A 72,089-nucleotide genomic window follows, 5' to 3' on the forward strand; every position below is an offset into this window, starting at 1 on the left:
GAGGTGTAAAATCACACTTTCCCCACAGCAGACTTACCCCGTACACTATCCAAAACCACATGGCTCATCTGTACTCCTGTCCTCATCTCACTTTACATTTAGCACAAGGGCTGCAGCTGCCCAGCTGCCACCAGTCCAGGCAGGAAGATTTGGAGTGGCAACGCAGCCAGCCAGGTGTCTCACACCCACAGCTACCTGCTGCAGGTGACCTGACTCGGAGAGCTGCAGCCGCTCTCCCAGGAGAAAGTTTCCAGGTGGTCGGCATCACAGTAGATGATGAGAAAGGACTGTTTGCTGCCATCTTTGCCCCATGTTCCTTTTTTTTTTTCCTTCTGAAACCACCCATGAGCGTCCCTACCTCCTGACCTGGCAGCTCTAACTTAGGCTAACCTTGAAGGCCATCATGTCTGCTGAAGATCAACAGAGGCTGCATTAACCTCTAGCGACCCCTGCTAAACAACAGCTACATCAGTTCTCTTCTACTGAGACCTTCCCTGGCCAGATGGATACAAGCCTGTCACATCACTGCCTGTGGGACAGGTGAAGAGTGAGAGGGACTCAGAGGAGCCAGAGGGTGGCCCAGAGGGTCTGCACTCCCACCTGCAGGACTGCAGACAGGTGAGATGCGTAGCTGCTTTTCTGGCTGTGACTCCATACCATGCATTGCTTTTCCATCCTCTGCTCCAGCTCGGACTGCAGCACAGAGATACAGAAGCTCTGTCCCACAGCAATGCCTCTTTCACCAATACTTAAAAAAAAAAAAAAAAATCACCTGGAAGTGTGAGGAAAACTGTGCTTCAAAAGATTTATTACATATATTTGTACATATTTTACATGAATGGAATGTTAAACATACAACCTAAAAATCAATAAAAAAATATTTTCATTCGTGATTATGTACTGGCAAACCACTGAAAAGAGTACCTTAGAACAACTTAAGTCAACTTGCAATCATACTGCTCAATTAAAAAAAAGAAAAAAACAACAAAACAAAAAAACATGTGTTCCATTTACATTAGACATTGCAAATTACATTCCGATTTCTGCTCCAGGTAATGAAGGAAGGTATCTTGTCCATTACCACTGCACATACAGGTGGCATTTCAGAAGCTAGCATGGACTTCCCTCTAACTCACTGTGGGCAATGTTAGCTCTGTAGGAAGAGGCATATAAAAAAAAGAGAGTACACACTCCGCTCCCTACCAGCAGGTATCTGCCAAAGGGTAGGAAGAGGCAGAATGAGATTTGTAATCAAGGGATAAGGTTAACACTGGATCACCACTCATTCAGTGCCACACTGCAGCTCTTAAAATTTGTTACAAGTAGTTTTTAAGTAGTTCATTAAAGCATCCCCTCTACAGCTAGGCCACCTCCCTTCTTCCTTGAATGTTTATAGTGCTTTGGCAAGATCAGCTAAGGGAGAGTTCTTCACTGTATGGTAACAAATATTCCAGCTTCATCTTAATATATACACGAGCACAGAATGAAGCTTTGATGTCTCTTCCTCCTAGAATTTCACACCTTGAGAGCTTGTGACCAGTCATGTTGAGAAGTGTTTACTATGAAATATAACAAATCAGCAATAAAAGGGACAGATTTGAAGGAAAACCAGAGGAACAGGATTCAGCAACAGATTATGTTCTTGCAACGTCAGGTTACTTACACTTGAAACTCTGCCAAAATCGAGCAAATCCTATTTATCGTTGCAAAATCTTTGCCAAAGCACACCCAAGGGCAAAAGTCTCTCAAACAAACACACAGATTAAAAGCTGCCAGAAAGATCAGTGAGTGGGCTGGCTGCCTTCTTCCTCTTGTACACTGGCAACTTATTAGATCCAAGACAGAATCAAGTCCAGCCTTTTTCAGATGCAGGATATTCCTACAGTGGTTTACCTCACCAAGTCTTCAACAACTAATAATGCCCCACAGTGAGGTCATTTTGCAGCTTATCCCATCATCAGCTCTGATGTACTAATTGAGACATAACTTTACAGAACACAAGTAGCTTGGGAAGCCAGCCTACAATTGTGGAGTAAGATAATCAAATGTAATTTGAGAGTATGGACTGGGTTGGTTTTTTTAACCCCCAAGAGGCTAAAACATCTCCAACTTGAGTTTAGAAGCAGGTTAACTTATGTAGAGAAACAGAAACATCACAAATTTTCCATTCAGGAAACAAATCCTGGACATAGTTCTGTCGTGAATTTCTCACTCAGAGTGTTTTGAATGACAAAAAGTTAAGTGGTAGGAGCTGCATAAAAAAACCCCACGTTTGGCTAGATTGTAGGAAACCATAACAAGCCTTCTCTTCCAGTTACAACTTCTTACATCACTTTTGCTGATGCCAATGGAAAGCCTATCCATATGGGAATATGGCCTAACATATATCACATCTTCAGCTAGGAGGAGAAGAAATTGATACTAAAATGACTTTTAAGCTTGGAAGGGTGGAAAGTGAATCATCAAATACAGCACTCATCAAAAAAAGAGATAGTCCTCCACTGGCAAAGGTGAGCTGGAAGATCCCATAGCAGTACTCCTGCACTCCCAGGCATGTGGTAGTCTCTCAGCAGGAAACTCCCAACTGCACAGCAGAAATTAGTAGGTACAACACAACAATACCAAATTTGCACACAAATACTCTCTTTCAATATGGGAAAGTGGCTAAAAGCCACAGAAACTCAAGAGAGATCCCTGCCTGTATCATACCCAACATGTTGTGCCATCATTTACAAAGAGAATAGTAACATTCAAGTGCCAAGTTCCTTGCTTTTGGTGGAGCACAGAAGAAATGGAGCAAGTTTCTAAAGCCCTCAATCAGAAAAGGCAGCACACTAAAAGCATTCTTAAGGACATCTCACGTGTTAGACATATCCCTCCAGAAACACCAAAGATCCACATTTCTGAATAAAAATGATTTTTCCTATATTTGCTGAGATTTCAGTCTCCTGAGAGTCCATTTAACCAGCTCTCCAGCCTTCCAGCAAGGCTTAATTAAAAAGCCAGTGCTCCTAAAACTAAGACGTAGGATAAATGTATAAATCTTGAGATTCAGTCATAAACCCACTTTACATCATAAAGGGGGAAGCAGGGAAAAAACCAAGGTCACAGGTATCCACCCACGTTTTTGTACATTGCCTACATGTTTTCCATTCCAAAATACCCCAGTACACTTACCCTTGATTATGACAGCTAACTTGACTACAAATAAGACCATCTGTTTTCGGCTTTATCCCTCCCAAAAATAAAATACCAATAATTTGCGGTGTGCTTCATATTTTTGCTTTTACATCCCACTGAACTCTTTGTGGGATGTACACACTGAAAGAAAATGAGCTACCTCCTTGCAAAGGGAAGCATTATTATAGATACACTGACTTGTAAGAGCCAGGACAAAGGGTGCCCTGTGCTGACAGCAGTGTTGACTCTCTTGTTATTGTACAGGGTATGGTTATATACAATCCAACTCACAGCCACCTCCACTATGAACTTCAAAACACGAGTTGCTACTGAAGAGACATGGGTATGTTACAAGTTCAGAAAAATCACACATTTCAAGACAGTGCCAAATGTACTCTTCCCCTGCTGGCAAGCAGCATGTTTATGGCAGACCTGAGTATGGGAATTATTTCACACCCTTACATACTTAGGGAAGATATAGGCCAGATGACAGAAAATACTCTGAAACAGCACAGAATTGGCAATCTCAAGATATTTACAGGCAAAGAAGCATATCGCACCGAAATTGAAGTTATTGCTTCTTGTGGACAGGTGTGGTGTTCCTTGTTCGAGACACGGGATTTGTTTGGTGTTTATTTTTCCCTTCTGAAGCACAATGAGTTGCCACCCCTGTGAGGACATTTTCAAAACGAAGGTGTTGTCTGTGACTAGAGCTGTGCCTACAGCATGGTCATCAACAGCTGATGGTGACAGAAAGCTTACCTAGGTGAGTTTCCACAGGGGTTCTCAAACCCAAGCATCACTCTCATGCTTCCAAGGGTCATTCCAGGCTTAGTCTATGTTACAGATTTCAATACAAGAAAACCTCCTGTAGTCTTTCAGAAGAGATTTATGGGTACCAAGAAGGTCAAACTGACCTTGTACCAGTTCCTCAAATAGTCCAAGGAATTGCTGCTCTACTGTGCTGATGGAAGCAGCGATGGACTCTTGCCTGCAAAAGCATCACCAGTGCGATCGATGGCTGGTGACCTGCTTTTCCAACACTGTTCCTAAATGTGGGGTAACAGTCCTAACTGCTGGGCCTTTAATTCAGCTACTTCCATCTGAATACAGAAAATTAAGGTTTGTGAGGAAACAGTAAGTGTACTAGAAGTATGAACTACCAAAACTGAGCTCAAGGCATAAACAGATTTATGTTTGCAGTATGTACCTGCTTAACCCCCAAGCCAAAGGCTATCTATGACCTCAGAGCACAGGACATCAAAACACTGACCTACCCCCTTTACATGACTACAGGTGAGTTTCTGTAGGCATGAAGCCAACAGTAAACATTAAATCAATGCAAATGGAAAAGTTTTACTTTCAGAAGATATCAGGAGTTTAAAACATTGGGAAAACGGGCCTGCAGGCAACACCACTATTTGAGTATTACAGGTGCTGTAATTCCTCATCCCCTCCCTCCCTCCCCCAAGATAATACAAGGCAACACAAATATTCTCATTGAAAAAGGACTCTGTACAGGGAATGACTGTACATCTAATGTGATTACAGAATCGAATGCGTGACAAAATGATTCTGCTCCCACTGAAAAAGAGAATTCAACAGGGCCCCAGAGTTACAGGTTCAGCTGAAACCAGTTGATGCAAGCCCAAAAGAGTAGAAACTGCACTGGCAATTACAACAATTATCTGGTTTGGACTCCTTTAGATTTGCAGCGTAACAAAGGCATTTTACAGAGCAACATTCAGGAGAAAATGTTATCCAGGGAAGAGCTGCTCTTCAAGTAAGATGGGAGAGTTTAGGAACATGCACTGCACTTGTTCTCCAGATAGCAGCAGTTGCTCCTGTTCTTTGCCCTTTTTGATATTAATCACAGCAGCAACAGAGACAAATGTGTCTTTAAAAAAAAAAAACAAAAAACAAACCAGAATTATTTATGTACAAGAAAAACATCTGAAGTGTTGTGCAACTTATTTTAACTATTGAAACTCACTAAGAATGCTGTTGCTAATAAATATTCATAAACTCTTCCCTGTGTTGTGAAATTCAGAAACTACTATGCTTAACTCTCAATATAAAAGGTATGCCTCTAAACCCTGATATCTGTTCCAGTTTACTGTCTTTTTTTTCCCCCTATCTTTTTTAAAAAAATTATTTATTCTAACTGTGATACTTTGAGGGAACTAATATTTATCCACAGTTTTACTCGGTGTATCCACCCAGAGACATCCTGTGTTTTGTGGAGCTCTGGCTATACCAATATAATACAGTAAAATCATAATAAATTAAACAAATGTAGATGCATTTAAAAAAAAAAAAAGAAAGAAAAAACCCAAACAAAACAAAACCCACACTGTCAAATGCTGGTCTCCACATGAAGACACCAAGGGTTTAGATGCAAAGTACTACAGATCCTGCCACCAAAAAAACATTTCAACAAGGAAACATGAACTTGCGCACGTTCGAAAAATTAAACACAAACCCCACCTTGATGTTATCTCGCCCATGCCTATAAAAACCTCTCACTGTTCCTACATTTGAAGTTATTCATTTACACCTCAGGAGGCAGCCTGGAGATGAGAGTAGTACAATAAAATAATTACCTGAAACATCTTTAAAAAAATACCCGTTAAACAAATTACCTTAACTGGCAGCACTTAAAATTGGTAATTCTTTTCTTTTTCCTATTTTAAAAAAAGTTGCATAGCTGTAAGATTTTGCTTTGCTGCATTTCTTTCTGTCGATTTTACTCACAAGCAGTAAAAGAGACATTTTAATTACTTAAATAGCAATACAATGTGCAGATTTCAACTATCTCTATAGCTTGATCAATATAAATTAGTTACCTGTCTTGGTTTTACTCTTTGGACTGCATTGTGACAAAGGTTTAGTTACAAAACTTTGAAATACAGTATTCCTACACAGAGCGGTTTATGTTTTCTGTTCTTGAAAAAAGTGAAGAACATAAAACAGGGTGTGAATTCAGTAAATTAAGGTCACACTGTTAGATTTTATTTAGTTTGCCATTTACTGTTCTTCAGCCCATGAGAAGGTGAAAACGTTCCCACTCAAATCTGGGGCCGTCCTCCTGCAAGGATCTCAGATAGCACGTATCGAACGTCTCTGCTTCCTCTGGAGGCAGTAGGAAACATGTCCAATAACTCGCTTCTTCACAGAACCAGAAGTTAGGCTGAAATTAGGAACTTTGGCCTTCGATACAAAATAGTGTCAGTAATGTCTGTGGGGAGTCGATTGTTATAGGATGTGCAGCATTTTCAAAATCCCTGTGTGTCCTTTGCATGAGTGTTTGGTATACCGAGCACTACTGGCAAGTAACGGTGTCTGCAAGGCTTTCTACATGTCACTGTCCATCTTTGCCTTTTTCAGCCACAAAGAACTGTAAGTCTCAAGCCAGGCACGCTGTGTTCAGCATGGGAACCTCACATCTCCTATGTTTTCTGATCAGTGGAAGCAGCTGTTGGAAAAGCAGAAGACAAAATACCATCATTTCAGCACAGAAACCGCTCAAACAGCATGAGCACAACCACTGTGTTTTCCTTCCCCTTTTTCTTAAGCCCCCAGTCATCACCATCCCTGCTGTGAAAAAGGCAAATAGAATTTAACATGAGGCTGGGCAGCCATGAGCATGTACCGAGACAGAGGTGTTTACGAACAGCATGCAGGCTTTCTGCCACAACCAGAGATTGGGGGCACTATAGGGAATGTGTTTGTTTATTCACTTTGGCTAACACTGCCCTGAGGTTAAAACGATTATCCCCATAGCAGGATATCTTCCTTGAGGGTTTCTTTGCTACCCCTACAACACAGACACATGAAGCAATGCGAAACAAATGCACAAATAAATGCTAGTGATGAATACTTCAGATTTTTTTTTTTTAAATTTCCCTCTGAACAACAAACCCAAACTCTCAGCTACCAGACAGAATTTCAGATATCTCTACTTCTCTAAAAAATATGATTGTTGATGTGCTTCGCAATGCTTAGGGGCAGTAGTTTAATGTAAGATAAAGTTTCTGAGTTAGTCAACTAAAGAATAAAACTATCCTTTAGCTTTTAACATAGACTGCAGATCTGCAATCATTAACATATAAGTTGGAAAAATGTGAACTTCTGTGAGATGGGATGGATAGAAACATGTCAATATTTTTTATTTATATATGCTTTAAACATTCTGGAATGCATTAACATGAAAGTAGTTTTGAAAATACCTCGCTTCAACTTTCTCATATGATTCCAAAAGCTTTCTGTCAGAAATACATGCCAGTACTCATGGAACAATCCAAAATCACACAGTTGTATTATTTTAATTTTGTTTCATTTCTATGGAAAAATGCTCTTAAAAAGTTAGTGCTAAAGCTTTCTTGTCACTGACTTGCCACTTTCCAGTTTTAGTACTGGAAAGACCATGCCATGTAAGGATGTAGAAACCTTTTGCCTACATTGCAATATGTATCAATGGTTACTGATTAATATTGTAGTTCTGAGACACAGTAGCAAATTCACAAATAAAAAAAAATAGTATGGTTATTTCAGATAATTAAGATATTTATTGCTGTGACATAAATAAACATTACCTAAAAATATGAATCTTGTCTTAATCTGATGGATGCTCAGGGCAAGATCTATTTACTTCAAACCATTCATCTATGCAGCTGTTGGATACAAAACAAAAAATGAAAACAATTGACATGAATATCAGTAGCATTTAGCAGTAGGATACGGATATAAATTGGTTTCTCAATTTCAGTGACTAGTAGAATTTTATATTATACAAAGAAGTGTTTGCATATACACACATCACTGGAAAAATTAATAACCCTAAACCACAGTAATACTTAGGTATTAAACACTGTTGAAGACCCAAATTTCTTAAGTGTTAAAATTTTCTAAAGAAGCATTTTGCAAATTACAGATTTTATACACAAGTTAATTCACTACTAACATTTTCATCTTGATTATATCATTCTTTGACATTTTACTTTCTGCAAAGTACAGACACTTATGAAAACAAAATATGAAACAGGTTTAAAAAGCATTCCCCCCTCTCCCTGCCCAACTCTATTAGCATTTGAGAAAACTTAAGCCCACATGACCTAAGCTCCTTAGCCATAATGCACACTCCTTCCCCATCCAGGTGAATTTGCAAGAATGAGAAGATTGTAGCAGGGAAAATTAACTTCAAATACATTTGGGGGAGATGCAGAAAGACGTCATCTAAAAAATATCTTTAAAGTTGCTGCTGCTGTTTCTTCATTGTTTGTTTTTAAATGCAAAAAGCAACTAAGTTTAAGCACTTCTTTATTCATCCCTTAAGAAGAGTTACCCCGTAAATGCAACCAGAAATTGTATATCCATCCTACGGAATACTTGCCCTTTATGATATATGCAGAGGCAAGGCAGCCGTGCTATAGTATCTCCTTGCTGCAGCTCTTCCAGGCATATTGCACACTCCCCAGCATCTTTACTCAGCACATCCTCTGAGGAAAGAGCACAAAGTGAAATGGTTAAAAATCAGACTACTACAAGCAAAAGGTTCTTTATTCAGAACATCAAGGGCAGCTACAGAAGAAGGTATTTTTTGTCCTGCAGAACAGTAAGGATCAGTGACACACCAGCTGACTTAAGATTCATCATGAGAACCCATGCTCAGTCTTCAACATGGAAACTAAGTTCAAGACTGAATGTAACATTTCTCTGGACAAGGCACTGTAAGTAACAAGGTAAAGTTCTTCCTAACTTCTAAACACTAAGCCTGGAATTTACTTTTTCTACTCTCCTACTCATTTATCTTCTATATATCTGGCTTCATTTGACCAGCACTGTTGGTACTCATATTTCACACCTTCAACCTTTTCTCACCATGCTAGCATATTCTACATCCCATCCATGTTTTTCTCAGTGTAAAGTATGCAACTGTTTACTGTAGGAATGTGAGATTTCCATGAAGGAAAGATCATTGCTGTATGGCTCCAATGACTCCTGAAGACACTGGATTTTTTGCAGTATTACCAAGTCCCAGAACAAAGGAGGAAAAAGTAAGTTAGTAGGAATGCAAAAGAGTTGGCCTTCACTAAGAAGTTTCTGGGAAAACATTATTTTTAATAAAAACCTCTCTTGGACACTTCTCTTAGCCAGAATGTGGGATGCAGAATTCAGTCTTAGCATGAAGCAAAACAGAAGATCACATAAGTCCCTGTTTGCCAGATGCAGATTAGAAGTTCCAGTTAGACACAACCTCATAGAGTCCACAGGGCACTCCCAACAAGAAACCACGTAGCAATCAAACTGGCAGATCAGAAAGGTGCACACTTGGCAAAGTGAAGCCCACGTGCTCAAGTTTCCATGGTTTCATGGGAAAAGCTTCCCTTTCTTTGCCAAAAGGCACCTTAAGTGATTGCTTATGGAGAGTACCTTTTGCAGCTACGACTGCAAAACCAGCAGCTCTATGCTGTTCTCTCCAGGGGCTCCAATACTCACCCTGCTGGCATTCCAAACACAGAGGATGACAGACAACTACAAAGCTACCGTGGCAGCAAGAAAGTAAAAGGAAATCAGGTCTACATTGTTTCCATTGAATGACAGCCAGCTGTCTCGCAGGTGCTTGAGTTTCTAAAGCAGTGCTTATTTCAGTCTCCACTATACCCATTGGTTATACTAAAAATACTATGTAATGCCACATGTGGGGCAGCTTCATGAAGACGTGAAAAATATCTAATATGAAGTGTACTCCTATAAAGAAAAATACTCAAAACAAAATAATAAACTATATCCACCACAACAAAGAAAATTTTAAAAATGTATTTTACACACGGTAACATTATTGGTGGGGATCATATTAAAAACCTCCTATTGTTCTATCAGAAGCTGTAAGCTTCTCAGAACATTAGACATACTAAAGAGACAAGGTAATTTAAAACAATACAAAAGATTTTAAGAATTCTTACCTGTCAACTTGCCCAGAAGAGAGTGCTAAGGATAAATACTTCCTTGAGGTTGGATTTTGTTGTTTGGGGTTTTTTTTAATAAAAAGTGATTCTAATATCTGACACCAGGAGGCAAATGCTCTCCAGACATTGTCCTGCTACAGAGATATCAATCTTTGCCTGACACTCTCAGACTTTACCCTCCTAGACCACCTCTCTGCACAACTTTACAGGAACTCCTGTGAGCAGTTCTCTTCTCACAGTTAGGCTGTAGGAAGTAGCACCATTAATAATTCAAGCATGCATCATACATACATATGGAGCATACTTAATAAAAGTATTTTTTTCCATGGAGTCCCTTTATCAGATCAGCAACTGCTACCCAAACCAAAATGGAACTAAGATATCTCTAGTGAATTAAATCCCAGTCTCACTCCCTCAAGCACTCTCAAGAGGGAAGCATTTAGTCAAGCTTTGATAAGAGAAATTAAAAAGCTGTCCGATAAAAATACAGTTCATAAAAGAAAGCATTCCTGTGAACGGCTTTCCCATCATTCTCTATTGTACATGTCTGGCTTATCCTGCATGCCCCAGACTACACAATGCTTGGGTCTGAACTCCCACTGAGCAATTTAACAAGGTTCTGCACCTTTTGGCTAATGTTAGGGCATGATGCCAATTTAAACATTTGTATCTCCCACCAGCCCTGGCGTGTCTGACACTCCTTTTATTTCCCCTCCGGTATTCCTGTACTCTTCCTCTTGCCAATACTGGCCCTACTACACAAGTCCCCAGCAAACAGCTTGCTGCCTGCCTGGCTTCACCCCAGGCTTTCCAACTGGGATGAGCCACCAGGCACACCAATGGGCTTTTCCTAGTCGTGCCAGAGGGAGCTAGTGCAAATGACGGCTGGCACAGACTGGACCTCAGAAACATGGTGCAGTTCTGCCACCCCTGCAGAAGAGGTTATGTTAACAGGTCTCAATGCTCCTCTTCCTCTGGAATACTGAGGAATCAGCATTCCCTACTTGTGTTAACCTCATGAATCCTACCTAAGGCTCTTAGATGTAAATACTGAAGGAATGAGTACAAAAAAACCAACTGCTGTAAATGCCCATGTGTAACTTGCACGTTAACATACTCCAAGCCCGTATAATTAAGCTCATAATTAATTACACGTGGAGAGCGATGACAGCAAAACCAAATCCTTCACAGACTTATGACACCTTGGATCCAACTACCTTTTGACCATTTTAGGTGATTCAGATCATCAGTCTCAGACAAAGAAAAAGGGGTCAATAATCCTGTTAGACCAGGATATGGTCAGAATTTGTTCTGTACTTGTTTTATACAGCACTCAGCTACACCAACACTGGCTTGTATCAGATGGAAGTCAGTTTAAGGGCCATTTAAGAATGACTTTTAAACATATCTGTTACAGAAAAATCTGTATATCATTTTGCATGGAACCACTGCAGTCTGAAGAGGTTTTTTGTTTCCATCTTTTCCTGCAGCAGTGATTCAGCAGATACATTTTTTATAATTTTTCCCTTAAAAAATGCAAACAAGCAACAAAACACACAAACCAAAAGAAAGAGTAAAGCAGCTTAAAACTTCATCAATGTTATGATTAAGACATTTATGTCAATTACCTAAATGAAAGTGGGAAGAGGAAATAGACCACATTTTTCCATTTCACCCACCTGTGGGTACATACACAAATACCATGCCCCCACACCCACGTGCACTGCACCAAACAGGATGTAAACACTCCTCCACCTTCCCAGCTACTTGAACAAGTACTCACTAGCCAAAGACTGGTGTCAAAGATGAAATCTTGCAAAAGAGCATAGTATATCCCTCTTGAGTCTGCTCAAGTACTTTTTCCTCTTCTCCTCTATCCCTGGTTACTACTGTTTTAGCTTCTGGTTGTCAGTAATTTTTCCTCCTAAACTTCTGCTTTTATCTTTACTGGAAAATAAATTCTACTCCATTTCTGCATTTATAGCAAAATAGGTCGTAGAAGATTAAAAAACAGGCACCCTGGCAATTTTGCACATACTTTACCATTTAAAAACTTTTCCTAGAACTTTCAAAAATACATCCAATAATTATGAAAGCCACTAACTCAGCCATGATTAGGATTATAGGCAATATCCGTGATTAAAGTGCCTTTAAACTGAGGACTGCAAAAGCACATGCACTGCATACCTTCTGGATAAGGTAATTAAAATCTGTGCTGCTACTTTTTGTTTTTCCTTATAAAACACAGGCAGATATAGCCCTAGGCTCAAGAAACCAGAAGTCACAAATCATGGAGATGTCAATGTATTTTGGGAGATACCACTTTATAGCTGCAGTATTTTACTTTTCCCTGGGCGTTCACTGGAAACAGAGCACCAAGTTAGAAACACCTTGACCCAATTCAGTATGACAACTTTTCAAAATGTCTGTATTTTTTCTAAAATTTAAGACCTTAAATGTCTGTGGAAGCTGCCACCACAACTAGCTTACTAGTGAAGGACACCACAAAGGTCAACCCTTTTGGGAACACAACTGAAACTTAATTGAAACATACCTTTTGAATAGTATCGTATCAGCACTAAAATCGGTAAAAAGACAGCCATTAAAAAATATTAATGAAATTTTATTAAATAGTACATAATTATCATGTACCTGCTACACATCCATTTAATTTTGAAGCTGATGACTAAAAACTGCCTTAGTAAAGCACTAGAGACTGCCTTTGCTTGTTTCCACATGGAGTATGTAGAGTTCTAGACATCTAGAAGCCAATACATTTGTTCACATGTATAGCATTAATTCATCCATATCGCAGAATTTATTCTACATTTTTACTGCTATCACCTTTGCTGACACCACAAGGAGTCAAGAAGGAGCTACACGTTTCCACAGGTATCTTACTATTCAGCAGCCAGCAAGCATGCGTGTATGTGATCACACACTTATTAAATGCTACTGACTTGATTTACTAAATCTTCGTGGCTTCTGTCACATCCGTTTTTCTCCCCCTCCATTTCTTTCTTACTATGCTTTCTTCCACTTCACACTTATTTTCCCTAAAATGTGTTCTCTCTAGACCTGTATTTTCTACCCCTCCTCCCACCCTCCATCATCTCATTTAATTTTCTGTTGCAAAGCACACACTAGAGAAAGGATGGAGAGAAATATTATTAACTACCTGATATAAATAACATGGACAGCCTTCTTATATGGTGTTAATATCCTTGGGAGAAGTAGACACTAGAATGGAAGGAAAGCCATCATGCAGGATGTGCTTCTCTTAAGTAGCTCAGCGATTACCTTTGCAAACTGGTATTGACTGCAAGCAAAACCTGTCTTTCCCAGTCCACCCTAAGCACCAGGAGAGCCATCAGTTTCTTTGACCTTCCAGCTGTTTTTCAGTACTCTGGCTGCCACAAGAGGAATACTCTTGATTCTCTACAGATCATTCCTGGATGACCAGGTCAGCCATCCGCTGCTGCTCAAAAGTTGAGGCAGAAAGGCACTCTGAAGGAGAGCTGATTCTTTAGTGCTCAGAGCTCTCAACAGCAGGAGGAACATCATTCAGTTGTCACTGCAGATGCTTATTGTGCCACTCAGCTTTCACAGCTACAGGGTCAGTCAGCAGATTGAGCAAGGCACAGCTGAAGCCATTAGCTTAGCTCCCCTATGAAGATTGCACCTTCACAGCCAGAAGTGAAACTTCCACTGCCCTCAGCAGGGAACCTTCTGAAGAAGCAGTGGGTTCCTGATTAGAAACATTTCATGTTGCTCTAATATAAGCCACCTCCTCTGGATCAGATGTAAAAGGGAAGATATTTAACATCCAATGTTCTAACTCGTACCACAGCTAAGCAGTTTTCAGGACTCACAACAATAATGTTGAGCAGGTGGGAATTCAGTATTTAGCTCCCCTGAATAACTTCAATCCAAATTCCCTTTTATGCTGCTGAAAAAAACCAATACCCTTGTGCTAATCAAACAAGCACAGGTTGCAAATTTTTGTGCATACAATAACCCCAAACACCACTGCACGACCCATGTGGTAATACCTAGAACTTAAGCAATCCAAAAATACCTTCCCAGCCACAATACACAAAAGCTAAACCTCTCTAAAGCAAGCTAACAAGCTACAACAAATGTGGCACTTCATCAAATACTGACAAAGTGCTTGATGAATTGCCGGGTTGGGGGATGTTGTGATGTTCGACATCTCACTCTTCACCCCTTCCAACACGGCAGCCCATTACCATTTCCTACTCACAGTCCAAGCATCATCCTTGTTTTCCCCTTCCCTCTCATGTTGCTCAGTGTTGGTCCAGGTCTGAGATAGCTATATACAAACAGATACCATCATGAAAGACTTCCTGCACAAACATTGTCTACAGTCTTTGGTGCTCCCTCTTCTCAAAACACAAAAGTAAAGGGGAGGGAGCACACAAAACAAAGGGAAAGAAAAATATTTGCAGAATAAGGCCTAAGTGGCAACACTTGTATAGCAACACTAGGCTAAGATAGAAGAAATTTCATTGTTTCTTAGCTAACCCACATTTGAAGAGCTGGATTTAAATTTTTGTAGGACATTCTGAGCTTAGTAAATTCTGAGAAATAGCTAGATGCTTCCTGTTCAGACAGATAACAATCGGGCCTATAGTAGAGAAAAAATACATCTGGTTAGATAAAGATAAAAACTGAAATAGTAGTGATAGAAATACATTTTAGGGAGCAGGCGTAAAAAAAGCCTGTGTTGTGTAGTCATAGTCCACCTAAACAGAACTGTGTCCAGGTAGCTAATTAATATAGAAGGCAGAAGCATTTGCACGCTGAGGAAAACAGTTCTTTTGTGGAGAGACTTAGCTTCAGCAAGTACAAGGGAAACCTAGCTGGAGCTGTATGACACAGGGTGTCAATACAAGTTATGATTCTGAAAAAAAAAATTAAATCCTAAGTATAAATAACACAGCTTTAATACAATGTCCAATTAAGGTATCTTGCTTGCAGACAAAGTCAAGTTTGCACCTCAGGGCTCCCACTGAAAAACGAGGCTTTGTAAAAAAGGCCAAATAGTCAGAGAAATAAAGCTCCTCACTTTGAAGCATCAACATTCCTGTGCTATTGTGATCAGTGTACCAGCTTTCTCAGTCCATATTTATACTTCTGGCAGAAAGTGTTGGGGTGAAATAGGTATTTATACTAGATAAATTCTATCAGCCCAACTGGACATGAAATGTCTTGTCATCCTATTTTGAAATTTATTGCCAATGTCTGTGCCTTTCCACAGTAATTCAAGATTTGCTCTCAATACAATTATCTGATTGACTCTAAAACTTCTGCTTAAGTCTTTCCAACGTCTGTTTAATCAGTCTGCTTGCAGTTTAAGATGCCTTTGGACATTAAATCATCTCAAGGTAGCTAAATAACTTTCTTCTGTTGCACTGACTTCTAAAGGCAAGTTCCATTCACCACATTTGTAAGTACCATGTCTTTAAATTGTCAAATTTTAGCCTAGGTAAGGGCCAAAGAGCTGCACCTGTTCATAAATGAACCACAAATAAACAGTCTCGTCCTCCAGAACATGATGTAGACTTTTTGCCAGACTCACCCATCTTGTACTAAGTCCCCACTTCAAGTGAACTGATACATATTTGTTTTTTGAATGACCCAAGAGGTACCTTGAAGAGTCTTCCTTGGCATGCTGTGTTTTGTCCCAAGGCTTACCCTGCTCCTGTCAGAAACACTGCTTCTGGAAGATAATACTTCTAACTATTGTCTTCTCAGGAAGCGATTGGGTGAAAAAGTCTTGAATGCAGCCATAGAAAACTTGTGCCCCACTGTGAAATCCCACCATGAACGGTGTAGCCCAGCACATGCTGCCTGAAACAAAGCTGCTTATTGCAACACATGGAATAAGGAAGCTGCCTGCAGGCTGTTTTCTTGGTTTTTCATCAGTATTACATGACCTCTCAGGGTACCGGGTGTTAATCTTGAATGTCAGGAGTTAAAAGCAGCATGTAAAGGGGGCAAACCCACGAGAAACAAAACAGCAGCAAAACAAGATACCTTAGGAAAGAGCATAAAGAAAGAATCACTTGGGGAATACATCCTCCTTGGCTCCCATCAGGTAAGAATGATTTACACTTGTCAAGGCTGAGTTTACCATCAAAAAGATTCTTACACCACAAGTATGCTACAAAAGGAGGAGTGGTTGATTAAATGGCCAGAGGCAACCAGCAGGTATTGCTGACAGAGTCTGCTGCATTTAGAGAGGATTGTTTCTTACAGGGAGCTGGAGATAGAGCTGGGATGAAGGAAACTTAAAGAAACAGGCAAGAAAGAATAGAAGTGTGGGATCCACGCATGCAGATCCTCTATTGTTTTTCTTTGTTCAGGAGTAAAACAAAGCAAAATATTTAAGTGCTACTTATATGCACCCACCAATCCATATCAGCACTAAGAAACTGCTATGGTAGGTGAAAAATCAATTTAGGCCTGTTAAAAACTTGGGACTGCAATCCAGAAATCCAGTTCAAAGGTGGGTGAACCATAGTTTCTGCTTAAGCAACGGGCAGGGTCACCAAGAAGGGTACACTCAAGAAAAATGAGAGAGACCCGAATTCCAGCTTGTCTTGCATAGCAGATAGCTTCTTTACCAAAGGTAAAGAAACAAAACCCCAAACCAAACAAGCAGCAACTAAAACCCACCAAAAAAAACAACCACCCAACTAACTAATCAAAACAACAAAAAAATCCTAACCCCACCACAACCAGCCAGGCATATAACCCCAAGAACATTTATCTATAGAAGCTTCTTCTGGTAGTAAATCACCTGGGTATCTGAGTTAATGATTTGATGAAGAAAAACTACCACTGGTCAGGAGAAGGGTAAAGATTTCCTTCCAAATACAGTGCAGAGACAGGTCTCTTCAATAGCTTTACCATCAGAAGGAAGACTTCACTCAGATGCTGTAAGTCTGTAAAAATGAGCAACTTTTCCAAATCAAGACTGGATGCTATCACCAACAATGTTCTTAAAAACTGGGCAGGTAAGGCAGAGCACGGATGTGGCAGAGGAAACAACAGAAGATGACTGTCTGATGAAGCTGAAGGAAAGATCTAAGTTGGATAAGATCTCAAAAGTGCAGGATGTTGATATGGCTGTTCAAAAAGATCCCCACAGAGTTTAGGAAATCCCTTTTGCTTTGTCAGCTTTTTTAAGTGACTGAAGTTATTTTATCCCCCAACCCAAAAGGAGACCAAAAAGATTGCAGAGAAGAGTTTTCCAAATGGCAAATCTTAAACCATTCACCATCACTGAAACTATGGCCAGAAGCCAGAGTTGCTTTGCAAAGATTTTCAAATAAGAAGTTTCATTATTCATGGTCTACAATAAACTAGGAGTGTGATGGGGACACACTGGCTTAATGAAATCTGTGCAAACTCTCACTTGACAGAAGGCAGATAAAACAAATGCATTAGAAAACTTCACAGAAGGGAAGGGTAGGGCAGGAAGTGTCCCCAAACAACAGAGGCAGAGAGACAGAATGAAGAGAAGCAGCACAGATGAAGTTATCTATCCTATTAGTCTGGGCAATATGGGTTACTTTAATGGTGACTCGTTTTGAAGTTGGATGAAGGATTTGATTCCATGTTTTGTTCACTTTGTCCTATTCCAGGCTTCCTACAGGTGCCCTGAGCACAATGAGTTTTGCCAAGTCTTTTTTCCAGTCTTTTAACATTGGCCAAGTAACTGACTCATTGCAAGCTTGCAGAGGAGTTTGGTTTGATCTGATGCAAAATGAGTGCATAGGGAGATGGCATGAAAGATGAAACTATGAGCCTAAGGTAAAACAGGAGGAGGGGGAAAAAAGCAGGTGTGTGTGACTAAGACACTATTCTTAGGGAAGATATGATGCATTACCAAGCAACACAGAATGAAAACACTGGTGCCAAAACTCAGTGTGCATAAAGGCTGGCTTACTAACCCCAGTGCCAGGTGCTAGGCCTAGAGGTACTTTTCCCAGCAGGCTCCAGATCAGCCTTCTCCAGGTTAACACAATGTCTGGTGTTAACGTGCGTACATGGGACAAGGATATAAATCACTGCATAATTTTTACTTGTCTGTCTTTTCTTTTCACAGCAGACAGTCTGCTTTTTACAAGCTATTCCTCTTTTAAATGCAATTATCCTTGTGATATAGATGGAATGCAAAACATGTCTGAATGCAGAAGGTTCTGATAGCATCAGATATTGAGTCAGAGTTTTCAAAGTTATCTCCATTTTTCTACTCTACACTAACCCATTATCCAGTATTATAATTTATTGCAGCAAGCATAGAGATACAGTATTTCTGGTGCTAACAGGTACCTACAGCTTATTACTATCCCAGTGAGATACTGAGTATGTAGGTATTGATTTGCAAGAGGAGGAAAAAAAAACCATACAAAAAACCAAACCACCAATAAACCCTCCTTTACATTTTAAAGCAACTAAGTGAAATAAAAAAGCACAATTTCAACAGTATTCAGCAATCCTGATCATTCATGAACAGTAACACAAAAAGATTAACATGGATGACATGTTTAAAAAACCAAAAGTCCCCAAAGACACTTCTCCAGTATTTGTTCCAAGTTACATGCCCACAATATGGCAGTATATTTCTACATCCATATTAAAGTTTTATTTTTATCCTCGTTTTTTTCAATTTAGAGGCTACCAAAACTATTGAACACCATTATGACATCATTTCAGCTAATAAAGCCATAGATTAAAATAGACTTCCTTGGAACTAGGGAGAAAAAAAACCTAAGTGTTAACCAAACTATTCCTTCCTCCATCTCTTCATTCCAAACCAATAAACATTATTTATGGGCTAAAAATTAACAGTGAATGCTACATTCTTGCTTAGCTACACAGGGGCTATCAAATGTTTAACATTACACATAAATAGTATCTAATGAAACTTCACACAAGGAAGGAGGGCATGAGGAACATAGTCAAAATGATGAAAATCGGATACAGCTTCAAATTACAGATAGCTGTTAGTGCTGGGTTAAAATGGAAGTTGAGGTTTTTATGAGGAAATTTTAACAAGGGTTCGTTAATATAGTTTAGCACTAAACACCAGTGAAGTTTCTCATGTTTCAGCTGTGTGTTAGAACTTGGGGTTATTTCTGAAGCTGAGCAAATCTGTAGCCACATGAGACAAAGTAACACAAACTTCGGGGAGCAAGGACGTTCTCCCAGGCAGGATACAATAGGCAAGTCTAGTATTTTGTACCTGTGTCAGTAGGTGTTTTACAGCCTGTTCTAGAATCACTGGATTTTGTTAAAAATACTAGAAACTGGTAATCTTTTCCCCTGTGTAAGCAGGGATAATAATCTCCAGTTTAGAAGTGAGAGTATTCTATCACACTAGCAGTGTTCTCACCCAGCTTGTTTCTGAAGAGTTTGGCTTGTTTTATCACTGAAGTCCCCTACAAAAGCTGGACTGACTTCTTTTCTACATTGAATGGCTGAGTCTGCACCTCACAAGCACAAGACTATGTAAGTAATCACAGGGTAGCAGGTTTTAAAGCAAGATTTTAATCTGGAGAAAAAAATTAACTACAAATGACATTTCAGGCAATCCTTTCAAATTGATCTGCCCTTGGGGCAGTTTCTGAGCCAGAAGGAGTGCCTCTTATTCCTTTACACTTCTTTAGAAAAAAAAAAAAAAAGAAGGAAAGTCCTGACCTGCAAATAATCTCTATTAGTTCCTGCAAAACAGTGAGGAATTTAGGGAAGGAAATACTATGAAAATCCTACATAGATCACTTGATCTCAGTGAGATGTAGTCTGGCATTTATTTTTTAAAACCCAATGAATTCAAGTAGTTTTATTTCAAAATCCAGCAAATGAAATCCATTTTCTATGATTAGAAAAGGGATATTTTCAAGGTTTTGTCTCCACAGGACAACTAAGAAAAAAAAAAAAAGCAGATTGCTGCTAGCAAATGAGTAAAATCTTAAGGTTTTAGAGGTATCAGCTTTAAAGACTGCAGAATTACCATACAAAACTAGCAAAACTAGGAACATTATTTCCCCTGGAGCTAAGTTCCCAGCAGTCACAAGACTGCAGCAGTTGCAGACGCGATTTATGACATCCTCTGAATGACCTCTCAGAGCTGAAGACTGATTAAGTGCAAGGCATGGAAGGTAGCTCCTGTCTGCCCGCATCACGTGCTGCGGAGTCACAGCCCAGCGAGCGGACAGAGCTGTCCCTGGGCTTTCTGCTGCAGGCGGCACTGCGCTGCCATTATGTAAGAGAGGCACAGTGACACACAGCGCAGGTATCGGGCCCCCTCCTCGCCCGAGCTGCATCCCTCCTTGTGCCACCCGCAGGTGCTCCTTGCAGCACTGGTTCACAGGTGTATCTGTCATTCTCTAGGACAAGAATTGTCATTTGACTTCAGCAGCACTGTCAGTGCAACAGCAAGACAACAGCAGTATCTGAGGCTAAGGAGCAGCATATAAGCAAAAAAAAAAAAAAACTTGAGCTATTCAGCACATGAATGATCCCATTTTCTCTATTTCTTTCAGAAACAGGCTTGTTCTATAGCTGTTAAAAGCTTTACTGTATTTATCCAGTGCTGCATATAAAATATCCCCACTGCACAGGTATGCATTTATATAAAGGCAATCCCAGTGTACTGAGAAAAAAAAGCTGTCTTGTTCTCAAGAACTGAATTAAGTATGAGGTGACATTGCAGCTATTTTGGCTAGGAGCGATTTGCCATGGCTTTGTCACAGCAAGCTCAGTCTAACAGATTTAGGCCTGGCTGAAGGGAAAGTGTGCAAAAAATACTTCTCCCCAAAGGCTTGTTAAAAGAGTAAGTCACATGCACAACAAATGAGAGAAAAGTTTAAGATATTAATAGATGTGATCTCTGCAGTGTGTCCTTCTCAGCAGGATCCAAGCATGTCAACTTCATTACTGAAGAAAGAAAATCCAGCATCATCTATCGAGCATTTCCGACCTGAACCATGAAAGTGAGCTGTCATAGCTTATTTAGAAATCTATATCCCCCTTTCTCTTGCACGAAAAGCAAAATAATAAGCAATATTGATACCTCAACCACCACCACTACATCTCCAAGAGTATATCTTGCTGAGATAAATGGGGCAGTCTGCAGTTCTGGGAATTGCTTCTCCAGACATTCCAAGTACTTCCCTGTCAGTTACACTATGTTCCCATTTGATGAGCTTTCTTCACAGCCACACCATTACAAACACACAGCTTAGTCTTCTGGCTCCATAGCAAAGGGTTGACAGTTTGTGGGTGTGGAGGAAAGATAAGAGACTGCAGCCTCTAAAAGTGCTGCAACGTCACACTGTAACAGACTGACCCAGTTCATCCAGGGACTGAGGCTGGAATGGGGTCACTGAAGCAGGTCCTACCTCCTCCCTTTAGGAGGCAGGCACAGGCTGCACAAGTTGAACTAGACTGTGGTTTTGTTTAGTGACATTTATCAGCATTACTCTTTAAGATGAACAATCTCCCTTCCCAACAAACTTGAAGTGTAACAGGCTGCTTTTGCAGTGATGCTCTTCTGTGAGGTACCAAAACTGTTGAAGGAGAGATTTGGGATGGCAGGAATACAGCTTTACTGAACAAACAGAGGAAGAAATTAAGTTTGCCACTGTTCCTCTCAGCAGTCTGGTTTGGACAAGTAGCTATTTTGGCCTAGACTGGTGAACATCAGTGAAAGTTCTTGTCAAACATTATCAACAATTCTTAAAGGGAGAAAGTAAAAACCAGTCAATATATTTTAATCAAACATTACATCAAACACAATTTCTCTTCTTAATATGACAATTCCCTCCTGAAATTTAATAATGATTTGCAAGACAAGTTATGAAAAGTCTGAGCTGATATTATATTAATTCAGAGAAGAACATCTGTGCAAACGTCTGAGATGAAAACTTTATTTACTATAATAATGTTCTACTGTCGCCACGTTAAACAAAATCTCAAAGTCCAACAGCTCTTTATATTTTCAAGAACTACTGAAGAAAACAGTTTTATAGCATTAGGGAAACTGAATGAACCTCCTACTCTGAGGATGTTCACGAATACAAAAGATCAAAAGAAAGAGTAAATACCACTATTTTAACTGCAAGCAGGGGATAACTGTCTTTTTACATGTTCTGTTAAACTACCTTTTAAAGTATGCTCTTCTGCCTCCCCAGCATCCCTGAGGACAGAGCACAGAACCACCTAGGGCAGAGTAAGAAGCTAGAAACTTTTAGCCAAGAATCTTGTTAAACTTTTAAAATGAAAGAATCAAGAAATTCTATGGAGAATTTTACACCTTGGCTAAAGTGGAATGAAATAACTGATGTGCCTTAGCATTATTTTGTACTGCTCTGCTGAAAGTCTAGTCCTATTAAAGGATGAGGACAAGGAGGAAGGCTTAAGCTTTTCCAGGCAGACTGGCAAGATGCCCTTTTGCAAGGTCTTTCAGGGTATGATCTCAGGAACCCTGGCAGAGAAATTAACTTGAAATTAATAATTCTTTTCATTCCTTAAGTTTTGAGTGCATCAGTCAAAACAGTTGAGAGCACTAGCCCTGCTGAATAAAATACTCTCCCTTGGTGCACAGAAGTGACCAAGCAAACCAAGTCACTGCAGTGGGCAGGACTACCAGAATAATGCATTTTGGTGCTTCAAATATAAGGTTAATGTGCACTGTTTTTCTTTCCTTCTACTGAGCAATATGAACTCAAGTTCTGGAGTAAGTATCTTGCCCCAAAGATGCTGAAAAGGACAGCAGTCAACAAAGGTTGTAACTCGTGTTATTAAAAATTAGGTGAGCCCCATTCCAAAATATTTTTATTTAGTCCTTTAGGTGACTCATGCCAGTATTTAAGTCTCTACTCTGGACCAAAATGCATGTTATGGCTGTCATTTCGATGATGACAAGTCCTCTAGGATTACTGCTTACACAGATTCCAGCTCAAGATCCTGACACTTGCTCACATGCAAGTTGCAGCATGTGGCAGTCCCAGCAAGAAACGCTCTCCTCACAAGACAAAACTTAACCCAACAGCTCAAATCGATTTAGAACAAAGATCAGTGTGTTTAAGTCATTACAAAACCCTTCTTTGCATCCTTGCTAATCTGAATCAATTGCACTGTCATGGCCCAAGTCAATTTGAGATTGGCTCAGTTGGTCAGAGCATGGTGCTAAAACACCGATGTCGTGGGTTCAATTTCTGTGTGGGTCATGCACTTACAAGTTGGACTCAATGATCCTTGTGTGTTCCTTCCAACTCAGAATATCCTGTGATTCTCTGAATTTAGTTAGATGGCATGGGAACATTCCACTCTTCGTGTCTGGTGGTAGACAAACACCCCAGAAAACAAAGTACATTGCCAGGCAGGAAGAGCACATTGAGTTCCACTCCTCTTTTTCCTTCTGGTACACATACCTTAATTTTTAATATTCTGTCTGTAATAGTTTTCCACATGGTAATTCTCCATTTCAAAGAAATTGGATAAACTCTTAATATAAAATCATATCTATAATCCCTACCATCTGTGATGTCTGATCTCTCCTGCTGGTTTTTAATATGATAGGTCTAAAATATTCACTTGCTGTAATTTAAAAACTACGAAGCCCTTACTTCAAGTGAGGAAAAAACCTTCAGCAGCTCATGCACTGGATGTCTCAACCTGCTTCCTCTCTGAATTACACCAGTGAAAGCTTTTCTCCTTAAAATGAACCTGAGTAAATATGTTGGTCAAGAGTCAGACCCACTGCCATATGTGAATTAAATGCAGAGCGGTCTGAGCGAGAGCAGCACTGATGTCAAAGCAGCACCACCCCTGAGCAAGCAGCTTTGAGGAGATCAGCTTAGAAAGTTTCCAGTAGAACACCATTCCAACAGAAAGTGCTGACTTGATGAAACCCAAAATATTCCACAGGAATGTGCTAATTCAGTCAAAACTTTTGAAAGAGGGCAGGCTGGCTCGCCAAGCCAGCCAACCAGTCTAGTGAGCTGACTGGCTCTCCCCAGCTCTCCAGGGTCACTGGCTTCCCCATCTGGCCAGGTGCCAGGCTGCTATCCCTGCCCTCTGAGGGGCCCTCTAATAATAATAAAAATAAGGGAGTCTTATGAAGTGTGCCGAGAAACAAACAAAGGATTTTAAAAATGAAAACCAAAATTATTTCAGAACCAACTGCAGGGTTTCATCAGAAGGAATTGGGTGCACTTGTTGCAAAGCATCTAAAGTCACAAGTCTCTCCAGTGTCTCCTCAATTTTTTATAAAACATCTTCCAATGAAAAAAGCTGTATCAATATTGTAACAGCACAAAATAAACAATAATTATATTCAAAACCCAAACTTCACCAGGCACCTCTAATCATCAGCAAGGAGTTTAAGGCAAGTTGCTTCCAAAGCACTGAGGAAATTCACATATAAATGCCCCTGCCTGACCAAAACACAGGGCTACAGTGTAAGAAACACCTTTCACAGAGTAGTCCCTAAGTGGGCTCCCTGCTCGTCAGTCACCATGACAAATTTGAACAAAATGGTGCAAGGGGCCTCATTTAACACTGTGAAGAAGCTCGAAGGAACAGGTATAGCTACACAGTATTTCAGCAGTCTTTTTTAAAACAATCCTGTCAACTAGCAAGTAACCCACTTTCTTCATAAAACTGGCTTTTGGCAACCTGTGCTTAACCAGTGTATGGGACCTACTCCGGCTCCTCAGCAACTCAGCAAGTAACAGTATTTGCTAATTGCTAGGAAAGGTTTTTCAAGACAACATCACCAAACACCACAATGTTTTTTGCACAATACCATTCATTTAACCAGCATTTGAATAAAAATGCCTGTATATTGGTTCATGTGTGAGCACCACAAGTAGTTTAAGAAATGTGGAACAAAGTTCCACAGAAAATAAGAAAGAGCTCTTTTTACATGCCAGATTGAGTCAGCAATGAGATCTCTGTTGCAGGCAAGTCACATGATTTTGAAAGAATAAGGCTAATAAAATGTACTGATATATTTACATGAAAATCAGCACAACTTCCAGCATAGAATTGAGACAATTTTTTGACCACTCTTTCAGAAAACACATGTAAATCAGACAGCTGTCCAAGTTTGCAGTTCACTGACCCTTTCAACTGCCAAATGCAATGCACAAAGGTAGCTCAGAAAGCAATTAGAGATTGGCTGGGAGGACTCATTAATTTATTTAAACTTCTAATCACAACTAAGCAGTCTTATAACGTTTTTCTGGGGGAGACTCTATGCCTTGGACTCATATTTAAAAAGAAAGGTTTGTCTTCACAGAATGACAAAATACATACAATTTGCTGCCTGGTGTTTCTTAGAAAGAACAACTAATACATCTACGGTATCATGAGGAAACATCTAGAACAGAACTAGACATAAGCACAGTTCAATCCAACTGCTCAATCTCTAAATATTTCTGCACCTGCAAAGTCTAAGGCTCCCTTCATCTACCTGCAACATAAACCTCAGAGACAAAAGGAGGTGAGGAGGGGGGAAAAAAAGAAGAAAAAAGGTATTTTTCCTTCTAGTGATAACAGGACTGGGAAATTATCAGTGAGCAACACAAGCAAATGATGCTTGGTTGGCTCTATTTGAGTATATGTGGCATAAAGCCAAGATAACAATGAGAAAGTAAAGCATAAAGAGATGCCTTCCATTTTGGAAGAAGGTATCAAAAGTTGACAGCAGCATCTTTTCTTCTCTCAAACAAAACTTGAGATGCCCTCAGCCCATGGCCAAAAGGCAGGCTCATCACTGCTCTCATGATGACAAACAGCAAAATAGACAAGAAAAGAATGCATGCATATAGACAGTCATGTACAGGTCTAGGCCTGAAATCATGGCAGCATTAAGCGACCAATCTGCTAGTTAATTTTCCTTCATTAGCTGCATTAAAGGGACCACAAGCATATCACAAAGTAACAACTGAGCACTACATAACTGAGAAGCCCTATCCTCAATTTCATTGTGCTGCAGTAATTCAAATAACCAGCTATAGGCTATAATTTAAGATTTAGTCTGTGACTCCAGGAACTAACCAACTGGAGCCACAAGGATCAATGCACACTTCCATTAAGTGTTTATGAAAATGAGACCATACTTCTAAGTAAGCATCTCTCTCAAACCAGCCTACCTAATTTGATAATTTCCTTATTTCACACTTATATAACCATGTCCTAGAATCAGTTCCTGAGGCTCACTGTACAGCAGACACCTAAACTGAGCGATGGCATGCTCCTGTTAACTCATATTGCATTGCCCACAACCACTTTTGTCATGCTGCAGATCATCCATAGTAGCTTCAGCTGCCACTCACAGGTTTTACTTCTGCTCATTTGTTGACTTAAAATACTGTGCAAAGGTAAAAAGATGGCCCAAAGGAGCTCCAACTAGCAATGTAAGCTGAAACAGTGCAAGAAGGCAAAAGGAGTCTGAATATGGCATCACTGCGATTCAAACAAACATCATAAATAGTTCTGAGAGGTTACATTATGTAATTTCCATATCTTTGAACAAAAGTTAAGCCAGCTGAGTGCACTCGTATGTATGTGTAGGAAGCAGCAGGGGCAAAAGATTTCAGCCAGTCAACTCATAATTTGTGCACACCCCATCAGATGGATTAGTGCCAGAGCTTGTTCTCTGCCAGTCTGCCTCCTCCTGCTCCACCCTAACTGATCCCAAGTGCATTTTGCTGCCTGCTTCTCTTCTTTCCAATGTCCAACATCCCTCAGAACACAACTTATCTTGGAAAATGCTCAGATCTAAATTTAAAAAGGAAAAACAAAGAGAAAAAAAGCCCTCTCTGTTAGATGAAGTCAACCTTCTCAAATATATGTGTGGTAACACCAGGAAGAAAAAAGAAATATTTACTTTTCCTAAGTACTGTGCTTTCAAATGGATTTCACGACTCTAAGCATACGATTTCAAATTATTTTTGCAATTAAGGACCAGTAGTATTGGATAGCATTATGCTATCTGAAGAATAAGGTGGGCCCAAACATTCTCCAGACTTGTTCCAATAAAAAAGTCCAGCATAGAATACCATAACAGCAAGGTGCCTGGAGGGTCAAAGAGCCCATGACACTGCAGGTTATTTATGTAATAAATAACTTATGTTGGAAGGGAGCTCTGGCAGTCTTCTGGTCCAGCCCCTCACTCAAAGCATAACCAAGTTAGACTAAACTGCTCAAGGACAGAGGTTGCATAACCTCTTCAAGTGCCTTGACCACCCTCATTATGTGACATTTCTACTTTACACTGAACCAGATTTTCCCTGATGTAACTTGCAAGCACCAGCTTTCAGCTTCTTGCTGTTCACCTCCAAAAAAAGTTCAGCTCCCTCTCTCTACAATTTCTTTCTAACTGCATTCTGTTCTGACATTGGATGACTGGTGGGCAATAATCTCATTGAAGATGCACTGTAAGATTTTCTGTCAAAGCAGGCACTAAAATTTCAGTCTGATTTTCTAATCCCTGGTTTCCTGAAGCCTTTTTGTGTGCTTGCCATAGAACTGAGTGTCAGCCTAAGCCGCAGTGATAGACAGGTTTGATCTCAATGGCAAAAGTCCTGTTTGCCTTGCATTAAAGGTCGCCTAGAAGGAGAGCTTAGTAGTAGGGAGAAAAACCAGTGCTACTACAGGTGATTCATTTGATATTGGCCAGTTTAATTAAAACAACAAAAACATATAAACAGTCATTATGAAGTATCACATATGGAATCAACCGAAGAAGAAGCTCTTTAGTTCCTTCAAGAAAGGGTAATTTTCTTGAATAATGTGCAAATGCACAGCATGTCAAGTAACAATTCTTAATAAAGCCCCCAGGAGACTCGATTGACCCACCCCACTACCTGATGTCATTAGATGAAAGGATGTGTAAGCTACACATATCTCAACTGGACAATAAACACAAACACATACTCACCAGTGGTCAAAAAAATGGAATAAACACATTCAAACAAGAAAAATTTTATATTTGCACAACACAGGGCAAATTATATTGGCATGCAGTAAAAAAAGACCAAGTTCTTAGGAATTAATTAGAAAAAAAATAAACTACAAGCAAAAAAAAAATACATAATTTCTGAGTCTACCAAACTAGTTACCAGAATATCTTATTAAGTAAAGGATTATTATCACACTGATGTTTAAAATGAATAAATAATTATCAGCTTACTTCTTTCTTACCATTGTAGGTTATCCTTGGTTTTGTCAAACACATCACAAGATGTAAATCCATTTCGTCAGAAGATACAAACTTTGAACATACAGGGCACTTGAATCCTATGGAAAATAAAAATATGTAAGTGTGAGCATACTCAACCATATAGTAAATATATATATATAAGCCAAAAAGCTATTCTGCAGACATTAAAAGAAAGAAAAAAGAAATCTTGGAGGCTTTTAATTTTTGACCTGACATTTTTTTACATAATAGAATTCCCTTGATTTCAAAAGATCTCAAAATGGATCATTTCTGGAAATCATTCTGCAAACACTGTCAGCACCTCTAGACCACAAACTTTCCCAACAACTTTAAGAACAGTTTCAGGCAGGAGCAAGAGGATCATATGACTCTACTAAAACAGAAATTACAAATGTGTAGAGGACATAGGCATGAAAATTTGAACTTGAGCAGGAACCCTGAATTAACATGTTCATTTTTACCGGGAATTGCACTGAAACTTTACCCAAGGATCTTGGTTTTACATCTCATCATACAAGTTGCAGCATCTTTTACCAGTCTGGGGCACTGGGAAAATATTAACTCAGGGTTGTTGCCTCACCTACTGAATCACTAATATTTCCTGTAGCACTGAATTTGACTGCTCTCATCCTAGCCAAGCATGACCTTGTTTAGCTTTTGAGGTCACCGCCTCAGGCAACATGGGGTAAAGAATAATTAAGACAGTCTGGATTGTGATGCAACTGCATAACAGTCTATGACAAAAGTGCTTAATACCTTAATTTATGTCATTGCCAAAGACAGCAGTCTTCCAGTTAAAGGACAAGATCAGCTGGACAACTTTTACAGCCCACAGAAAAGCCTGATAGATTTTGATCTGCTGAATAATTAACACACAAGGGAGAGACAAAAAAGCCACCAACAGGGATCTCGATGCGTAGTAGCTGTTAAGGAGTACACCTACAGGCAGAATGTCCAATAGGACAACATTCAGCAAAAATATCTAATCTACATCCACTCTCAGCACAAAGGCACAACTTCCTCTCTGGTGCTGTTGAAGAGTAATGATGCAGGCCTGTATAAAAGGTCACTGCACCTTCCACCAACATGCCCATCTGAGCCTGCTCCCACATGTTTTAGTTTGTTTCCTCTTGCTTTTGTACTTCTAACCTTGGGAGTCCACCAAAAACCGAGTCAGTCAAGGATGACAAGCAACTTGATGCTGTACTTTCAAGTAACTGATGCCTGAGAATTTTCATCTTTTCTGTTAATTATTATCCAGATGTAGATCAAGCAACTAACCTGAAGCATTAGCACTCAATACAACTACTGCACTTCCTTTATCAAAAAAATTATTTCTTATGGGCAGCTAATGGAAGCAAGTCAAAGAGGACAACCAGTAACAACCTTAAGGAACTTAGGGCAGCAGCTGAACACGTGCTGGAAACCGCTTCCTGAGATAAAGTATTGTTCTGCTTCTTCCAATTTTAGTCATATCTATTTCTTCTTTGTATCAATCTTACACTTCAGTTTAAATATTGCTCTTCTCTCCCTAATTTTAATCCTCCTCCCCAACCCACATCTTTACAAACAACAGTTACAACCACAGATCAATAAGCACAGCACAGAGAAACATGTCTTTCGGAAAAAACAAGTTGAAAGGAATTATTTACTTGTTGAAAGCCTTATCAGTGACCTTTCAGCCACTGTGTCGCCTCCTTCACCCAGGCCCAACATGACTAAGATCAAACTTAGTATCTCAGTCATCCAAACACCCAAACCTATCCATTACTGTTTTATAATGGGCTTCTTCAAAAACTGACCCAGGGTAAATTTTCTCTCAATCTTTATCACCCCAATGCTGCTGATTACTAGGTTTTGACTAGACTATAAGACCCATGCATTATTTTCATTTCTATGCTTCTATAAGGCGTAGTTGACAACACAGTTTCATGTGAAAAAGCCTCTAACTTCCTTATATGCTTCAGACCAAGCCCTGCTGTGACAGAAGGGAGTGTTTGCATTACAGCAAGTTAACATTTATGTTCATGGCTAGTTAAGCACTGGGACAGTCATTAACAAGTCCCCTCTGCTTTCTGGACAGAACTCTTCTAGCTTATTCCCTAGAGTCATGAGCACATGTAATTGGGAGTGACAGGGGGCAGGGACAACCACCACCAACAGGTCCTTAGAACCACTGTTAAAGTTAACAGTGTTAAGAAGGTACGTATCCCAGGAATTCTTGGAGGAAATGTTTTAATCCAAATAAAATATTACAGAGAGCTTGATACAATAATATTATTATAATAATAATAAACATAATAGGTAATAATAATAAATAATAATGATAATAATGCTAATTTAATAATAATACTGCTTTTACTTAAAACCATGCTTGAAGATAGATGTCTGTGTAAAATCTTTCAGGTTATCCACCTAGAGTATACAGATGAACGTGCTTTTACTACCATGCACCTGCCTTTAAACCTAGTAAATGATCTGTGTTCTAGCAATATAGTAAGTATTTTAACAATACATTTTGTTGTGGCTTGTACTGTGTCAGGGGGGATGTGAAGGTAATGGTTACACAACTACAAACATCCTCCTGACACAGCAAGTCTGGGATACCTGACTTCTGTAGCTCTACTCAGTGTGCAGAACTGAAGAACCCAAAGAACAGAGGACATCACACTTAAATAAGCTTTAAGGAACAACTTAGCTGAAAGAAGTAAAAGGTGTATTTGTGGAAAATACATTTTTCCAGTGACCACAATCAGCTGCATGCCAGAGACTAGCATAATAGCAGAAAAAGAGCCTTGGGCTCACAACACTTGCTGAAACGTTCTTTAAATACAAGTGATATCCAATTTCTCATTTCACAATGTTCCGCTGCAATCCAGCTCCTGGATTTAGCCATCTTCCCCAAGAGATGCATAGTGTAAGTTCTGCGTGAAGGAAATTACTATTTCCAACTCGATTTAGTAACCCCAAAAAACAATTATTTTTACTACAGACATAATATTTACTTTATTCTAACTGTATTTGAAAAATATAAATAAGAGAACAATCTACACTGTCCACAAGCCAGTTGAAGATCCTTAAAAAGCTGGTGTTTTCCCACCTTTCCTCAAATGTGAAGGCAATAGTCTCATGACCCAGTTTACAATTAACTACTCGGTAAGAACAAAGACTCTATTGTACCCCTGCCCAGCAGGCTAACAACATTTATAGCCTATGTTTGTTTTTACCATCAGTCTCAAGGAACAATTCCAGTAACTTAAAGAAAGTTTCACATGACTTTTAACAATCAGCAACAGGTCAGAAATAACTTGCTCTCTACATGACTTGTTTTACGGAATTTTGTAGATAATGAATTCACAGACATTTAGACAAAAAAGTGGAAGCAGTTATCAGATGAGGTAGCATCACATGAAGTGTGTTCCAAAAACCTGTGAAACTCAACTACTTTCTCACTCTCTTTACAAGGAGAGCACAGCAGATAATATACAGGTCCGTGTAAAAATCCAGCTTTTAGGAAGTAGTTGATTTCAAAGCATCCCTTATTTTTATCCAAGATGACAAACCATCACCTTTGTGTGAGCATTGTCACTGTTGGCACATAACTGCAAAGTTGACCTTCCTTTTCCCATAGTTGAGAACTCTGCCTGTGACACACTAAGTCAGCTGAAAAACCACTTCCCACCCCATTCCCTGCATACAGAAGTACAGCACTAAAGAACTGAGCACCAAAACTGAGCAAGCACACACCTCTAGCTCACTTTTACAACTGCATCCTTAGGAGGGCAAGGAGCCAAATTCTTACAAGCTCCCACCATCTAGTTTCACAACCCTGACTGTAATACTGAAAGTAACACTTAAAATGAAACCAAAATCCTGGAAAAAAAGTACAATTACAAGAAATGAACACAGAACAGAAAGTTGCAGTACAGCTACTAGAAAATCCCAAAGTGGCACAGAAAATCTGAAATAAGTAAACCTGCTTAAGTATCAGGACTTATATCAGAGGTGAATTCTGTCTCTCATTCTCTTGAATGTATCACTTTCTTCAAGCTCTGCCATCTCTTGCAAGTGAACTTCCAGTTAGCCAAGAAATCCCATCTTCTCTCACATCCATCTATCAAACCCATAATTTTCATTTCTGGCAGGCTTGGCAACTACCCACAGGGACAGGTTGATGGGTGGCCACTCATTCTATTGGTACCAGTTTCAACCTCTTAGTGATACCTTACTGTGTTTGCCTTGCTTTGCAAACATCAGACTGCTTAACTTGCACTTCAGTGCGCAGCAGAGCAAACATAAAACATCCAGTGAATAACAATCCTGGATCTCTAAGACTTTTACAAAATCACGCTGGCACTTATACTGAAATATCTAGTTCGTGGTGCAAAAAAAAAGAACTGCTAAGAGCTTCCAGACAACACAGTGCAGAGTGTCACAGAATTGCACATAAAGGAAACATGTTGAAGCCGTGTTAGACTTGCACAGAAGAGTGAATGATCCTTTCAGCCAATATTAAACAGTTGTAGCAAGAGGTAAGCACAAATGAAACCTGCACCAAGACAAAAAATTGAATCGGCCTGATCAGCAGAAAACATGAGTGGAACACTGAGAAGGCCAAACTAAAAGTAGAATGGGAGCAGCTGCTCTTTTAAAGTATGCAGCATATTACTATTTGAAGTCTTTGTATCCTGGTGTTTTCAAATGAGATGGGTAAGTCCACCTTGTTTTGCATTTAAAGAAGTCATAAGAGAAATCCTTGCATCCACACACCTTTTCTAAGGTGTATCTGAGAATAAGAAGACTGACAAGCGTTACTTACATATTCACACATGCTCTTTGGTACTTAGAAAAAGTAGTACAGACCATGTGGAAACACAGCATCCAGTAAATATGATGGTATAAGGATGGTATGCAAAATGACTATCATACAAAGAAAGCCTGCATAATGATGCTAAAAAGGAAACAATACCACACAAAAAAAGAGTTGATTACTTCTTACGTGTTCAGTAGACATGGAAAACAGTCAGTAACTCTGCTCAGTATAAAACACATGTAGACACTGGGAAGTGTGTGCCCTTTACCTTTTTCCCCTAGTCTGAAAAAAAACAGGTTACGCTAATCTTTCCTCACAGGCCCTGATGCCTAAATCTTTTATTGCTCTTGTTGTCCTCTGGCCTCTCTCCAGCCTTACCATGGTGCACTGCCAAGAACTGGGCAGAGCTCTCAGTCTAAGACTTCACAAGTCCTAAGCAGGAATTAATACTTACCTATCACATTGTTCCATTAAACTAGGTGTCAGCTATATATAGATCTATCTATACACAGCGATATCTCATTTATGTGTGTATATATAGGTAGGTACATTTTAAACAAACCAACAGGTGATTGGCTCATTCCTCTCATGTCTCACAACAACCCCTAAATCTTCAGCAAAACTGCTGCTAGCCAAGTTCCATTTTTAGTGTTGCATTTCTGCTCAGATTTAGTAACTCTCATCTGTCTTTTTTAATCAATTATGAGCACTCTTCTAACTTGTTAAAAACAACTATGAACCCAAATTTTGCCCTCCATAGTGCTTACCAGTTTAGCATTTTACTTAGTTTTTTCAAGTCTCCAGCCTCCAAAAAAGAGTTGACTGAAAACAGACCCAAAGCAGACCACTGTGATACTTGATTTGAATTGCTTTCCTAGAGCAGCTGCAGGATTTTTTTCCCCAACTACTTCAGCATCCACCTACTTTTTCACCTAGACCACATCCTCTAGCTTGGCTAATAAGAATATATATCAAAAATATAAATATTTTGAAGTCATAGCATAATGCCTCTATTTCTTCCACTTCTTCCTTTTCTGTTCAACTGTGCAGAAGACCATGAAGTGAGATTTTAAGAATAATAAATGGAAATAATTCAGATTCTTGGTGAAGTAATAGTCCTGGTCAAGAAAAAATTCTGTTACTCCTTTCCTCTATAAACTGATTTGTAAAACTTGAAGAAGGAAAAAAAAAAAGCTGTCCAGTAAAGACCACATGGTCTATCAGAATTATATGGCCACAGAATTCTCTCTTCTCTTCAGACAGATGAAATGGAAAAATAGAATGAGTCATTCTGCAAGCCCAAAACCATGAAGCTTTGTACATGAAAGCATACTGCTTTAATACAGCTAACATCTTACCTGGCAAGTTTACCCTAGCCATCAAACAGAATATGAAAATTATTTCACACTAAATTCAAGAACAAAGAACTAACATTTTAAAAAAGTACTTAAATTGGAAAGCAAAAAGAAAAAGAGCATTACCAATTCCCAGGGAACCTTCTACAGGAAAATTACTAGGTGCTGTAGCTGGCAATACAAATGGCTACTCAGAGAAAGTTTGCCATTTTATGGGCATAAGTTTTTTGTAAAGGAAGAAAATGTCTCAGTGAAAAATCACATCTGGTTCTCTACCTTCCATCCTTCCTTATGTGTCAATCGTCTAAGCCAGGAGAACACAGCACCATCTGGAAAGACTTCTGGAGATGGAAAGAAATAAAGAAATACTCCCCTCACTTTGGAGAGAATAGGAAATCAAACAGAAATAAGGAACACAATACAAACATTCTAAGCTCTGTCTTTCCTAGAAAACTGAGCCACAATAAGAACAAATAAGCACTGACTGATTTCAGGTTCATCATCCAGTGGGGTTTTCTTCCCCACTTCTGTGCCATAACACTGAAGTAAACAAACCTGTGAATTTTTTGAGGGAAACAAGGAATTTTCTCTTGTATTTTCTGATTCAAATGTGCCACAGAACTCAGTGGGAAAGGGGGGATAAAGTGGGGGATTAAAAAAAACCTGAACTATTTAAATTAAGGATTCCACAGAATAATTAGGAAAGTTATGTTTGGATAGTAATTCATCTCCTAAGCAAAAAGTTATGAAAGACAGAATCTTATTACATTATCTTCTTCAGCTCCCTTCATCTTGGTAAGTGAGGAAGTTAGGTCTTCAGTTGCAATCACTGAAAAATAATGCAGTACAGAATGAAGAAGAGAAACTGAACAAGACATTTTCTGACTCATAAACAAAGCTGTTATCAACTGCACGACTTCAGGCGTCTAATATCAATGTAAAAGTAACATGTGATGATGATTGTAATTGACAGCTGCACAGTTTTAGAAAAATGAATGAACACAACCATTAAGAGAGAGGAAAAAAGGCCAATTTTAATATATCTTGCAAACCAGAAGATGAAATTACAGGCAGGAAAGACCTGTGGAAAGATTGATATTAACTTTTAATGGAAAATTAAGAACAGCCGTTATTAGAGGAACAGCCTTTTAAGAGTGACATTTCAGATCGATGCAAGCACCCAACAAAGGGAGAAGGAAAGACCTCTTTAGTTCCACCTGTTTTGTGGGTCGGTGTTACCCTCCCATCCCATCATCCATAGGGATCTGTAGTCAAGCTAAATGAGAGATTGCTCAAGCCTCCATCATCCAAAGTCTTAATCTGCACTTTCAAACTGACAAGCACATAAACAAGAACAGTTTTTTAAGTGACTTGTAAGCTATTAACTCACTCTTTAACTTACTCCTTCATACCTGCATGTCAGACACATCACACCCTTCCCATCACAGAGAGATCCATACCACAAGTTTCTCAATGGATCTGAAGCAGCTGAAGACTGACAAGTCTGAATATAAACTTTGGTTGGGAGCAAGCCTCGGTTTTCATGTAAAAAATGCTCCATTTAACAATGAGACTTTGCCCAGAAAAATATCTTTCACTTCCACTGCATCTTTCCCAAGGGAGGGGCACAAGTGAGAGAACCCAAGGAAACACACTTCTCTTTTACACGTAGGTGTGATGACTCCCTTCCAAAATCTGACTCAAGGACAACAAAGGAAAGACATTTTCCTTCTCTCTCATGGCGCTCCATCATCAGATTTCTGGCAAGTAGAGACAAGAGTAAGGTCCCCCTCTAGCCACATTGGCAGGGTAGCATCAGGAGTATGGGAAGAAACTAACCCTATCACCATTCCAGAGGCTTCTGTACACAAGTGGAGCCACTTGCCACTCAGGTAAAACCTTGTGGAGCTGAGCTGTTGTCTGAATATGAAGTTCAGCCAGGGTGGGCACATTTTTGAGCCTAGCTGACTACCTTCCTCAGAGAGCAAGTAGCCAGAAAGTATAATCAATTGTTCAGGGCACAAACATTTTATTTACACTCGGCAGGCAAGATCAACCTGTCTAACTAGCTCAGTTCTTGCATTATCAGATGATGACAAATAACTCACTACAGGCCAGCTTGGAAGTCTGAAAACTTTTAAGCAAATGAAATGCCTGAAAACTCTTGCTTCAGAGATACCCCATATTCCCACTGTCTTTTTCTTCTTAACTCACCCACCACAGTTCAAAACGGAAGAATTGTCTCCCATTCCCAGTCTCTCCTGAACACAGACGTTTGTTTTTCTTCTTGAATTTTGCTACTCCCTCAATTTTCTCATATTGCCTGGAGCAACATTTTCCTCAAACACCTGAAAAAGGTCTTTCCACTCATCATTTCACAATACAAGTGGAGGAAGACAGACAGGACAACTGTGTTCTGTCGTCAGAAGAAGGCACTTCTTGAGTAACTGAGTAATTTGGCAAGACAACTACCAATTTTTAAGTGCAGGGAACCAGTTTGTCTACACTCCCCTGCCCTACTTCACGCTGTCAATAAAGTCACTACTTTCAGGGTTAAAGAAAAAGTTTCCATTAGAAATCACATCATTGAAAAGAGAGTATAGGAAGAGCTGCTCCACGATAAGAAGAATCAAGTCCTGCTTTTTCAAAATGCACAGGCGTAAATGTCTTGAAAACTTGACTGTACAGTGCAACAAATCTGATCAAAATTACATGAAGCACGATAATAAGAGAGGAGAGGGTGGCTATACCATGCTGAGAATATATTTAATGATAGCTAAAAGGGAAGAGGTATGATGTGAAAATGGCTGAATAATGGTTGACAAAGATGACTAAACTGAACACGTGAAACAGAGCATCTTGTTGGATGCAGAGAAGTCTTCTGAGCAAACTGGCCAAAATGCATACGAGGTCTTACGAAAAAAAGAAATGGGAGAGACAAAGTAAACACTGCACTTGAAACGCAGCAGACAAGAACAAAGGAGCAAGCCCCAGGAGAAGGCAGCATCTTAGAAGACGGCACAGATAATGATGCTGCTGGAAAGCATGCAGAAGACAGTCTCTCGGAGAATCTGAGAACTATTACTCTACTACACAAACAAGGCGATAATGGAGGCCTGAGAAAGCACAGCATTTACAGACAATTAGTCTGTTGTCTACAAAGTTTTTACCAAAGTAAGTGAGGGTAAAAAAAGAGGTCCTCACTAAGGCAAAACTTTGTAAAGTCTGATTTAGTTGAAATACTTACCAATAACCTACTTGTTCCTGCAGAAATAGAGGTAGCAGTGACAAAAAAAAAAAGGGGAAAACCAATCAATGACAAAAAAGTCAGAGTACAAAAGAAAAAGATTACATCTGGGAAGAATATACGTAAGTAAAATGTTAAATTATTATGTGGGGTGCTCCCAGGAGTTTATATATTAATTCCAAGCATAATAATGATTCATTTTTTGACAGCAACATTAAATTATATTCCAAAACTACTTATTATTACATTTATTACTCAGTGTAACAGGAAAATTTTACCTATTACAGTTTCAAGAAAGTCAAGAACAAAGGTTTCAATGCATACTTGTTTTCTTGTGCTTTTCATCTATTTTTTCAGCACACATACAAGAATTTTTATTACTTAAGCACAACAGCAGATTTTCCTGTATTATTATACTCTGTATTTTCCCCCTTTATCTTTCCAAAACAGCAGTCCTCCATAGATGACAGCATTTATCAATTCAGCAGAGAAATATCTAACCAATGTACTCATTTACTTTCCTTCACTTGAAACTGGTGAGAGTTGAGTAAGTAGGGCTGGTTGGTTGCTTATCTGGATTTGTTGTGGGGAGGTTGTTTTGGGGTTTTGGGGGTGGGTTTTTTGTTTTTTGCTTATTTGTCCTGTTTTTTTTCCAGAGTAGAAGTATGACTTATGAAAAAGAATTGAACTTATTAGAAAAGTCTAGGCTTAAAAATACCATTCATTGTCAGAACAATTTTGTTTAAGGATTAACTTTTTATTTAAAAGTACTGACATCTCTGCTTATCCTAAAGCAGCCTTTTGTTTTTAAATGGAAAATTCAGCTAAGAGAATTCACTCTACATTGACCCATCTATTCTTCCAATTTGGAGAATATTTACCTTAATGTATGGACTATTGGCCAAACTTGGGTGTTGGATCATAAGAAGCCAGACATTTAACATAATTAAAGAGAATATTACAAAATGGGGAGAGGTCCACGGGTTGGTTACAAAACACGTTAATTTCAAAAGTGTACACTGGAATGAGACCATTAAATTCATCAGTATTAACATAATTTAAGTGTTTAACATGAATAACATACAAATTTTGGGAAAATGTGTTTTGAGAAAACATGTTGCTGAAGTTTCAGTAACACATATCCATGTAATGTAACCACTAGTTTTGCAAAAGTTCCTATGTCTAAGACAGAACCTTTTAAGAACATTTGGGAATGTACCATTGTGAAGAAAGCATCCAAAATGCCAAATAAGAGGAACAGTAAAGAAGATGCATAATTGGTTCAGAAAAAGACAGAACTGAACTCAAAAAGATATAACCCCTCCCAACTATTGTCAGTAAAAAGTGAAGAAAAGCTATTGAGTTACATGCTTTAAACATATCAATGAGAGATTTGTCTATATTCAGTCTTTCACCTCTATTAAGAGAGTACATAGCACCCGTAACATATTCTGCAAAATCTTTCAGAACATCCATAAATCACAAACCAACCAAACTTTCAAATTATGTTACACCACTGCTACCACAGCAACTAAGGCAGAAATGTAATTCTTGCTTTTTCACGGCTAAGATGTCAGCATTTGAACAAACTGTTCTTATTTTCTGCATCACTCATATTTTAAATATCTTTTGTAAGGAATGATACTGAGCATTTCCTATTTTTTTTTGCTCTATACAACTGCTGCATTGGTCTATCAGTCAAACTGTTGAGAAATTTGATTAGTTACCCATTTTAAACATCTGTGTGTAGAAGAGAAACATCTTGTTTACATTAGCCAGATCATGCCAATAAGATGCACATATGCATGCCTACACACACACAGAGCATAGATGGTAAATAAGTTTTAACAGGGATCCGCAGTTGGAAAAAAAATAGATCAAATGATAGTTTGACTTTTCAGCAATTTGAAAAAATGACACAGTAACTCAAATGTTTTTACTTCTCTAATTACACCCTTCATGTAGAGTGTTACATGCTTTCATTGCTTTACTCGTCCATAAGGCTATTGAAGGTTAAGAGAACCTACAACTATTTAAGAAGTATGGTTTTTCTCTTCACCGGTCAAAGAAAATCATGACCTGTCCTTTGATAAACATAAGCAATACTCATTAAAAAAAAAGGAGACACGGTCTTGAGTTTGAAAACTGAGATAGCATGCAACTGGAACATGCTAATGAATTATACTTTAATAAGAAAGGTTGTTGGGGTTTGTGGTTTTTGTTTTGTTCTTTTTTACAAGTGACTAAGGAGCAATCATGGCTAGTATTCCTGTTTCAGGAATGTCCTTACTAGATCAGAATCACAGCATGCCAAGAGGTGCAAATATGGTTTGTTCACATATATGTATTAGTCCCTCCTCCAAAGAGCTTACACTCCAAAATAGACGAGAATAAGCAAAGGTTACAATGAGAGCAATGTCTCCATTATATACTTCAGAAAGGCAGTAAGAAACTCGTCCTACCTTACACGGAAAGTCAAACAAGTCTCCTAAGTCTCTGGCTGCCACCTAATATAAAAATGCCTATTTGCCCATAATGACATTGAGACAAGGGTCACAGAAAAAGTAAATCAGTGACATAAATTTGCTCTGCCTTTCTATGTAGCACTGCCTTCTTAACCGTCACCTTACCTAATGAGTTAGCAAAGCTCTACCACAGGTCCCTAAATCCAGTGAGTGAGCAGTTTAAACATAAGCAATAAAATGCTCAGTGAAAAAAAGTTTCATGTTTTGAAAGAATTAAAAAGCTCTTTAGAACAGTTCTTGATGGCAGCATAAAGAATGCCAGAGTTTGAGCCTGCACTCCTCCCAACTTATTTACATGTTCATCCCTTCACCTTCCTTCTCTGCTGTATTAGCCAATTTGGAGACTGACAAGATCAAAACAGTAGCTAGAGTGCAAAGACCAATAAGGTGCATCCAAATAAACCCTCCTATGACATAAAATACTCCAAACAAACAGTTAAAATAAAACCCTGCTAAAAAACTGTGGACTTACAGAACAAGAGACAAGCTAATGAAAGATGCACCCCAAATGTGTACTATACACATACTTTAGCAGCAAACAACTTACTTACAGGAAAAAACCTTCCACAAGACACATTAAATAACGCAACACCTGAGCTTTAATTTTCTTCAGAGAGGCACTCATAAATTATTTTTTAATGCCTCCCACACTTTAGACATCTAAGGCCCTGAGGTAGACTACTTAGGACGACTACTACTTCTACCCCAATGTCAAAATAATTAGAGACACAGATTTACATCTGTTTTCCCATTGTAGCCTTTCATTCTAGGTTGAAATTCATAGCTTTCTAAAATATTCTGTGAAGGAAACAATAGTTCTCAAAAGGCACTTTTACTTAAGCAAACCATTCCCCAAACAAGAAAGATTTCACACTGCTAAGTGTTCAGGCACTGAATTGTCACATTGTTAATTGTAACACTTAACATAATTTATAGGCATTTTTCTTTTTCAAATTAAATCTTCTCCTTCATCTAAGAGGAGCATTAATACCTCAAAAAGACTTCTGTTTCAGTAGACAGGAGATGTACTTTCAATGTCTTATGAAATAAAAATCCCCATGATAGTCTTGAAGTATAAATCTTTCACACTTAAACTGTTACCATTTTTCTAAAAGGCCTTCTTATTCTGGATTTTAGGAGAGGTAAAAGGAGCTGTTTCCCACATCAACACAAGATTAAATCCACTCCTTTTATTGTGGAAGAAGCCCTCAGAAGGCAAGTAAGTCCCCTGCACACAGGTGAGTGTAAGAGCAACTGTGATAAATTTCCACAGTACGGCCACACACAAAATACTGAGATTAAGCCAAGTGAAAGTCAGGAGCTCTGGTGAAAAGACAGACTTGTTCCAGTTTTTCCATAGCAAACTCTATCCATATTAAAGACTTCTGAGAAGTCATAGGCATGTAAAGGACAGCCTCTGCCTCCAGGCTTTGTGCGTTTATCAAGTAACTTTTTTAAAGCTTGCCTTTAACTACCCTTTTTGGGAACGCTCAATAAAAGCTCCTAAGGGAAGCCTGGCATTCCTGCCAATCATCACAAAAGCATACCCTTCTCTCTAGAGGAGGTCTTGGCATACCTGTTCTTTACAGCAGTTGTAACAAATCAGAGATCAGTAAACCAAGAGATGTGCCACTAAGAGAAACCTATTTTTATTAGTTTTTTCCCTTGAAATGAAGCAATACTCAATACAATTCAGGGCTTTGAGCAGTGCAAATGCCGTTTAAACCACTAAACTTACGTCTCTGCTTTCCAGAACTGTGTAGACATTGCACCATTTATTCTATTAATCCTGTAACCTACAACAGCAGTTTCTGGTCTGGAAGACATCTCTGCAGGGCAGTGGGCATGCTACAGAAACTAACATCTCTCTAATCCTTCAGGGAGTTCCTCCAGCTCCAGGTTGAAAAATGAGTGAATGCTGAACTTGTTCTGTGAACAGAAGACTTCAGCCTGAGACACTCTCTGTCAGGTACTTTGCACAGAGCATGTGGTAGGACAGACAGAAATTCTGCTCCTGGTATAAAACTGGTGCTTAGCTAAAACTGCATCAGAACTGTCCAGAAGCTGGCCTAAGACGAAAAAATAGATGCAGCTGGAAGGGTTATGTCATATATATGGGAATATAATTCTTTTATACATGAGAACACACTTCTGGGTAGAAGTCAAAAACAAGAAAATTGTCCTTCTTCACTATCGTGTAAGTAGGCAAATTTTTATTGACATCAGAGATACTCAAAACAACATTGCAAATTAAACTCTTAATTAAGGAAGGACGTTCACAGCACTTAACATCTACACAATGACTTCTAGAAGAAAAATAAAAACTTAACTCATTCACCAGGTTTCTACCTGCAATAAAATTCATATGGGTTGCACTAAATCTTGAGAAGGACTGATCTTGTTACTCTATCACCTAGGTACTCTAGAGCCATACAGTGACAGCTTCAAGGGGAAACAGTTGATCTAGGCTCAGAACAACTAAATCAATTGCGTGTCAATTCACCGTGTTACTAACCTGCAACACAGGTGGGATTATAACTCCTGCAGTACCTTATTGCTCCTCTTGGCCTGGATGTCACAAAGTTGAGGGCAGTGCCATCCACAAAATAAAACAGCAAGCCTTCTGGAATCACTTCCAAATAATAAAAGAATAATACAGTATTCTAATCAATTAGTATTCTGGCAAGAACATGCATAGACAAACTGGAGTCTTTAAAATCAATTTAGAGAAAAATTCTGATCTCAGATGTATTAATATGGACAGCTACCAAGCCTCCTTATTTTTCATAGACAAATGGCTTGTACACAAGCAATTTACAAAAGATACAAGAACATCTTCTAAAGAACCAGTTATGACAACTTGTATTATCAATTCCTATTCCCTCAGGGACAGTTTTACAGAAAGAACCTGGAAATTAAGCAAGGAAAAAAAAAACCTTATAAAATTACTAGCTTTTGTCTTGCACAGGCTAATTTGGCTAATTTGTTAAAGTAGGTTTTAAATTTATTTAATGTAAATGTACCTGGTGGGTTCTACCCCCAACCAAGCAAATACAAATAGCATTTAATTCACTGTCCAATCTCTATATGCTTCTGTAACTATTCAGGGAAAAAACTGTTCTTGTATCAAACTTAAGAAATCAGAATAACAAGGACATAACTTCTAAAATGTGACTTCGAGAAAAACCCTTGACTTATAAATAAAATCATGTTATTTATCATTTCTCAAATGAAGCAGAATTAAGGAAAAAAAAATAACATTGAAGGGTAGAATGCAGCCCTGGAAATCACCCAACAACTTGCCAAAGTTCCCAGATATATGGCAGGGGTCCAACATAAACAAAGCAAAGTTACCCATAACTTAGGGACAAGTGGTTTGGAAACACATCTTTTCCAGGACACTAAGAAAACTCTAATATTCATTTTGTTTAATGATGGATTTCCATTTTTGATTTAGAAAATACACTCCAACAATTGAAATAGCAAAACCAGTTTATTTTCTTTTCCTCCTGAAATTCACCTTATTTCTTCCAGTAGGGAGGGAGTGCACAAAATGCACATAGGTTCCTTTATTATTTCATTAGTAGCAAACTGAATAAAGCTACCAATGTTCTTATAGAACCTGATGTAATGATATAGCGGTATACCAAAACGTCTCCATAATAAAAAGGAATTAATATTTACTTAAGATTCCCACCCCTAAGGCAAATCCTGCAAGACACAGCTAAAAAGATGACAGTAAGTAGGGGGAAAAAGCAAAAAGCACATACTACCTTAAATAAACCTCACTTAATATTATAAAAATGATTCAAACCACATAGCTCTCTGAAGCAGGGTCATAAAAAGAAAGGAAAAAGGTCACTAAAGTATTTACAGAACTTGTTTTTACACAGGAATCAAAGTATTACTGTGTTTTCCATCTTGGCTTTGAAAGCCATTAGGTGAAATTAATTATTCACGTGTTTTGTTCTTTTTCCTCCAAACACAAGATAGATCTTGTCTCGTTACCTCAGCATTACTGGATGCAGAGCTATCCCTTTTCAAAAGTAAATATTTCAGAATACCACCCTGTAGGTTTTATCGTCTTGTCAAGAAAAACTAATATTATTTCAAAAGGTTAATCTTTCAGTGAGCCTCCTACTGCTCAAGGCATCTTTCTAACACTAACTCAAAACATATCCGAAGTTTTTCCGCGTTTTTAAACATTTAAGGTCAAATACTTTAATCCTCTCTTTTTAAAACAGTGGTGTCGAAGACCGTCAGACAGTGTAAGAACAGCAAGGATCTGCAAAATTTGCTTATTCTTTTCTACTTCCACTTACTATAAGGAACCGAGCAGGGAAGTCCAGTTGAAACCACAAGCCTAACAAAACTTTCAGCAGAAAATGAGAACTAGCTCCAGAAAGTCCTTAAACCACGTGAAAAACAAACAACAGAGATGAAACTAAGAACAAGGAAGCTGGTTTAGCAATGTTTTGGAAAGCTGTGACAAGCAACCTATTTTCTTTCTATTCTAAGATAAAAGTGAACAAGTAGATGGAGACTGTACTTCTGATAGATAGATGGATAGATAGTTAGATAGATAGATACATATTTTAAAAAGAGGGGGAAAAAAGAACTGCAGGCCCATGAGTTAAACTTGGAAAGAATTACGAAGAGCCTTCCAGGGAAGTGTACCTGGTCTGCCCTAAAGGCTGTAAAAGCTGCTTTCTGCACCACAGGGCACTGGGGCAAATGAGAGTCTATCACGAACTCTTGGTCTTTTAAATAGGATTCAGTAGCCCAGACAGACAGGTTTAGGCCAGAATGGCGCCGACAGTTCCTGTGATGTGCTGTGGTTCACCTGCGGGCTACAGAAGCCGGAGCCCCCATGCCGCGGGCGGCCGGAGCACCTGGAGGGGAGCGGCCGCCGGGACGAGGCTCCGCCTGAGCTGTCCAGGGCGCGGGTGCTGAACAGGTTCTGCCCGGGGAGGGACTCGCCTCGCTGGCTTCTCCTCTCCTTGGCTTCCACAGGGCGGGGGTATTCATCCCAAACAATTTATCCTTGATTACCAGTCTTTTTCTACTCCTGTTATCGAGTGCAGTTAGCCAAATACCACAAGAATGACACAAACATATTAATACACGAGGTCTGTCTTCTGCAGCCAGGCCAGGATCAAGCCCTTTAAGTTTTTACTCTCAGCCTTTGGCTGAGATTCGTAGCTTAAAGGCACAAAGATAAAAATTTCAGTTTGTGTACCAGGATGATGAGGTATACGCAAGTGTAAGAAAAACCTTGAAATTCCCCTCTATTTACACAGCACTAGTGCCAATTTGTATAAACAGTCACAATGGTACTTTTGTCTGTGTTATGGAAACGTTTTTTTACAGCCCAAACAGCTGCTTTTAGTTTTAAAGAATAATTGCTGCTGGCTTTCTTGTTTATACAAGAAGCAGAAGCTTCAAGTTTACTAGCTAACATAAACAGTAACACTAGATAACTCACACACAAGCCTGTTTTCAGTGAATTCTCTTATCAATCTATCCTCCTCAATCTGGCTAGGCAGGCAGCCACTGACAGAAACAAACAACCTATGTTTTTAAAGACAGTTACTTTATTGTTAAATGTTGTCTTCTTCATTACCACCCTGATCCCTTTTTGTCAGATACATGTAGCAAATTAGAGCTTTCTACAAGCCGAATTCAAAGTAAGCAGCTATAAAAATTGAGAGATACTAAGTGCAATAAATGTCCTTTCAGTTACATTTCAAGGCTGCATGCATCATTGAAACTGTAGCTAATAGCTAGCAAGAGTCAAGTACAATTAGAAAGGAAAAAAAGAGCCCTTCGTGATTGTAATGAAAAAAGAGCTGTTAAAAAAATGCATTAGTTGCCAATTTCTGCATTCAAAATTTGAAATCAGTTGCAAAACACTAAGAGTAATTTTCTTATTAGGAATTTTTCCAATGATAAAATTAGTTGTCAAAATCAAGTACCAGCGAAATTATATGGTTTTTCCATTAAGAAATTAAGAAAGAATAAACATCATCTGCTCAGAATGGTCTAAACCCAGCTGATCCCATATTCCAGTGCTGGCAGGAACCCCAAGGTCTCTTCACGTGCTATGAACATCAGTGAGACTTGTGCCCACACACCACTCATTAGAAATAAATCTGTCCTTACAAGCCCTTTTACATGAAGGTTTTGGAGAAAAGTCATTGTATGTATAACCTAAATATAATAATGATTTTTTTTAAATGATGAATTATTTTCCAAAACGCTCTGTGAGAAAAGAAAAAGTAATGTTTAAGTATTGCATACAACAACTGACTGAAATAGCTGACAAAGTATCTTTCCTCTCTACTTACCTCTGTGTGTACAAGTACTTGTGGCGCTACTTGTAGGCCTCAGCTAAGGGGTTCAATTGCCATAGTATTCTCTGACTTCCAGGGTTGGGAAAACACCACTAAAATTTGCTTACAATTCATGAGTTTCTGTAGAGGGCTAAAAATCTAACAGTTTAAGAGCATGAATACTGAGATTGCAGAAAGAGCTCCTTCCCTTTCAGCACAGGAAGAAATCCTTGTCAGTTATAGACGACAATTCCTGACAAATGGGATTATGCCCTTCGAGGTAGATTTGTGAGCAAACAAAAAGTTCTGCACGAGCAAGACTCAGTGACTGGAGTAAAGCTGTCCTCATAGTGTTTTAGCTGTACCAATTTCTAAAAAACATGGTACCTAGTGCATTTATCATCATTGCCTGAAGGAGCATGAGGCTTAGTATGTCAGAGAGAAATTACACTAGGGAAAATACAAGAAAAATAAGGTCCTGTGTCTTGAGGCTTTTCTTCCTTTCCTATTTCTATCTGAAATTTCACATGTCTGAAATCAAATTACAAGTGTGTAATTTTGTAAATTTATAAATCCTTAAGGCATAAACAGAAAACCAATAGGATTAGGATTTAATATGTTGACATTTAAGTTCCAGGCTATAGTGGCTTGTGCTAGATGTACAGCCTATTTACATGGTTAGGTCTTTGAGGGAGCAAGTTTAATCCGTTTTAACTCATATGTGCTTCAAAACACTGCTAACAAAGAGCAAAATTTACATCACAGTTTTCAAGTTTGGGGAAATGCAAGTTTAAAAAATTGGAATTCAAGAAAATACCTATAAATGGATACCCTAAAATAAATAATTTAATCAAAATGCCCTCTTCCCTTTGATACAGAACTAATTATCTGTTTCAGTATGTTTTTCTTTGGTGTTATTCCTTCATTAATACTACAGGTATACAATTGCTAGATAAAACTAGAAAATTAAAGTTAAAATGCAAATTATATATAATACCCTAAATTATGTCTTTCAAGAAAAGAAAATAAACAAGTTCAAAACTCAAACACTGATTTTCTTTTAAAATGTGAGTATTTTTAAGATCCAGCTAAGTCAATATTTCTGCATATTTATTTTTGTTTTCAATAGCACTACAGTTACTAATAAAGGTGTTGCAAGTAAGATTACTCATCCACACAGAAAACAGCAAAAGGGCAGAGAAAAGGAAGAAAAAAGGAGAGACTCTCAATAAGTGACAAAGAGCTCTAGTGTCACAGGACCATAGTTTAAGAGATTAGAAAACAACTGTATCAGCATGGATATCCCCGCATCCCGATTCCCCCTAAGTAAGAATGTAACGAACACCACCATTCCATACAGACCTTTCCTGCTCTGTTGCTTACAAATTTAGCATCCTTGCCAGGTGATTTCTTTTGAGGTTAACATTTCCTCGGGTGCTTACATTTTTCACTCATTTTAATTGTGCATCTTTGTGAATAGTGTCGGGCCAGCAACATATTGAATACAAACATTTGTTTTTAAACATATTTCAAAGACTGCTTGCATGCTACAGCTAACAAAGTTTTAGGCTGCCATGGGACACAGCTATTTAACAGCCCAGAGACAGTGCAAATCCATGATGGAACAATGAAGAAAAACAGGAGTCCCTAGAGGTGTATCTTATAACCAGGATTTTGCAGCACTTTGGAAAATACAGGGGGTATTGGCTAGCTGTAGTTTTGACCACTGGCTAAATAATTCTTTTAAAAACTTGTTAAATATATGCCCTTTTAACTTGTTTGTTTAAGCATCAGAGCAAAATATTTCAAGGCCCTTTGCTGTGGTCCTTGCTTCTAGAATAATAAAAATTAATTTCTGCTATTTCTTTCAACTCCTGGCAAAAATTATACTCTGAATAGTCTTTACCAATGCTAAGTATGCCTTGCCTTATATTTGTTGCAACAGACATGGCAGCCTTTCTCCATACTTGCTTATGTACAGCTAGCCAATCCCTAAAAGAGAATCAACACTGTCCAGGATTTAAAAATTAGAATGCTTCTGACAACCACTCCATGACCTCAGATTCCATGACCACATAAATCTGTGTGGACAGGAACAATCTCAACACTGCTGTCAGTCCAAGCAGTCTTCAGAGAGCTTAATTCCAGCTCACTTTTCATAAATTAATGGATTTCCTCAATGTATTAAATGGTTTAATGTCAAGAAATTACATAATCCAAGCTTACAATGCTTTTAAACATTTCTTCTAAACACAGCTTTAAAGCAAAATGCACAGTCATTAATACAATGTAAAAGGTTGGTTGCCTGCGCACCTGTAGAGAGAAGTCCCATATACCAGCCCAGCCCACTAGGAGGAACTTTTGTCCTCCAGCTCCAAATGTGTTCATCGTTTCCTTTGACTTCATCAGCTGAACACAACTGTGTGCTTTACGACTGGAGAGGCCAAGTGGAGACACAAAGAGAATAACCTGGGCTGAACACGTCATCCATCCCCCCTCCTTGCACAATGTAAAACACATTATTTGCATTAGCTTTCTTATCCCTTTGTTTGCAGCAAAACTAGTCCCACGTTTCCAAGGAACACTTCCTCCACTCCCTAGTTTTATGCTGTCACTGGATCTCGATCTTATCAAGTGCATGAAAACGAGTTTATTTTGGTACACTGTTTATTATGCTAGCAATGGCATCTGTATTTCCTCCAAACCAGAAGCTATTTCAGTACTGTCTTTTATTTCAATAGTATTTCCAACATGTCAGTTTTTCACATCCATGATTATGAAGAAGCTCAGTATCATATGTCTTTGAAAACTTTATCACTTACAAAGCACACAAATTCACAGATACGGCACACTGGGATATAAAATAATCCAATAGCCAAGCTGTGGCAAACATGCATTACTCTTCAGTTAATTTTAATTGTATTTCAGTCCTTAAGAAGCGAGGCAATGCCTGTACACTTGTCATCTGGTATCTTAATATTAGATATCTAGTATGCAAATGTTAGGACAGCCAAATTAGATATTCAAAGGGTGTTTCTTGGATAGCATGCAGCCTTTTTACATATGTAAATTTCATGCTGTTTCCATTCATGTGCTGTTCTAGATCACTTCTCTTCAGCCAGCAGTAGCTTTACAGTACTATTGCATGGGTGGAGAAAGTATTTTATTTCTTTACACAGCACTTTAAAAATATAGCAGTAGTTTTACAATTACATTTTATTATTTTGGAATTTTAATTTGTTGATAGATTGCTAGAGCTTTAACAAAAAATCAGGTTGTCTTTGCTGTGCTTTGTACTCAGGCAACCAGTCTACCTGTCATTCATTGAGTAATACTCCCAATATAAAAATAAAACAAATATCTATCCCAAGTGATCTGACTGTCTCTAACAACTACACCCACATGGCTAAGAGAGTGGAATCAAACCCTAAAACTCGAACACTCAAACCAGCTCTAATTTACAACTGAAGTTGAAAAAAATCACAGCATTGAAAAATCCAAAGGAAAGTTGCATAGCTAACCCTGTATTTGGGCACTTCACACCTGAACTCAGTCATACCACCTTTTAGAAAACTTCATCCCAATCAGCTATGAAGATGAATCATGATTCATATCTAGTGCAAGACATTATAGGAGCCCCGAGCCACTCATAGACATGGAAACTATGCCTTCCAATATTCAGAACACAGGTGTGTGATTTTAAACTCATTCTTCCCAAAGAACAACAACACACACAAGAAAATGGACAGCAAATTCTCAAGTCTGGCATCTTATGCTACTTCAGTCATTCTTGCTGATGCAGCAAAGACAGTGAGAAGAAAGAGAACTGCCTCAGAGTGAAAGCAAAGCAGTTAAATGACCACAGAGAACCACATTTTACTATTGTCACTGTTCTTTATGTTCTGGAGATTGTCCACCGCTATCTCTCTGACATTTGCTTAACTGATAATGCTCTGATCTATTTGGTAGAGCCACAGCATTTTCTCAAGAGAAGCAAGATTTTTTTCCCCAAACCGGAACTTTTATCCATATTCACATTGAAGAATAATAAAGGAGGAGTGATGTTCTTCATTCTACAATAAGTAAAATTTCTGATAGCTGCAGGAAATCAGGATTCAAAGTAACATGATTTTCAGGGAACTACCTAAGATTCTTGACAGGATGACAATCTGCTTTGTAAGTTTTCTGAAAGACTATCATCAGATTGGTCCAGACTTCGTTACAAAAAAATTAAGATTCTCAAAATACTGCTTATGTGTTCAAGCAATCTACAGAAAACACCTCTGAGCAGACTTTTCTTTTGCTGCACATGGAAAACTTCACATCTGTTAGTGTATGCCATGACAGTTTTTATTTTAGCAGTACAGAACAACTGCATTTAGGTTACACTCAGTACAATTCAGCAAGAACCCATCCTTCAATTTTGTGTCTTCAACACTCAAAGACAAATGCATCTGTATTTTAATAAGATATGGCATCCTCCCCCTTTTGCATTGAGTCCTGTAAGTGCCTTAACTATATTTCAACTCAACAAATTTTATATACACCTATACTTCAGGGGAAAAAATATCCAGGAGAGTCATAACTAAGCTTCATTTTTTACCAGAGAATAGCCTTTATGGAATATGCTAGTATTGGCCTTAAAAAGCCTGCAACTTACTAGTATTGACAGTATTCCAGATGCTCAAGTAACCTCCCGTATCTAAAAACTCCAACTTTTAAAACCATAATGAAAATGCAGTATAGATCAATCTGACATAAGGATTAATTATGGAAGCCCAACTAGGAAGTGTTTTGGAATACCACTAGTTTTAAAAGCCATTTACTGTTAAAATGCTACTAAATAATTGCTTTATGTAAATGACACTTTGTATGGAAAGCCAAACTAATCGTAACAGCTTGTTTCTCCTTGCCATTATTCTTAGGTGAATTTATTATAAGTTACTAGAAGACACGCGAAGTGCATGCCAGATGAGAACTCTGTATTTATAGCACACTAAGTCAGTCAGCAAACAGAATCTTCTAAAAATATCCCCAATGGTATGCAGCACACCCACCCTTTGGAGACTGTGCACAGGCTGCGGTGGTCTGATTTTGAGACAGAGCAGACTAGCAAGAAAACACCCAGCTAGGTCAGTTCCTAAAGACAACTGAGAGTGATAGAGTCAAACCCCACACAGCACTTGGTATTCTGTCTGGCAGGCAGTCAGACACCTCGAGCCCTAGGAGATTTTCCTGCGTGCTTCCTGATCTGTCCAGGTCAATACTATTCAATTTCCATGCAGAAAATAGAAGCATGTCCTGAGTGAAAGGGAGAACCAGCCTCATTCTTTCTATGGCTTACCCTCCCATTTTTGCAAGCACCAGGAATTTGAAGCCTACCAAACAACAGAGGTCAAAGACCTCTGGATGCACACTGACATATCCTCAGGAAAGTCACAATGATAATTTACAAAGGAAAGCTGGTCTTGGGAACATAGGCACTTGTTTAGGGAATATCTATCCAGATAGTAGACAACAAAAACCACTCTCCTAGATGCTTAAGACATGCAGTTCTGGTTTTACTCAGGTAGTTGTGGTTTTATACAAATTGTTTTCTTTTGATTGGAAAGATGCATTTCTTTAAAGATGCTCCAAAATAGAAACTCAGAGCACTCAAAGATTTCTCACTTTCTTTTCACGGGTTGAACATCTGAAAGAACAACATGCTCCATTAACACAGTAAATGAACACAATCTGTAGAAATGACCATACACCTCTCCTGAAACTAATTAAGCCATTAATGGGCAGTAGACATGCTGCAGAAAAATCTTGAAAATAATATAAAATTGATTGCACGCAAATAGCAAGGAAAACCTACCCAAAATTTTTCACAAAATTATTCAAAACTTACAAGTTTCCTGCAAGGCTAAGAGAGCAAATCAAGAACATCTGCATGATGAAGTTTTCCATGAGCAGCTGGCAAGAATAGGGGAGGAGAACTTACCCAAACAGATGCATAGGCAATGTGTTTTAAAAATAGTTTTGAATTTCTAGCAGTGACAAAAGGCTTTCTTTATGAGACAAAGAAATTACTTATGAGGTTGTTGGAGACTAGTCTGCAATTATATGACAGAACATGAGGAGAGACACATTTTCAGAATATCAGGGCTGCATAGGTATTCAAAAGACATCAAATAAGAGGAAGGCCTTTGTTTGAACTGGCACTACAAAGGTTCAATCAGGTATTATCACTACCTTGATAGCCAAAAGAAATATTTATATATGCCATTACAATTAGGCTGTTTCCTCTTCTTCAGACGGTTAACTATTTACATTTCTCCCACAAATGCAGTGCTGCCATTTTTTATTACTTGGCTTCTCTTTTTGTTTACCAGGCAGGGAGAGGGAAACAAAAAATAAAAGAAGCCCTTCAAAAAAAAGAAGCCTTTCAAAGATCCTCTATCACTCACCTCAGTCTTTACTTCACTGCCCCACGTTACTCATCACCACAGACACCAGTCTCCAGCCGAAGGAAATGAAAGATGACTCCCAGGGACTTCATGAGCACTGCCCAAAGTCTCAAGCAGTCCTTCTTTTAGCTCACTTTGTCCAAACACTTAACATTTGAGACTAAAAGCACTCTCTTGACTGAGCTGGAGCAGGTGGCTGGTGGTGCTGGACTTTTGCTACTTTTTCTTGTCCCCTCCTCAGGAGGGTTTACACATTTGCTGCCAAACCAGGAACTGTATATTGCCCACTGAATGTATGCAGGAACAGAGAAGCCCAACTAAACACCGGAACAGCGAGACCCTGCAAAGGGACTGGATTTCTCAAACCCATCAGTCAGAACAGACCTTCTGAAGCTCATTATCAATAGACTTATCCTTGGACTGCTCTCTTACCACAATGGATTTTTCAATCTGTGTTTTGGTGAAGGGGATGCTAAAGTATTTACAAAATCCTCCATATCTTCAAGGACTGCAAAAGTGACTCTTCTCTCTCACTTTGGAGTCAACTCACTGGTGTAACTGAACACATTTATCCCTTGCCTCCAACAGCCCAGCTCTGTGTTTATGAAGCTATGTGTAGGCATACAGACGTGTCTCTCTCTCAGCTTTCTGACTGGTCTCCATTTTAACCTTCTTCTACAATCAGCAGACTTCAGTGAGCCTCTCATTTTTCCAAAGTGGATAAACATGGATATGATTGCCTTTCACTGGCACAACCAAGTGAACAGAAATAAATCAAAACACCCAAGCAGAGACACCTCCTTTGCTTTCACTGCTCTGCACCTTCTAACACCTATGAACAGCAACAGCAAAACTATCTGTAAAAGCATATGGAATTGGGTTTTTTTTGTGTTTGCAACAGCAAATAGCAGTTTTATCAAACTCTAAAAAGGTAGAATTTTAATGGAAAAGCTATAGCTTTTAGTATTCTAAATCTTTCCACTCTTTCCTCATTCTGAATGGTTAGGAAGCAATTTAGAGAAATACATATTGTACCAAAGATTCAGTGGCCTTCCTCAAACATTAAAAAAAAAATCCATCTGCCAGGAAGAGATGATATGTCAAGTGGTACCAGGGCATACAGGCTGAAAATACAATAATACGTTTCACTGCTTCTAACATGATTTACACAGACAGGATATCCCAACAGTCCCACTGCAAGGAACACTTCCCAAAGTTTCATGAGTTTCATGATTTCTCAAAGCAATAATGCATGTGTCATACTGGAAGAGAAGGGCAAGGAAGTGATCAAAGGACAGTTATACTCCCGTCCAAAAAAGGTGTGAGAAAGATGAAAAGAACCTCAAAAATCTATCCAAATGTACCATATAACTAAACAGATCTGATGGGAAACAAAACAAGATGTGGTCTTCTAGGCAGTTTGAGAGACATTTAAAAAACTCTTTCTAAAAATTCACATCATTCTTCTACAGTTATCTGCTTCCCACAAACCCACTAGGAATTCAGGTTATAACCTGAGGCTTTCATAAACTTTCTTTTATAGAATGAAGAATTCATTCATTACTTCTACCAGCTATTATTACAAACAGATGCTACTATAATATACCTATAAGGTTCTACCCATACTGTGTTATGTACATTCAGTAGCTGGTGATAAATGCTGCACTGTAAAATACTTCATAAAAGAAGTCTGATCATTATTTGGCTTAAGAAGAACGTAACAAACTTCCTTCTCCTAATAAAGTTGAACAGATGCAACTTAATCTCCAAATCACTACCCCAAATCTTGACATAGGCATGAAGGCTGTTAACAGCTGTCTGACAACACTATATATTTAAAAATTTATTTTTAAAAAAACACATAAAATTGTATATGACCATATACAACACAAACTGAGATTTTGTATAATTCCTGTACAGTCTCTGCTCAATCATCTTGAATGAAGAACTGATGAGGAAATTTTAAAAACTCAGTATGTTTGAGTTTCTGCTATCTTCAGTTGAATTTTTATATATGATTCCTTAAGAGACTGTTAGTGACAAAATAAAACAAAAAACAGTTTAAAGGCATTATTGTTGTCTTGTAACAACATTCCCAAATTTGAACACCAGAAGGATACTTATACTAGTGTTTCTGCCAGTAATTCTCCCAGTTATGACCACCAAAAAAAAAGGAACATAAACATGAAGAGGGTTCTGAGGAGCTGTCAACATTTTAAGTGATGGAAGTAACACATCGGCAGTTACCCAAAGCAAAGACCATTCCAAAAGCCCATTTTTATCTGAACCAATTGCATCACTGACAAAAACAAGCTATACTGTAACTACAGTGGTAGCTTTGCTGCAGTGCTGACAAATATGTAATGGCTAAAAATACAGTGGAAAAACTAATGTGAATCTGGCCCCAAGGTCCTCAGGGCCAACTCTTCTACACGTAACAGAAGGTAAGAACATTTACTTTGGGGCTGTAAGAGAGGGGAAGTCCCATTCACGGAGGAACAGAGCAGGGAAACTACTGGTCAAAATTCCTGATAAGTGTTATCACGTTAAAGGAAGCTGGAACTTGGCACTGTGTTGCAAGAAAGCTCTTGAATGTCATGCACAGGTTTGGCCTCTCTGCATCTGGGAGTGCCGTAAGATCTTATGGAATTTGGGTCTCACTCTACTTAATGCCCTAAGCCTACTTCAGGCATGCTCACAGCACAAAGTTAAACATGCATAGATTTTTTTTTTTTTTTTGTGAGACCAAGGCCCTGATTATTGAATTGAACTCCCCCTGAGATGATACAAAGCTACACAGCAGTATTTACTTCACTGTATATTGTCCATAGAAGTGCCTTAGCCTGAGGTCAGATAGGAACACAAGACCTTCACAGTCAGGAAAGGCTGTCAGTACTACAGTTCCTACTAAAGGAACATAGGCAATAACTGAACATACTTTAACATCATTTTTATATTCTCATTCAAATGGTGTACTAACAAGCTTAGTATAGATTTAAGCATGTTACAGAGGGTTAATATTTGTACATTACTTCAGCATGCAAAACAGCTCAGTAAAAGTGACAATAGAGTGTAATTCACTAATGGCAAATTAATTACAGTAATTTAACAAATGCAACACCCACGTGTCACTGACTGACGAAGCCAAGCAGTATGCCTAAAAACATAAATAGCTGGAGATTTGGTTCAACTTACAGAAGTTATTCTTGTTCTTCTTTTTTATTTTAATTTTCACAGAATTGCTATGCTAATTCTCATAATTAATTTTGGCAGTTTTCAGGATAAAAAGAAACAATTCAGCTAATTTGCAAGTTACAAAACAAGGGAGGGGACTTCAAGCATGCTCAAGCTCCACAAGATAAATGCCAGACACCACACCTAGACAAGCTTGAGCTATCTACCATCAGGACAAAAACAATGCTTCAAGTTATTTTTTCAGAATCCTGATGCCATTAATGTATGATCTCCAGTTGGGCTACTTTTTCCAAGCATGTAGTTATTACAAGGAATCAAGAAAACACAAAGCACGCAACTAGAGAAGGATGGCAACACTGAGTGGGATGTGGAGTAACGTATCATTAACATCACAAAATATTTAAATTGAAAGAAAGAGTAATGCTTGAAGTGAGGCCTCCTTCACAGGTGTTGCAGTATTACGATTAAGCAGTTATTCATCCCACTAAGATACACTGTCCTTATGTGGTCACAAGATTGTGGTGAATCCATTTGCTTCTTCACTAAAAATCTTACTGTATCTTGAAACTTGCCAGTTATACTCCTAACATAAGGCAATCCTTATTTATTAGTGAGGAGATGAAGACAGTGTACCCCTCCTGGCACTTCTCCTGCACTGGTAAAAGCAACAAGCTTTGCATCACTCCAAGGACAAAATACAGTGTAGTAGAGGAGTCAAAAAATTACTACACGCCATAGAAAAGTAGGATCAAATTCAGAGTTATTCTGAAGACACCTTCCTGCACCTGAATACAACTTCCTAGGTCATTGATCCTCATCACTTCATTTACATTTAATCCACTCCCTCCTGGCACTAAGGCAAGTTGCAGTACAATGTTTAGCAAGGAGGGGGAAAAGAAAGTTTCACCTTCAAGCAACAGTTGGCTACACATCGTAATGATTCCCTTGTGCTTAACACGAGCTGTACAATACTCCATGATAGCACATCCTTTCATCACTAAAAGAAATACATGCACCTTCTTCCCCCTCAAGCTACTTTTGATGGTGTAATGAGTATGCTTGCAACAAAGCACTCCTGTCGAGCAGCTTGGTACTATGAGAATAGTTATGTTTTCTTTCTTAGAGGAAAACATTATTTTAGTATGATATTGTTTGACAGCTTTCTGTTAATGTTCAACCGCGGGGACGAGTCAGTTTTAGATATAGGAAGTAACAGCTATGCTGTCTTGAGGTCAACACGCCAGAGGCGACAGGCCATGTGATAGAAACCTCGTGTACCCTGCGAGGGTCAGGCTGCAGACAGTTCTGCTTTGGTTAAAAACTGGGTGAATTACAGAAAGCAAGAAAGCCAACCTGCTACAAGTAGTAGTCACAAATGGATTAATAAGAATACAGAAACGTAGACACTTGACATTAGCCTCTTCTTTCCCCCCCCCAAAAAAGCTTTGGGGTATTAAGTATGTGTGTGTATATAAATATATATGTATTTAAACTATCAAATGAAGAACACATCCATTAAAAAATAAAACTTGCACATTGTTCGACCTATAGGAACAGCCCTTAGAATGAGCAATACTTAAAGGAGTCAGCAGCTTTGAAAGCAGCTGGCAACTAACAAGATGATTTTTAACTTCAAGTTAAAAAAACACAGGCAGTAAAATGCTCGTCCTATACAGCCCAATTAATCTCGGTAGTGCAAGAGAGACAAAAAAACTACAACCTGCTCCACGTTTTATGTGCTTCTCAAAGGGCCTCAGCTTCCTGGTTATTTTAGAGTTTAGCTGAGTATTCCTCCTGCCTCAAGAGCACATGTGCCCATCTTTAAGGCTACAGGGTACCGGTGCTGCAAGCCCGTATTCCAGCGGCACGGACAGCTATCCGGCTCTACTCTTAGAGGGGGCATTAACAAAGAAACTTACTTTAACTTCTGTTTTTCCGTACCGACTTTCTGAACAGAGAACCCGAAAACTTAGAAAGAGGAACAAGCATCAGCCACACATTAATCAGTGCCTAAAGAGGGGTTTGGTCCGATTTTAGAATAAACGGCGGAGACACATGATCCAATTAAATTCTAATTATGTAAGTAGTAGGCAAGAGTATTTACACAGGCACTGATTACAGCTATTAGAGTCTAAAGTCGCCGGCCGGAGAGGCTCCGCTTCCTCCCCGCCGCCGGGCTCGTTTCATTTCTAACCTCCCCTGTACAGCTCTCCTTACAGACAATAGGAGACGCCGGCTCGAGAGCCCCGTCTCCAAACCCGGACGCCAGCCTGGAGGAGCCGCAGCTCTCCCCAAGTGATGATTCATTACCCGTCCCACCTCGGAGCCAGGAGCCGGGGAAAGACCCCCCCACACACCCCATCCCACCGCCTGCAACCCCGGCCCCGCAGCGCCGGGAGAGGCAGCGAAACCCTCCCGCCCCGCCAGTGCCCCTTACCTCCGAACAGGTGCGGCGAGAGGTGCGCGGGCAGCGAGCCGATCACTAGCCGGGGCCCGCCGGACGAGCCGCCACCGCTGCCGCCCCCCGCGGGCCGCTCCCGGCCGCCCTCCTCCGGGGTGCTGCTGACCGAGTCCTGCGAGCCGTAAGGGCCGCTGCTGTGGGGGATGTTGAAGGCGGACTGCGCTGCCCGGGCCCCGGAGGCCGTGGCTCCCCCCAAGGACCTGCTCCGGGGTGCCGACCCCGCGGCACTCCCCGCCGCCGCTCCTCCGGCCGCCGCGGCCGCCGCGCCGCCGGGAGCAGCGTGAGGCGCCGCCGCCAGGTGCGCGTAGCGCCCGCCGCCGCCTGCCGAGCGCCCGCCGGTCCCGTTAGCGCCTCCGCTGCTGCTGCTGCTCGAGGAAGGCAGATCCCCGCCCGAGTACGCCCGGGTGCGGCCATTGGCGGCGGTGGGGCTGCTCTGCTTCGCGCCCATGGTCCCGCCGCCGCCTGGCGCTGCCCGGTGCCCTTCGCCGCCGCCGCCTTTCCCGCGGCGCCCGGGGGTGGTGGCAGTCCGGCTCCGGCGGGGGCGATCCGAGGCGCGGGTCGCGCCGGGGAGGGGGGAGAGGGAGAGCCGGGGAAAGGGGACGGGTCGCTCTGTGGGTCGGTGTGGAGAGGGGAGAGCCGCCCGCCGGGATCCGGCTCAGCTGGCGGCCCCGGAGCGGCCGCTGCTGGCGGGTCTGGGGCGCCACCATGAGCTGCTCGGGACGGTGCTGGCTCCCGCCGCGCGGCCGCTCGGCCCCGCCGCCGCTGCTGCTGCTGTGCCCGCCGCCGCCGCGACCGCCACCGCCATCCTCGTCCGCCGCCGCTGAGCCCTGTGCGGGGCACCGGCGGCAGCAGCGCCGCCAAGGCCGCTCGCTCGCCCGCGGCGCGCCGTGCCCGTGCCAAGGAGGCGGGAGGGGGCGGTCGCCCCGGCGCAGCCGCTCCTCTACCGTGTCGCCATGCTGGGGGCGGCACCAGCGGGCAGGATGGGGAGCGGTTACGGCGGGCGGGGGCCGCCGCCTCGCCTGCCCTCCCCGCGCCCAGCGGGAGACCGGCCCCCGGCGGCGACGGTGCAACGGGCCGGGCCCGCCGGCTCGCCCCGCCTCCCGCGCCGCTCCTCCCGCAAGGTGCGGGGCAGCGCCAGGTGAGGCCCGCGTGCGCTCCGGCCGCGCTCGCCTCGGCAGGGAGGGAGAGTTCCCGCGACGGCTCCGCCGCCGGGACACACGCACGCACACACAGCCGAGGGGAGCTCGCTGTCCCCTCGCCCGCAGGGGCAGCAGTGAAGAGCCAGACTGCCGGCGGCGGAAGGCGAGCGGCCGTGCTTGGGGACGGCCCCTGCGCCCGCGCTCCCTTCGAGCCCCGGCAGGTGAAGGAGAGGAGCGGCTGCAGCGGGAGGCGGCTCGGCGGGGCGGGCAGGGCCAGGGTGGCGGAGCGGCGGTGCCCTCCTGCCGCGCCGGCGCTCGGTTCTTCGCCACTGCGGCTCCAGCAAACGCCCGGATGCCCGACCTCGGCGCCTGGGGCGGCTCCCGGCTGCCCGTGGCTCGGCGGGGCAGTGGGTGTAAGGGCCGCTTGCCCCCTCGGGAGCTCTCCCGTGTCGGTGACTTCTAACCCGGACGGTTTGCTGCGAGTCTCTCTTCTCCGAGCATGTGGACGTGTGGGGAAGCAGGACAAGGATTACAGTCTCTGACATCTTTGGTTCACAGGTGATACAGGAAAATCCTGTATACCTCAGTCTCTCACTCAAAGTCATGTTTTTTACACGAGGATTAACTAAGATGAAAATTTTATCCCAGTGAATAATACCCGTGTGGATAGCAGGCTCAGTTTGCTCATGACAAAACATTTCAGAGACATAAAACTGTTTTGTTTCTTGTTTGATATTGAGTGTCACATACACTGAATTTATATAAACATGATTCCTACAGTCGGTCAACTGAGGAAAACTGCTCTTTTTTATGGATTATTGTCTGCTCTAAAACAGGGTGTGTTACCATGAAGCAGTGCTTCAGGACTCTCCATCATACTGGCTCAGTAGGGATTCCAGCTACATTCCTGTCTATGTCACAATGGTACAGTATCCGAGCTATTTTATAATTAATACAATGAAACTGATCCAAACCTTAATTAAAATACAAACTATTATGGAGCATTGCATGTACACTTGTGGCATCTTTGATGCTACTCAGATGCAAAAGACCTCCTTTTGCCATCTCTGTTCCAACTGCATGTGATCACATTCTGGCATCGTTGCAGTGCACAGCTGGGTCTGCAAGAAGAGGGTGGCACAGGAGGTTACTAGCCCTAACTTCATTCCAACACCACTTTTCTGGATAGCTGAGACACTCTGTGAGTGCTCTGAACCCCATTTAGAGAATGCTAGTGTAAACTGTTTGCCCGCTTCAGCAAGAGGCAATGATTCCACAGCTGTCTCATGAACAGTCCTTTGTATGCTGGGTGTTGGGCAGACAGCTGGGGTCGATAATCTGCCGTCCCAAGCTATGTCATCCCCACTTGTGAATTATAAGCTGCAGTCTCTGCTAGCAGTGGTAGATACTCCAAAGTAGATCAATCATGAGCACTTTCTAGTTCAATTCCCTGCAGAAAGAAAATCAGTGTGTCTCGCCTGCCACTGGTTACTTTTTAAACCCTTGTCCAGCCTCAGCCAAATCTCTCAGAGACTTTAGCAGTATAGAAAATAAGTCGTTATGTTGAAGAAAGAGATTGTAATGTTCCCACAGAAAGGAAAGCTACCGTAGGAATTCCTATCCTGCTAGATTCCAGGAATCTGCTTGGGCAAAGGATGTTGCAAACATGACTCATAATTTCTGCTGCTCACAGAATGCCTGTGGCATGTTGAGCCCTATTGGAGCAGGGTTAGAGGGAGCATGCTCAGAGTTTTATGGAGTTTTTAAAATTTCCACTACTGAGTGCTAGTAGAGCTGTTCAGCTGCTAGAATAAACACCATTTTGAAAATAGTACATTGCTGCACAGAATCACAGTACTTTCTGTATTCTTTTTACAGTGGATTTAAGAATTGAGTAGGTATTAAATACAGATCATATTTGACTGTGAATAACATTTTATTCAGTTCAGGATTAAATTATAAAGCCTATGGTGGAAAAAAAGCCCTACAAAAAAGGCATCCAGTTACTCAGTCTTACAGTCAGAAAATTATATTTAACAGCATAGGGTATTTCACAGAAAAGAAATCACAACAAGAGGACAGCCTGTGTTCCCCTCCCAGAGAGCATGACTTCTCCCAGTGCAGTGTGATGATTTTTTTGTTTGTTTGTTTGTTTGTTTGGTAGGCTTCAGTTTTTGTTTTGCATCTAGGACATATTTGCAGTCTTCTCACTATCAAGTGTGAGTCTAAACAAGACACAGCTCTCAAATAACATCTACGTTTTCAGAAAAAAAAGTGCCACGCCTCTGAGCCAGCTTTCTCCCCTCAATTCTTCCTGGTTTCTCTGAAAAATAGTTGAATAGAAATTTTTCTACATATGAAAATTCACTTTATATAAGCAACAGTACAGTTAGGTTTTCAAGCTAACATTTCTTCTAACAAATGTCTGTTAGCTGTTTAGTCTTGTAGAGCAAATACCTGGCACTGTAACCTCCACCCATTTGTTCATTACTACACTCTAGAAGTAGTTTGCATAAAAACTTCATCATTTACAAGAGAAAGTAACTAGTGATGAGAACAAGCATTGCAGAGACAAAGTAGAATATCTTGCTGCTGACCATACTTCCACAGATTTCAAGGACTCAGTGGAAAAGCAGATAGTTATATAAAAATTAACTTCTATAGGCCTATATGAGTGAATGCTGCTTTTATTCCTGTAGAAACATATCTAGGGAATCGTATTCATACTAAAATAAGCACAACTTGTTCCTTGTCCAGGATAGTGGGAAAAAAACTGGTTTAGACAGGCAAATATACTCGCTGTTCTTTGTTATAAGCTGCATACCTCCACTTCAGTTCTGGTTACACCACCTTGTCTATCAGCAAGTGAAAATAATGAACTTAATTTTTGACCAGTTTCCTTGAACATACCGGGTGGCAGGTGTCCCCCAAGCATAAAAAATTACGTGTAAATTCATAATATTGCACATTTTGGAAAATGTGTGCTGATAAATGGAACAGGGGCCTGCATTTTGCTCGACAGTGAGCTATGCAGACAGGTCATTTCCCCTCTCCCCTCCTGCCCCCTTCTTTGATGGCTTTTAAAGGGACACTGAAACAAGGATTTAAGCAAAGTTTCATTTCTGAGAAAAGCATCTGACCCTGAACTAATAAAGCCAGCCAGTTTCATTCTGTTCAGAACTTATCAGACACACTTTTCTAAAGGAGAAAGATTTAAAAAGTAATGGCATACCCTCATAACCTGCAGCTTAATTTTATAATAACTAGTGTGGGCTTCTAAAAAGGTTTGGCGAGCTAGATTTTCTGAGCAGGTACCAAGCTAGAAGTGCACATTGTGATTGGAAGACGTCAGTGCAGTTTTTACATTACTGTGTGTTTCATCTGTTTAAAAGAAATAGCTCTGCACACCACTTCAGCACAGATAACTGAAAATAGAGACTTCTGATGTGTTCAGTTGCTCAGAGGGAAAGCAAAACAGAACTGTTTTATCCCCCTGAAATAAGAAGTGCAAAATGCACATGCCTTGCATCTGTAGCTAGAGTAAGTCATCCAGCAGATGAGGCTGTTCTATGTTCATATCTGTACGCTGAGGGAAATAGGTCCCATATAATCCCTCTCAGTGTGATTACAAACAATACATAAACCTATTGTAGGAATCTCTTTAGATAGATTTTGGTGTCAGTGACTCTCCAGCTGGTGTCTGGTGTTTTTATAGATGCAGGAGACCCTATTATCCAGTGTCTTAGATTTTTATTTGCATTGAATAACTCTTTACACGTACTGACTTTAATTATACAAAGATTTAGGCATATGCTTACGCTGATGTATGAAAAACAATTCTGCAAAAGGTGATCAATCTTCATGGAATAAAAAAACCAAGCTGCTTGACAAATTCAAGGTTTGGTTTCTAAAATTATTCTGGGAATGTGTGCTGATGCTCACAAGGGTAAGGAAGTTCACCCTCGCTTGATAAAAATTTTCTTTAAAGCCTTCTATCTTTTGTTTGAAGTTCATGCTTTTCTGAAGTTTCTATCACACTGCAAACAATATTTTGTTTGCAAACAGTATTTTGTTCTCTGGAGTTGCCCATAGAGAAAACTGATGTTCACAGAGATGATAACTTAATCTTAAAAATAAACTGACATTTTGACCAGACTTATTGATTGACCACTTTGTACAGGAAGAAATACTTGGAAATAACATACTCGATGAAATGGCAGTTTGTGCTGTGCACTTCATTACCACATGCTATAAAGTAGTTACTTTAAGAAATATACTTCAGTCTAAGATATTTCATTAGGAAAGGGTATTCACGTTAATAATTTCTATGCTGGCCTACATTCACAGTTGTATTACCATAGCTGCTGAGTACCTACATAGGTAACCAGAGGCAATACCAAATGCTATTCATATGAATTTACATTTTTGGTACATGATCAGGCCAGTACTGTTACTGGTTCTCCCATAAACTGTATTAGTTTTACTTGTTGGAGGGTTTTGTTATCCATTTTGCATCAAGCACCTCTCTGTGTAGTGTCCTGATCTTTCATGCAGCTATATCCCCCCCAATGCTATCTTTCTTGAGCTACTGTGCAGATCATTTTTATTACATGCTCAAGAAACAACAGAAGACAAATAGCTGCTTAGGCTATGCCCACTTCTTCACTGGAGGCATCTGCACCATTTCATTGATGAAGTGACATCAATGCATGTTTATCTGGGCAAGGCATGATACACACACATCTGTGGGTATGCGAGTCCGGGGCATACGAGCTGGCGTATAAAGGTCCCATCCAGCTCATTTTTCTGTTTCTGTGACCTCCAAGAGGGGGTGGAGGACAAATTAACAGATGGGAAGCATGTTTACTCTATCTTGTTTTCAGATCTCGTGTGTCAGTACCCAGCAACGCCAGCTGAGTGTGGATTCGGAAGCTGGGGGAGGACTATTGATCACCTTAAGATCCCTTTACTTAGGTTGGAGAAATAATGGTAGTCTTTTGAGGTATATCCCTGAATTACACTAATTTGCTTTTCAGTGCAGGGTGGGACCACAAAACCCTTCTGCACCTAGAGAGGCAGCTGTCTTTACAGACAGCTTTATCGAGAGCAGTTCATGATAGTTAGTAATAAGGAAGGCACTTCAAGTCGTGACACAGTGAGTGTTGCACAGGTAAATCAGTCTTCAGAAGCTGATTGCAAGAAAAGCTCTATAACAGGATATATCTTTCATTATTGATACTTATTCTATGAATGCCAGACATCTGTAGAAAGAGGTAAGTAAATGGAAAACAGTATTACAGAAAAAATAACAGTGAAAAATGTAGGAATGAGAGCAAGTGGTAGAGCCATGTGACAGATTTGCCAAGTACAATTTGTATTCTCTCAGGTTCTGTATTGTCTGCCAAATATTACCTTCTCAGAATCCAGAAGAAAAAATGCCTTTGTCCTTATTTTTGCACAGTATTTGCTAATATTTTATATGAATTATTAATTAATATTCTATAGCCCCCTACTTGCAGTCTGCTACTGATTAGCCTAATAATGAGAAACAAAACCACACTAGGTAGTCACACACAGGAATGTTAAGCACAGCTGCTTGGGCAGCCATGTGTCGCAGTGCCTTTGTGCAGCAGGAGTCAGAGGGACAGTAACAACCACAAAGTATAATAAAATCGAGGCATACTAATGTATGTTTCAGGATAATACTTTATTAGCTGATGCACAGTGAAGAATACAAAAGCATGTAGCTGGATTTTTCTGAAGGCCTAGATCACAGCTACAATGGTACCGCATCAGGAGGATGTCAGAGAGCTCCACGCTCTCTGCCAGAAACGTTTTCTGCCTCGGCTTCTGTGCATCACGCCTGGTGTAAACCAAGCACGAGGGTGGTGTAAAAGGCTCCATCTGTCATGTTGGCTCAGATCCACTTGACAGAAGCCAAAACCCATGAAAGTAAGAGATGAGAAATCAGAATTGTGAACCCACTTCCTCCTCTCTCGGCTTTGCCTTTTCCCCAGTTCTCCAGGAGCAGGAGGAGCTGCGTCTTGTTCTAGATTGTTGCTTGCAAAATGAAGGGAGTCAGGGTTCATGCATCTTCCTCAGCCTTCCCATAATAAAATAGGGACTGCTCACAATTTAGACTGACGGACTTAAATTTCTTAAAGAAGCAAAATGTTTTCTGAAGAGCGGTAGAAACCAGTCATTTCACCACTTCAGAAAGCCAACGTACACTTCCTGGCTGGTTGCTCTGCCCCAAGCTGGTTTCAGTTCAATATTCAGAAAATGCCAGGCAAACAGTAAATCACGTGCAAGTTAGAACAGTCCTTGTAACTGCCTGGTGTAGCAAAACACTTCAAGATGATGCAGTATCTTTCTAGGCAGTAGGAATGCAAAGACTCCGTCTTGTCAGTAGGTTCTTGTTGAGATGAGTACTCCTAGTTGCAGGATTAACCATCCCCATGGAGCACTTGTGCAGTGCTGTCTTAGCAGGGTCACAAATTATAGAGATAATTCAGAACCATTTCTTTTTCTTTATTATTTTCTAAACAAAGCTTTTCCTCTGGACTCATGGTAACTTCTCTTTAACTCAGTCATGATATGATCACTAAATAGATAGGGTCCTTTTACAGCCATTTTATTCCCAATCAAGGACAGAAAGCAGTTCTACACTTTCCATGTGGAGTTTAAACAGTAAACAAAAAACCTGTTTTGTAGTAAGCCTATCATGAGGCTGGAGAGGCTTGGATTCATTCTGGATAGCAATTCTTCCTCTCTTAAAGAAAATTTACAGAGCAATCTGGTATTGCAAGTCCACACTGACATCTAGTGCTGAAAAAATTGCACTAGCCAGTGAGGAAACAAAGAAGGAAAAAGGTGTTGGATTGGAATGAGAGATCTAAAAATATAGCAAAGGATCCCTCCTGCTTTATGAAAATGTCTGGTGGTTTGTGGGTGTCTCCTGTGGGCAAGAGGTGCTCTGTGTCCATGAACTTGGGTGCTGAGGGGGCATCCCTTGGAGAAATGCATGGGATACTGGGTCTGACAGCCAGACAACATCGCAAGCCCTGGTGGCTGCTGAAAACAGCTCTTGAGGTCATGAGGAATTTTGAATTGTGACTTACTTTAAGTTTGTTTTGTAGCCACTGCTGCTGTAGGACTTGGGCCAGATCAGCCTAACTAATAGAGAACTGCTGCCAACGGCCCAGTAATCTTGATGTTACAAAGAACTCACAAGATTGAAATGTTCTCACCTTCCAATCTGAGAAGAGAATTTCCTGGTACTTTGGAAAAATTCCCTCTCTAAGCTGTTTCCAGGGAAGAGGGGCTTTTTTTTTTTCTTTCTTTTATTGCAGTGGCTTTTAATTCTTGGTGTTCTCTTACCTCCCATTTCAATAAAAAACATTCTCATCATTTTTACACACACACAAAAATTTGCACTTTACAGTATTTAACTGTGCCTTTAAGGACAGGCAAATATTGTAAAATAAATTATTTGTGATTTTTTATTGTAATTTCTACCTTCTGTGGGGAAGTAAAAAGTAATAATAATATACAGAATAATGAATGTTTTTCAGTGTCTTAGCTGCCAGCACAGTTCCTTCCCTGTCACCAGGGAAATGGTGAGATTAAAACCATGTGCTCTGTGTGCTTCAGAAGTGAAATATGCATGTCAGTGTTGTATAAATCATCAAAAGAGATGAGCAAATGGACAGATCCAAAGCCACCAAGATCAATGGACTTTTTTTTTTCCCCATTAAATCCCAGTAGCTTTGGATCAGGTCCTGGCAGATGTCAGAGCTCTGCCAACCCCACTGAGAAACTGTAGTCCAAATGCTGGTGTGCTGTTTGGCAAGCCACAGCTGTGAGGTCAAGCAGCGGTTGGCAGATGCATCCTTCATGCACAGAATCCTGGTGTAGATGAGCAGGATTTCACAGCGGGACCCAGCATGGGGGAGTTCTTGTCTCCCTGCATGGAGGCAAAGCAGGGCCTACCCTACCAGTGGCTGCTGTGTGTGAGGGCATCCTCTTCCTTCAGACACACACTGAGGCACAGCAGCAAGCTGCATCTCCTGCTATCTGGTACTGCCTGGGGAGCAGCTCTTTCCTCCTCCTCCTTCACAGCACAGCAAGCAACAACTGGCAGGATTTAGTCCTTACTGCCTTGTGTGTGTGAAAGCTCCAGAAAAAAAATGTGGCTTTTGTCCTGTACATAGTACCCTTCCTCCCCTTGTAATCAGAAAGCCCAGGTACTCAGACATAATTTCTTCTGTCAGTTTTTGCATTTGAAAATTTTTTTTCTGGGAAATAATCATACAGAAATAAGCATGTTGTCACATCTAGGCTGCATTTTTTTTTGCCACCTTATCTTGTAATCAACAATGGTATGCAGATTTTAGAAATGTTTCAGACTTTTGTGTCTGGGCTGGACAGATTGGGATGTGCAGGGAGGATTGGCAGACCAAATTAGACAATAAATAGCATAAGTAGCTGTCAAAAAATAAGGCTAAAGTAGGAGAAAGCATGTGGCATCTCTCACTAGATAAGCTAGAATGATTGGCATATCCAGTCAGAAACAGTTATTTTCTGATTTAATGGGGGCTTAAGACAAATTGTCTCGCAGCTGAGACCATGCAAATCAATCATTAAAATGTCAGGTTTGAGTCTGATGTCAGTTAAAATTCCATTAATATCGGTAGAATTGCGCCAACTTTATCCATCCAAATTTATAGGGTGCAAAATTTGACCCATAATTTTATTAGGAGCAAAAGCATGCAAAACTGTATCATGTCTAGAATTTTCTTGAAATAAAAAGTAATAGAATGGTAAAGCCAAGAATGTAGAATAGGCTAGAGTACAAAAGAAAAAGAAGGAAAAAGAAAAGGAACAGGTAAAGGAAAAGGAGAGGAAGGGGACAACGGAAAGAGGAAAGAAAAAGGGAAAGAGAACAAAAGACCAAAAGAAATGCCAAGAAAAGAATGCCAGGAATTTCCCTGAGGAAATTTTAAAACATGGGAAAAAATTCCAAATGTGTATTAATAACATTGAATTAAATCACTTCAACATTACTGTCATCCTATCACGTTCCTATCCATCCTTTCCCTTTCTGCTCCCAAGAAAACTCAAAGGACATGCAATCTGCTGGCAGCGATTTATTCAAGAAGGTGCCACTATCATTTTAAAGGTGACATATTTGAGCAGGTAAAGCGCATATTTGGTGCAGTGACTGAGCATCCAGTGCAAACATAGTCAGCTGACATTAGTTCCTAAGCCTCTAGGAGCATTCAGAGTGTGTGGCAATCAATGTTTTTTCGGTGTGGTACTAGGCAATAACAGTACATTCCCAACTAAGAGCACTGGCTTGCTTTGTGCAGAACATGATCTGTTTTAATTTCAAATATTTGTGGGGAGGCAGTGAATTAGGTTGAATGGTAATAATTTAGTATTTGGTGCTTAACAATAAATCCCCCACTTGATGCTTTGCCTTCTGCTTAGGAGTGGGGTTCAGTGAAGGGAACACTCCTGTTCATACAAACAGCATGAGTTGGGGCTACACCCACAACCCCGGTCAGAGAGCCTCTATGGGGCCTCTTGGTGACTCAGGACTTCGACAAATCCCCAGTCTGGGGTGAAAGAATAACTTCTGTAAAGCAGTAGATAGGTTTTACAAACAGTTGCTGCCCACAAGACAGGAATGACAGAGTTTTGGCAGTGTGCAGACCCATGCAGCAGCAGATCAAGCTGGGGTGGCTGACACAAGTACCAACCTTGCCTGATCATGCTGCCCTTATCTTAGAGGCTGGCATCCTTGCCTGGAGCTGACAGAAGGATACAGACAGCTTGACGTGTTAGAGGAAAGCAAAAAATATGTCAGTCAGGAACAGTGGCAGTTCAGGAGCAGCTGTGTGACCCATCAACACCCTCCCCTGCACGGCTGGAAGGAGGGGTGGGACAGGCCTGCTTTAATCCATTGCCACATCCAAGTTAATATCCTGATACTTCAGAATTTGGATATGAACAGCTTCTAATTCAAGCTGGCTGTCGTCAGCAACAAAGAAAAATGTAAATGCACAATGACAGTTATGCAGTGCGGTGTGTTAGACAGTGACAGTGGAGGAAAAGTATGCTTCAGAAAATTCACAAATACATAGCAAAAGCACTAGAACTGAGGAAGCTAAGCAGCCTTTTTTTTTTTTTTTTTTTTTTTTTTTAGGTCCTTCATTATATTTGGAGTAATTCTCCTTGCCTTTATCTGAAAATGGTTCTTTCCAGAGTCCTTTCAGACATCAGACTTCAATTAAAATCATATTTGATGATCTGATAGTTTGCTCTGTCTGACAATATGACAGTGCAGTTTTCAACAGCTGTAGCCCACCTGAACTGATGTGCCTCTGCTAATAGTGTTCAAACCAGGGCTTCGATTCAGGTCCTTATTTGCAGTGGAGGCTGAAGGAGAAATGTTAATGCAGTTCCATTTTTATGAAGGGCATTTTGCAAAGGGAAGAGAAAAAGTCAAACTGAATAAGGATGCTAAAAATTATAAAAAATATGTTGTTAAATCAAAAATTATTTACATGAAGAATATCTTCTCAGTGGAAAAAAAATGGAAAGACTGTATATTTTCCCAGAAGAAAAGGAACAAAAGGAACAAAAGGAAAGAGGGTACAGTGCTTGAAGAGCAGCAGCATAGGTCGGAAGAAAACCTGTCCTTGTTTTTCAGCTATCTGCCTTAATTATTTGGGCAACTTATAAGTCAGCCTAGTCTCTAGCTGGTTCAGTTCCTCCCTTTCTACTCCCTACCTCTTTATCATTTTGTCAGGATAAAACCCATTACAAATTGCAAGAAGTTCAAACAGTAAGTAAAAGCATGTTAATAAGCACAGAAGGTCAATACATTTTGTACTAGATCCTTATGATAAGAAGAACTTTGGAAACACATAACTTTTAGAGAACTTGTGGTATCCAACTTGTGCAAATGCCAATCACAAAAAACCCATGTCACTAATGCTCTCCTGCTAAGCAGAGCCATGGAGCATAGAACATGAAATAAATATTTCTGCAAGAATACCTTGTAAGTTCATAAACAGCAGGATAAATCTGAAAAATTAGGGCTTTCTCAGGTAAGAAATTAAATCTTGTTAAAAAGTCTTGTGGGCATCAAAACAGAAGTAATGAGACAAGAATTAGCTGGGAGTCCAGAGGCAAATGGGGTGGGGAAGTCTATATAGAACAGCTCCTTAATAAACAGTAGGTGAAAACTCATGAGAAAGGAGGAGTATGCCAGATGGAAACAGCTTTGCCTGTTGCCTGAATAGTCTTTCACCCCATTTTAGAGAGGTAGGGTGAAACATTGTCAAGGTTGTTCTGTCCCACAGACAGGCAGTAAAGAATTTGGGGTGTCTCTTTGTTACTGTTTGCTAAATGAGCTGACTGCCAATTCAGACCACTGGTGGAAGTTTAATTATCATCCCTGTTGTTTTCGTTATAAACTGCTGTTCCTTGGTGGTTTATCACTTCAGTTTTTAAGGCCTTTCTGTGTGTGGTTTGGTCACAGAGGCAGCAGAGCTAGATTGATTTACAAACAAATTTAACCAGAGTGGTGCTGAAATTGTGGTTAAACTAGCCTGACATACCTCTTCACCTCCTTCTGTAACACACATGCTAAAAAACCTGCCCTTATATTTACCAGAATTTAGCTGGAATTACATCAATAGTATTTCCAGAAAAATCTCACTAAGACGCCTCTTTGAGAGGCATATGATTAATCTGGAATCTCTTAATGAGACTACAGCCTGGCTCACGTCCAAGGTGCAGGGCAATTGATCAACATTTGTGAGAAATCCTGAATTATATTCCAAATTTTGGTTTTCATGGAGCTCAGAAGATCTTTTCCCTATCCTCCTCTTCCAGATCGTGGATATGCCAGTCTCCCAGTTCTATTGGTTAATAAAGATCTGAAAGCATAGCTGTTTCCTGAGAGGCTTACATGTGTTTCACATACCAGCAAATATGCCTGGAAAGCGAGAACCTGAAAGGACATAAAGCAGATTTCTGTAGACAGTATTGCCTTATGCTGGTTTTCAAAGAAGCAGGGTGGATTTTAAGGGTTTTTTCCCCCTCCATAAATCAAAGAGGTTATAGCAAGGGTGATTCTTTC

At 40.0% G+C, this 72,089-nt stretch overlaps 1 protein-coding gene across 1 annotated transcript; it reads right to left on the reverse strand.

Moving 5' to 3' along the window:
* Positions 1–5,940: 5,940 nt before the first annotated feature.
* On the reverse strand, positions 5,941–59,753 carry ZNRF2 (zinc and ring finger 2). The gene is made up of 5 exons (XM_069007423.1): positions 58,773–59,753; positions 28,398–28,493; positions 8,573–8,678; positions 7,776–7,853; positions 5,941–6,655 (listed from the first exon to the last, which is right to left on the reverse strand). Exons 1-4 carry the CDS (start codon positions 59,242–59,244, stop codon positions 7,796–7,798), a joined length of 732 nt encoding a protein of 243 aa, XP_068863524.1. The 5' UTR covers positions 59,245–59,753; the 3' UTR covers positions 5,941–6,655; positions 7,776–7,795.
* Positions 59,754–72,089: the final 12,336 nt, after the last annotated feature.

The sequence above is a fragment of the Aphelocoma coerulescens genome, chromosome 2 (genome assembly GCF_041296385.1).
Source record: "Aphelocoma coerulescens isolate FSJ_1873_10779 chromosome 2, UR_Acoe_1.0, whole genome shotgun sequence".
NCBI classification, from domain to species: domain Eukaryota; kingdom Metazoa; phylum Chordata; class Aves; order Passeriformes; family Corvidae; genus Aphelocoma; species Aphelocoma coerulescens.

Coding starts and splice junctions, on each gene's coding strand:
- ZNRF2 (XM_069007423.1), bottom strand. CDS start 59,244: ATGGGCGCGAAGCAGAGCAGCCCCACCGCCGCCAATGGCCGCACCCGG. Junction 8,679..28,397: donor ACCAAGGATAACCTACAATG/GTAAGAAAGAAG, acceptor CTCTTTCCTCAG/AGGATGTGCTGAGTAAAGAT. Junction 7,854..8,572: donor CTCTGCATATATCATAAAGG/GCAAGTATTCCG, acceptor TGTATCCAACAG/CTGCATAGATGAATGGTTTG.